We start from the raw sequence: 52,471 nt of genomic DNA, 5'->3' as shown, positions 1-52,471 counted from the left end.
CAAAAATAGTTTCCAATTCTCTACGCATGTATTTTACGAGTCCATCTCTGTGGGATCGATCCCTACTTCCCTGTGCTAGTTTAGTATCTGTGGTTGAGGGTTTTGAAGGTTTGCTTGCGTACCAACGACCAGACTTCCAGTCTTGTGAGTCTCTAGACCTTGTGATCTAGTTGATTTACTGGATCTAGGAAGTGTGTAATTAGAAATTGATAGGATACAGCAAGCAAGAAAATCAACTCTTCAAATGGCGCCGTTGCCGGGGATGGATGGCGTAGTTTGTTTATGTGTTTAGAGATTTGGTGTAAATAGTTTTAATCTTTTGAATTTCGCTTTTGGCAGTTTATGAGCAAGGGCTCAAGGTCAGGAATCTGGAGCAACCCATCTTGGTCAAGGAACGTGCAGTTGAAGTGGCAAGTTAAGGAATCAACATCCGCCATAACTACCAGATCGGGGTTGTCAACTGTAGATCCATTTCCGTTTGAATCAGGGAGTGAAGAAGAGTGGAATTCATCGGGGAAAGAGGATTCACGGTCGTCGTCAGAAACTGAGCATTCGGAAAGGGAGGAAGAGGAGTCTGTAATGGCAAACTTAGTGGACCTAGACCCAGAGATTGGTTCGCTAACTGCACATCTCGACGGAGAGCCAGCTCATGCCATAGTGTCAAATCAACGTCAGCGGTCTATTGAGATCAAGACGAATGTGCTGGGCGTTTTACCTACATTCTCTGGACGGAGGAATGAGTGTCCTTATGAGTTTTTGAACGAGTTTAGTAAGCTATGTAGCATCCAGAAAAGGCCTAACGAAACTACCGAGGAGGACTATCGCCTGCGAGCGATTCCATTTGCATTGAAAGGAGAGGCAAACACTTGGTTGCTGAGGCTTCCACCTGACTCGATCACCACATGGAGGGATTTCAAATTGGAGTTCCTGGACTATTTCTTTCCGTCCAATAAGACAAACGCTTTGAAAAAAGAAATTCAAGAGTGTAAGCAGGACTACGATGAATCTTTAAGCCAATATTGGTCTCGGTTTAAAGGCCTGCTTGACGCTTGCCCAAATCACAGGATGACGGAGGCTGAAACATTTTATCTATTCTACGAAGGGGCAAATCCTGAGTCCAAGGACTTAATGAATTCCTCGAGCGGGGGGAATTTCACCAAGAATAAGGCAAGCGAGGCACGCGAGATTCTGGGAAGATTAATCGACGCGAAGAAGGCGTATGACTGCCCGCGTGCTATCATGAGGAGAAGCTCCGCGAACACAGTTAAGGAACGAGAAGGAGAAGAGGTTAGAGACAGAATAGATCGACTGGAGAAGGCACTGCTAAATGCCATTGAAAAGAAAAATACCCCTGGGTCGACTGATAAGGAAAAAAACCCAGGTCAAGAGGAACATCAGCTTCAATTTTACAATAATCCCTCACTCGATGGAGATTTCCAAGCTCAAGTGAATGCAATGGGGAATTGGAATCAAAGTAATCAAAATACCAACTGGAACCAGTGGAAGATTAAGGAGGCACCATGGAGGGACAATCCTTGTTTCAGATGGGCTGAAGGGAACCAACAACCACAGTCACAACACCCAGGTCCAGCGGAGAACCAGCAGACATGGCCCAGCCGGAATCAGGAAGGACCACAGCATAATTCTAACTGGGCAGGGAAGCAGCAAGAGGGGTTGAACAACTGGAATTTCCGTAACCAAGGGGATCAGCATAACTGGAACAACAGGAACCAGAGCAACCAAGGGAATTCTTATGTGCCACCGCATCAGAGGAACAATTCAGGAAACAATCAAAATTTCCAACAGAGTCACCCAGGTCCAGCAACCCAGTACAACAATAATCAAGGAGGTCAGGGAAATTTTCGCCAGAACCAGGTGGTTGGAACCAATCAAAATCAAGGATTTAATCCCAGTTCAATTCAAGGTTTCCGACCACAGCGGAATCTTGATGACATGGTGCATGACCTGGTAAATTTCCAACAACACATGCAGAATAACATGCAGGCTAACAATGACGTGGTGCACAAAATTCAAGATGCCCAGCAGGAGCAGAAGTCTGCCATGGACATGTTGGCAAAGCAGATGTCCCAGTTGGCCACGTCGCTGAACGAAATGCGGGGAAATGAAGGGAAATTGCCTGCCACTGTCAAACCACCAGACCGAGCAAATATTAGTCAAATTACCTTGAGATCGGGGAAAGGCTATGAAGGACCGAAGCAAGTGATAAACGAGGAGACACCCTCACAGATGAACGGAGAAAAGGGGAATCAGAAGTCTCGAGGAGATGATCCTGGACTCAGAGAAATTCCTATACAGGATGACCTCCAGGAGGGAGATTTAAGGGGATCTATGCCTCGACTAAGTGACCCATTTTTCCTTGATCCAGAACCTGAGTTGGAACTTAAAGAGGGAAGCAGGGAGACAGGTGCAGCCCCAGCAGGGAGTTCCACGAATGCAGTAAAGCGACCCAAACCATTCCCATATCGAGGAGAAGCCAAGAAAAAGAAAGATGATACTGAGGACCTTGTGGAAATATTTAGTAAGCTGGAGATTAACCTACCCTTTTTGCAGGCTCTGAAAATACCCACCTTCAGCAAGTTCATCAAGGAATTCATAGCAGGAAAAACCAAACCTGATGGGAAGATTGTTATAGGAGAAAATGTATCCGCCGTGATACAAAAGAGGAGGATGCCGTCAAAGTGTACAGATCCAGGTATGTTCACTCTTCCTATTTCTATAGGTGATATTAAAATTGAGCATGCCATGTGTGATCTAGGTGCTTCGATAAATGTCCTACCGCTGTCAATATATAAAAAATTGGTGGGAGTCAGTTTGGTTGATACTAAAGTAGTGATTCAGTTGGCCGATAGAACATGCATCTCTCCTGAGGGAGTATTGGAAAATGTTATAGTTAGAGTGCATGATTTCCTATACCCAGCTGATTTTCATGTGATAAAAATGAGGGGAAATGAATCTACTGAGTCTAGTGGGGTGTTACTGGGGAGACCTTTCCTTCGCACCGCGAAGACTGTTATTGATGTGTTTGATGGAACCATATGCCTGGACTATCATGGGGAGAAATACACCTTCAACATTGAAGAAGCTATGAAAAAACCGCTTGATGTTGAAAACTTGCATGTTGTAGATGTAATTAACCCCCTAGTCCAAGAATATCTTGAGACTGAACTAATGCAGGAACAGTTTGACAATTCGGAGCTGAGCCAGACTGTAGAAAAGGAGGTGACAGGATGGTGTGAAACTTTTTTCACACAGGACTTGACAGATGATCAGATCAATGAAGCGATCATGGCATTCTGCCACCAGCCACTATCATTCCAATCAGCCAGATCTGTTCAGGAGAAGAGCCCAGACGAGGGAGCGAATCTAGAGGAAATGGCGCCAAGAAGTAAGGCGGAGAACCCTTTACCTCAGGAAGCCATCACACCGAAGAAGGAGTTGAAAACTTTGCCTGAAAATTTAAAGTATGCATACCTGGAGGAAGGAGAAACTTGTCCAGTGATAATTAACAGCCGCTTGACTGAAGACCAAGAGAGTGCGCTGCTGGAAGTAATAAGGAGGAACAAGAAGGCCATAGGGTGGACACTTTCTGACCTAGTTGGAATTAGCCCTGATCTTTGCATGCACCACATCAGACTAGAGGAAGGGGCAAAGGCTCGGCGTGATCCACAAAGGAAACTGAATCCAAACATGAGGGAGGAAGTGCTCAAGGAAGTTCTGAAACTACTGTCCCTTGGAATCATATACTCTATTCCAGATAGCGAGTGGGTCAGTCCGGTTCACATGGTACCGAAGAAATCTGGAATACAAGTGGTGAAGAATGACAAGAACGAGTTGGTGCCTACTCGACTGGTCACTGGATGGAGGATGTGCATCGACTATAGGAAACTAAATGAAGCCACCAAAAAGGATCATTTTCCTTTACCATTCATTGACCAGATGCTAGAGAGGCTGGCTGGCAAACAGTATTTCTGTTTCCTCGACGGATATAGCGGTTATTTCCAGATTTTCGTGAACCCAGAGGACCAGGAAAAGACCACATTTACATGCCCTTTTGGAACTTATGCCTACCGAAGGATGCCATTTGGTCTATGTAATGCACCAGGGACATTCCAACGTTGTATGATGAGTATTTTTTCGGATCTACTAGAGGTGTGCATCGAGATATTCATGGATGATTTCACTGTATATGGAGGCTCATTTGATACTTGTTTAGCCAGCCTTGACCTAGTGCTGCAAAGATGTCAAGAGAAACATCTAGTTCTGAATTTTGAAAAATGTCACTTCATGGTAACTGAGGGGATTGTTTTAGGTCATGTGGTCTCTGAAAGAGGAATACAAGTGGACAAGGCAAAGGTGGAAGTGATTGCAAAGCTACCTTACCCTACAAATCAAAAGGAAGTTAGAGGATTCCTCGGTCACGCAGGGTTTTATCGAAGGTTTATCAAGGACTTTGCAAAAATTGCGCAACCACTCACTCATTTGCTGCACAACGATGTGGAGTTCGAGTTTGATGAGGGATGCAAGAGGGCATTTCAATTGCTCAAGGAGAGACTAGTGTCCGCACCAATTATCAGGGCACCGGACTGGAATCACCCTTTTGAGATAATGTGCGACGCGAGCGATTTCGCTGTGGGAGCCGTCCTAGGGCAGAAGATAGATGGGAAAAACTACGTAATTTTCTATGCGTCCAAGACACTAAATCAAGCTCAGAAGAATTACGATACTACGGAGAAGGAAATGTTGGCTGTCGTCTACTCGTTCGAAAAATTCCGCCCTTATCTTCTTGGGTCAAAGGTTATTGTTTTCACTGATCATGCAGCAATAAAGTACTTGCTAGCTAAGAAAGAATCAAAGCCAAGGCTAATTCGATGGGTCCTACTTCTACAGGAGTTTGATTGGGAAGTAAGAGACAAAAGAGGAACAGAGAATCGAGTGGCTGACCACTTGAGTAGAATTCATCAAGGAGATACGGACGAGGCTATTCCCGATGTTTTTCCCGAAGAACATTTGTACTATATGGACGAACCACCTAGACCGATAAGCTGGGAATCTGTCTTAGTTTTAACAGGTCCAGGAGAATCTGATCGAGGAAAGCGCGTACGTAACGCAGAACCATGGTACGCAGACCTGGCAAATTACTTGGTCACGGGAGAGGTGCCAAGTTCAGGGGAAGCCTCCCGGGCCCAGAAGATGAAGCTTAAAAGCGAAGCCAAATATTACTTCTGGGATGATCCTTATCTTTGGAAGATGTGTGCAGATCAGATAATTCGACGTTGCATTCCTGAATGGGAACAAAGAGATGTACTCCATCATTGTCACTCCTTGGCGTGTGGAGGGCATTTCGGACCAAGGAGAACCGCAAGGAAAGTTCTAGACAGTGGATTCTACTGGCCTACATTGAACAAGGATGCCTTTGAATACTGTCAATGCTGCGAAAGGTGTCAACAGACAGGGGGAATCTCGAGACGAGATGAGATGCCCCAAGTGCCCATAGTGATCTGCGAAATTTTCGATGTTTGGGGGATGGATTTTATGGGCCCATTTCCGTCGTCGTACGGAAATGCTTACATATTGGTCGCTGTAGACTACGTTTCCAAATGGATAGAGGCGAAGGCTACGCCCACTTGTGAGTCTAAAGAGGTGGCCAAGTTTCTGAAGTCAAACATTTTCAGCAGATATGGAGTTCCTAGAGCGATTATCTCAGATCAAGGAACACACTTCTGCAACCGCACTATAGAAGCGCTCATGAGGAAATACGGCGTGCATCATAGATTGTCTACACCATATCACCCCCAATCGAATGGGCAAGCTGAAGTCTCTAATAGGGAGATAAAGAGTATTTTGGAAAAATCAGTTAACACCACAAGGAAGGATTGGAGTAAACGCCTTGACGATGCTTTGTGGGCGTATAGAACTGCTTACAAGACACCAATCGGGATGTCACCTTATAGGTTGGTGTTTGGGAAAATGTGTCACTTACCCGTGGAAGTGGAGCACAAGGCATACTGGGCCATTAAGGAAATGAATATGAAGTCTGTGGCATGTGAAGAAGAAAGGAAGCTGCAATTACAGGAGCTGGAGGAACTACGGCTAGAGGCATTCGATTCAGCAATGTGGTACAAGGAAAGAACGAAGCTCTGGCACGACAAGAACCTCCGGGTCAAGGAACTTCAGGTGGGGCAGAAAGTACTTCTATTTCAGTCCAGACTCAAGCTAATGCCAGGGAAGTTGAAGTCAAAGTGGGTAGGTCCATATACCATCGTTGGCCTCCGCGCACACGGAGCAGTGGAAATCCAGGGAAGTGCTCCTAACTCGGTCCCTTTTCTTGTTAATGGCCATAGATTGAAAGTCTATAGGGATAATTCTGAGCTATGCGTAGTGGAGGAAATACCACTACGTGCGCTCTCAGTTATCACTTAGCCAGACAAAGGAATATTCTCGATGAACTCCTGGGTCAAGGGAAATGTTATGTTTTTACACACTGATCCAGGGGATTCGAGAATATTCAAAGGTAATTGTACATAGTTTAATTGCTTTAGAAGACAAAGAAAATCCAAACAAAATAAAAATTCAAAAATTTCCAAAAATATTTTCGAAGACCCAAACTCAAAGGGGATTTATGTCTCGTACTTTAACCTTGACCCAGGAGTCTGGGGTCTTCATATTTTTTTTAGGTCACGGTCAAGGGAATCAATTAGAGGAAGAGTGCATGAAGGAGCAGTTGAGGAGGGAAGTTATAATTTGAAATTCAAAATGCCGACAATTATGGAGGAGTACGGTCGCTGATGTCATGCCTGCAACCGTCTCTCTCTTCTGTGTAAAAGATGCGAACCGACCTTCTCTCTCCACATAATAATTTCACAACTTGCTCCTCCCTCTCTCTACTGTCATTCTCTCTCTAAGCTTACAAACCCTAACCAAATCCACCGAGGACGAAAATGCTAATGAGGAAACCAGGACTCGATCAAGCTGCAGAAGGAAAGGAAGAGCTGGAGCAACCAGCGAAGAAGAAAGTGAAAACAAACCGCCCCAGTGTTCCACCACCGTCTGGCTCTCGCGGGAGCCAGCCCCAGAAATGAGCAATTTCCCCAGACCAAGTAAATTTTAGTTTTTGTGTTTCTTTTTCTGTGTTTTATTTCCATGCGTTGCTGTGTTTTATGCTATCTTCTCCCACTTAGCCCAATGCTTGGTCTAAGTGTGAGAAGTTCTATGTTTTCTGTTGGTTTATTCTTCTCCCACTTAGCCCGTTGCTCGGTCTAAGTGTGAGAAGTGAAATTGTTGTTTAATTCTGCATTGAATTCTCTGTTTTCCCCCCTTCACGACGATGGCTTGAGGACAAGCTTGAGTGAAGTGGGAGGGGGAGAGGAATCAATGCAGTGTTATTATGCTTTGAGGAGTCGTAGGTCTAGGGGTGTGTCGCATGAACTAGTGGATATAATACGGCAGATTCCCTTAGGGAGAGCAATTGAAAATAGGAGGTATTCCAACTTAGAAGCCTGATTCTTTAGTAAGCCGAACCAATCTGAATGAAGCAAGAACGATAGTAAATGCCTTTACTTGCCTAGTTGTGAAGCCCTACTCTAGAGGTGAGTTATAAGCCTGTGATAACACTTAGAGCTAACATATGTCAAAAGTCTGCCACTGAATGCTGAAGGAAAAGAGAAGAAAAAAAAAAAAAAATATAAATAAAAAAGGGGGAAAGGAGAAAATATATAATCATAAAATCTGGAGGTATAAGCTGGACGAAGTCCAGAGGAGGAAATAAAAAGAGAGAAAAAAATCAAGGAGGTATAAGCTGGACGAAGTCCAGGAAATCAAGGAGGTATAAGCTGGACGAAGTCCAGAAAGAAAGAAAAAAAAAAAAAAAAAAGAAAAAAAAGGGGGATAGTGACGGAGGATAGAAGGAGGAAATTCTCATAACCCGAGGCTTCAGTGGTTTGGCAATAACTTAAGAGAGAATCGGTCCTAACATCCCTGGTAAGGAATGAGCGATCGAGTGAATCTAACAATTGGGGAAGTAACAGGCTATCTTGACGAGCTGACAGGTTGGCTAGGTAGAGGGGAGAAAAAGGCCTATTTGGAGGAGTGCAGCCTGTTGGATTGATCTTAATCTTGTGGGGACGGTTGCCTAAAAGTTGAAACCAGTTCATGCATATGTGTTTATATGTTTTCATCCTATGTGATTATGTACTCTTTGTTTTAGTGTCTAGCTTTGCCTCAGTTGTGTCTAGGTGTAGGAGTTTTGTCTAGAGTCTGTAGAGTCGGTCAAGGGGATAACCATGCTTGAAATTCGCCTTATTCTTCTTTTCTTCTTGTCTTTATACTTGAGGACAAGTATGGTTTAAGTGTGAGCAGTTTGATAAGGCTAATTTCATGCATTGGTTATGTAGTGAAAAACATCACATTTCTGCTGGATCTAACAAGTTTTGTTAAGCCAGGTGTGTGTGTAGCGCTAGATCCAGGAGATGCTGGAGGAGGATATCTAGCGAGGAGCAGGAACGGAATCACGAGGAAAAGCTAGAGGAAGGAAGCCAAAAGCTGAGGGCAATCAAGTCAATCAATACCTCGCTGGGCCCCACCTCGAAGCTTATAAATAAAGGAGTGCGCAACAAGAATGGCAGATCGGTTACACTCCACACACAGTCACGCTCTTAGCACACACACTAGGGATATGGGAAATTTGGGGTGGTTTTCGTTTTCAGGAGTCTCGTATCAGTGCATCACCGTCCCTTGAGGGCGAAGAAACAATTGTTCTCTTAATTTCTGTTTACTACTCTGTTCCGTCTCGAACTTCACGTTTGGAAGTCGAGCTTGTTGTTTTGTTGCTGAATCAGTTTATCCGTTCTGTTTACGTTTGATTTGCCTTGATGAAGTTGGATTTCGTGTTGATTATTATGACGCTTGCTATTTTGGTTTGTTTATTTGAGATGTTCTCTTGAATTTGTTGCTGAATATTTTAGGAGATTCGAGAATCGTGGTATTGAAGTTGTGTTCGGTTGGATTTTTGTTCGGATGCTTGGATCCGGAGTGGATTTAGCATCCGAAGTGTGGATCTGAACAGGGGAGGTGAAATTTGTGCATGAGATTATGGGGATTTTGTTCTGCTTGGTTTGCTTCGTCTAGTAGTGTGATTTCCGTCGTTGTTTCGTTTACCGTTAAAATTATGTTTCCAATCTACATCTGAGTTTGTTTTTTCTCGATCTCTGCATTTATTTGTGTTCGTTGAAGAAGATGAAGTCATTTTCAGTTGATGCTTTAGTTAGTTAGGCTGCAGATTCGATTCTGTCCGTACTTACCTTTTTCAGAGTTTGGTCCCCACTTGTTTTAATCTCCTTGGTCTAGAGATGTTCGTAGAAGTCCCAGATCTAGTAGTTGATTTGATTTAGTTCTTATACATAATTCATTTTTTGCCTAGATCTAGCAGTTAGCATAGCATACTTTATTTCCAAATTCACTTAGTTAAATTCCTCAACCCAAAATATGCGTGGCAGCAGCCAACCCAAAAATAGTTTCCAATTCTCTACGCATGTATTTTACGAGTCCATCTCTGTGGGATCGATCCCTACTTCCCTGTGCTAGTTTAGTATCTGTGGTTGAGGGTTTTGAAGGTTTGCTTGCGTACCAACGACCAGACTTCCAGTCTTGTGAGTCTCTAGACCTTGTGATCTAGTTGATTTACTGGATCTAGGAAGTGTGTAATTAGAAATTGATAGGATACAGCAAGCAAGAAAATCAACTCTTCAAGTATTTCACCAACACACAACACACACACATATTCGACACACACACACATAACACACACGCATAACACACACACCACATGCATACATATTTTCTATGTCCCTTTTATCCCACTCTCGCTTAATTAATATGCATGAGGGTTCAAGAGTATCGATTAATCGGTTAGAAAGAAGATGAATCAAGTAGAAGAAGAAGATAATTATAAGAATACCTTTTTGAGAAAAACGATCGGTAGAAAGTAAGTAAAGACTTGGTTCTTCAAGAATTCTTGGATCAAACTTCAATTTCTTCTTAAGGGATGCAAGATTAATGGAGTAAAGTAGAAGAAAATTGAGAGAGTATGAAGAAGAAGAGAGGGGGACGAAAATATGAGGGGGGCGAAAATAATGAACTAGGGTTGGGGTCTTGGCTCTTATTTATAGAGTCCAATAAGATCTTTAGAATATTTGGTAAGATTCTATTCTCCACAATTAAATAAATAAATATTATGGAGTATGGAAGAAGAATTAACAAAAATAGAATAGGGCACAAAGCATGGGATTTTCGAAAATTATGGCTTCTAATTAGCCAAGATTTCGTTTGGTATTTTTCCGGAGTAGAATAAAATATCACGGAGCAAAATAAATAAAATAAAAGAATTCTCCCAAATCTTGGAATTAAAAGAGGCGTGTACTTTGCTTGATATATAAGGAATTGGATTTCTTTATTAACTAAAATAATATATGGCATAATCTTTTGAGCTATGGAAAGATTTGGTAGAATATTTAAATTCTAGGTATGGAAAGAAATCAAATAAGAAGTCAAATAAAATAACTCCTTTCCTTCTACCTGTGATTTTCGAAAATCACAAAATAATAGTGGCTAGTATTTTTGGAAATTTTCTCTAATATTCTCACTCACCCTTAATCAAATAATTCATCTCATAAATTAATTAATCACATATGCCACATCATAATAGTCAACAAATTTGACTTTTCAAACTTCTCAATCAAATAAACTCATGTAATAAATTCACTTATCAAATAATTCACCTCTTCCACGGCATCAAAAATAAATTCTAGGGCTCTAAAATTAGGGTTCGAAAATTCGGGGTGTTACATCCTACCACACTTAAAAGAAATTTCGTCCCGAAATTTGGTACCTTTACGGAAAGAGTTCCGGGTATAGTTCCATCATCTTATCCTCAAGCTCCCACGTGACTTCCTCGGGCCCGTGGTTTCTCCATTGTATTTTTACGAAGGCAGTGGTTTTATTTCTCGAGGTTTGGACCTTTCGATCTAAGATTATCCGGGGTTGCTCCTCGTAGCTCAGATCCGGGCTTACAGAAATATCCTCGTAACGAATCACATGCTTCAGATCAACACGTACTTCCGCAACTGCGACACATGGAAAACGTTGTGCATGCTCCCAAGGCTTGGGGTAGCGCCAATCGGTACGCAACGGGTCCTACTCTTTCTAAGATTTCGTAAGGTTCGATAAATCGTGGCTTCAACTTTCCCTTAACACCGAAACGTGTTATCCCTTTCGACGGGGATACCTTGAGAAAAACTTTATCATCGGTTTGAAATTGTAAGTCGGTCCGTCGGACGTCGGTGTATGACTTTTGTCTGTCCCTGGCTTCCTTCATTCTCGCGCGGATTTGTCGAACGATTTCGACTATTTCTTCGACTGCATCGAGTCCAAGCTCTTCGTTCGCCAACTTCATCCCAGTAGAGCGGAGATCTACACTTTCTCCCATAAAGTGCTTCGTATGGCGCCATGCCGATCGTTGCTTGAAAGTTGTTGTAGGCGAACTCGATCAAAGGGAGTGCGGTCTCCCAACTTCCGCCTCGGTCGAGCACCACGGCTCCTAACATATCCTCGAGAGTTAGTATCGTCCTCTCGGATTGTCCATCGGACTGTGGGTGAAAAGTGGTGCTAAAGTTTAAGCGTGTTCCAAGCTCGCGTTGTAGACTAACCCAAAATTTTGAGGTAAACTTTGGGTCACGATCAGACGTAATTGTCACTGGGACTCCATGTAATCGCACGATCTCGTGGATGTAGATCCGAGCTAACCTATCCGATCCATGGGTTACGGGGATTGGTATGAAATGCGCACTATTGGTAAGTCGATCGATGATCACCCAGATCGCGGTGTTCCCTTTAAGGGTCTTTGGTAATGCAGTCACGAAGTCCATAGCGATGTGCTCCCATTTCCACTCGGGTATCTCAAACGGTTGTAGTTTCCCGTACGGTCGTTGGTGTAAGGCTTTCACCTGTTGGCAAGCTAAGCAGCGCTCCACGAAAGTTGCGACATCTCTCTTCATGCCGTTCCACCAAAAGAACTTCTTCAGATCCTGGTACATCTTTGTGCTCCCGGGGTGAGCAGTGTATGGGGTTTCGTGGGTTTCGCTCATGATCTCGTTCCTAAGTTCCACGTCGTTGGGCACGCACAGTCTCCCTTCAAAGGTGAGAGCGTTGTCGGAAGCCTCGCTAAAACCTCCGGATTCACCGGTTCTTACTTCGACTCGAATCTCCTCCAATCTCACGTCGAGCCATTGTGCTGCAATGATCCTCGTCCTTAGATCAGGTTCTATTACTAACGCGGCGATTCGGCCTTCTACGGTTTCGGGTGTTCTAACTACTTCTATCCGCAACTTACTCAACTCTCGTACTAAGCCTTCCTCTTCGGTTAGAAAAACAGCGAGTTGCGAATGGTCTCTACGGCTTAAAGCATCTGCTACTACGTTTGTCTTGGCGGGGTGGTAGTCGATGCCACAATCATAGTCCTTCACTAGCTCGAGTCATCTCCGTTGTCGCATGTTCAGGTCCTTCTTCTCGGAAAAGTACTTCAAATTCTTATGGTCCGTAAAGATTTCACACCTAACTTCGTAGAGACGGTGCCTCCAAATCTTTAGGACATGCACTACCGTGGCTAACTCTAAATCGTGGATGGGGTAGTTCGACTCGTGCGGTTTTAATTATCGTGACATGTAGGTGGTCACCTTGTCGTCCTGCATCAATACGCATCCTAATCCGACCTTCGAGGCGTCGGTGTAAACTACGTAGTTCACTCCAAGCTTTGGTACAACTAACACTGGTGCGGTGGTCAGCTTTTTCTTCCTTAGCGTCTCCAGTGCGATTCGTAGGTGCTCCGCGTGCTCCTTCTCGTCCTTCGAGTAGACTAAGATGTCATCTATGAACAATAGGACGAACGTATCTAGGTACGGGTGGAAAAACTCGGTTCATCGGGTCCATAAATACGGCTGGGGCATTGGCTAGACCGAACGACATCACGACGAACTTGTAGTGACCATATCTCGTGCGAAAAACGGTCTTTGGTATATCCTCCTTGCGAACCTTCAGCTGGTGGTATCCGGATTTTAAGTCCGTCTTTGAAAACACGTCGACTCCTCGGAGTTGATCAACAGGTCGTCCTTCCTCGGCAGTGGGTACTTGTCCTTGAGGGTCAATTTGTTCAACTCTCTATAGTCGATACACATTCTCATTGACCCTTCTTTCTTCTTGACGAAGAGCACCGTTGCGCCCCATGGCAAAACACTGGGCCTAACGAAACCTAAATCCATGAGCTCTTGTAGTTGTATCTTTAGTTCCTCCAATTCCTTTGGCGTCATTCGGTATGGTGCCTTAGACACAGGTGCGGCTCCTGGTTCGGGATCGGTCGCGAACTCCAGTTGTCGATCTGGCGGCGGTCCTGGTAACGCTTCGGGGAAAATGTCGTGAAGAATCTCGTACGGCAGCGACGTCTTCGATCCTTCTTTCCTCCTTTTCCTTTCCGTTGAGCTAGACGAGGTAGGCGGGGCGTCCTTTCTTTATCATCACGGTGGCTTGTAGCGCAGAGATTATAGCGGTTCGTCGGTTCATCGAGATTCTGTGGTATACGATGGGTTCCTTATTCGGGGCGTGTAGGGATATTTGCCTCTCGTCACAGCGAATCTTCGCAAAGTTAGCGGTCAACCAGTCCATTCCTAAGATTACGTCGACATCTCTCATCGCCATAACTCGCAGATCGTAAGCGACTAACTTAACTTTTTCTTAGTACGATTTCTACGTTCGAACAAGTTCGGGAAATTCTATAACACGACGTTCGACTTCCTAGCAGCTCGATATAGCAGTTCGTAAAAGCGAAATATTTCTCGTCCTTCTATTGGTCATGTTTACACCTCTTGTTGGTGTATCGTTTCAGTGCGTGTTTGTCTGTAGAACTTATTTCCCACGTGTATCTTAAAAGATTTAAGCTTTCGCCTTCCCTTGCCGTGTCGCCTCAAAAACTCGGAGTATGTATTAAGAACTCAAATTTTAATCAAACAGTCTTAACTTGGATACGGGCCGATTTCAATTCGAAGAAGCACCACAAAATGTCTTTCATCGGAAAGGCTCCAAACTTTATCAAGGGAAACAAGAATAACATTTCTGGCTCGACATTTTCAAATCTCATCACTGACAATTGGTTTGAAACAAGGCAAGGACTAAGTTCCGTTAAACTTAACTCGTCCATTCTGAGAATTAAATGGTTTAGAGGTATCAAGAAAAACCCATAGAGCTTGAGAATCTAATTCTGATGAGAGCTCGAAAGAACATGGGATGGGTGATGAAAACAGGGTGAAACCCATTCTGATGTACTTGTAAAATTATGATTCTTCCTATAAATAGGGTTCAGGGAATGATCACACAGTAGCATTGAAAGGAGGCAGTTGCGCAAGAAAGGACATGGGATAGTTGCACAGCAAGATGAAAGGTTCTTGGAGAAAACAAAATAGGCAAGTACATTCACGAAATAAGATAGTAAAGAGTGGAAACCACTCATTGCAAGATAAGGTAGTAGAAAAGCGCGGATTTCAATTTCGCGCAACGAGGTAGAAAAGAGTAGAAACAACTCATTGCAAGATAAAATATTAAGAAGGTGCGAATTCCTCATAGAATCTCAAAATGTGCTCTCGAAGGGATCTCAGTACAACGAACGAAAAGGAGTAACGCAAATGCGAAAGTAAAATGGTAAGGTGAATAAAAGTTTTAGAAATCTTAAATCCCATACCAGACTGCCCGATAAAATTTGCAAAAAATTTCGGACAGCGGTTTTTTGATCGAAACATGTCAAGGCCTAAAACGATTAGTCGCGTCAAAATTTAGAAATATAGACAAATGTCATGAAGTAGCACCGATAATGGTTCAACGGTTTTGTTGAGGGCAACTCGAAGTGATTGGAACTTTTCAGAACCATTAAGGAATAAGAGAGCATGATAGCCTTAACTTGGTGCTGAAGAAAGAAAAGTCATTGAGTGTGAAACAGTATGTGTAGTGAAACCGAGCTAAAAGAATTTCACTTATACCAAAAAGAGCTTGCAACAAACATGGTTATAAGATAAAGGGGTGAACCAAAGTTCCGAGAAGAATATTCCATCCTTTGAAGAAAAACAGGTCTGGAGATTTGATCACACTGAAGGTCATAACTACAGACAACTTTAAGAATGAAGTTCAATGATAGAAGCTCATAAAACCAGATATCGTTCTTATGAATTTGAAGAATACTACTCAAACATGAGGTCCAAAGTTATAAGGGCAGACACAAATTTCACGCCAAGTGAGTCATGGCTCGATATAGGAAAAAAGAAATAATGGGTATCACTTGCAAATTGCGAGTCAAACGAGGTGTTTAAATAGATAAGGGTTCATGGTTATTCAAAACTTCCCGAAAAGAACTTAGGATCCAAGTAAGTACTGTTGATTTTAAAATCGGTCATTCTAACTACGATGGTCGCACTTCCTCGCACATTTCTCCCGAGCCTAATCATGGTAACGTCGTTCTATGAAACCGTGGATTCCAAGTCGAGATTCGTCGTATCGTCGAAAATAACTAAATTTGATGGTCGCATCTTCAAAGCCTTCTTCTTGCCGTGTCACATAGTCCTTTCGATTGCCATTCTACACGTGGTCTTAATGTATCGTAAACGTCGTATTTGTGTCGCGTCGCCACTTTGGCATGGTATGCAAGACTGCATAGTTTTATTAGGTCTTGGGTATGATCTCGCCATTATAAGGGTACACCAAGGCTCGAAGTATATTTATTTTCATTGGTTCTATCACCCAGGAAAGTGATACTGCAGTTGTCAACCTACAACTAAGTTCTAGCACGTTCAGTCTGGCCTACTTCCTAGGCACTCTATAATTTCAAGCATAGCTTGGAGTCTTATACTAGTCATTTCACGTTCCTATTGTTGATATAATGCTGTGATCGTATAACTAAGTCATGCTAGGTTCCAAGTAGTCCAGATCTAAGCATCGCGACATTTCAACATAAATCTCACGTAATCACATTCGCAAAAAGGTTCAAAAGTTCCCCATTACCACACAAACTTCATCCGTATATTGCACAATTAACAAGTTTATTCGAATAGCATATCAAGCATCGTATATTAATATATGTAAAGATTAGCACTTAGTCAATGCATCATCCACAAAATCGCAATTCCAACTTCATGCAGTTCATGTCCATCTATTTCACAATCACATAGTTGCAACTACACATGCGTCATACTTTGCCTTCACAATTTCAAAATCATATAATTTCAACCAAATATGCATTAAAATTTTCGTCTTCCAAGTAATCAACATGTACGTCCTTCAAGTTAAATTTGCAGTTTGAATATGTAATGACAAGTCTCAACACCAAGCAACACGTGTTCACAATCATACCTCAATATGTGATACATCATGCCTCATTATTAAACAAAAGCAATTATACATTTGCATAGTGTCTCCCGTTTCATAACCTCACCACATTTTCCAAAAGCCATAGTATTTACTTCATATTTCACATAGGAGTTGTTTCGTAGCAGATAAGTAATCACATTTCACATTTCACAATTTCACAAACTCGCATACAATACTTGACAGATCACCATTCGGGAAGCATCGCTTCACATTCATAATATTTCCACACTCTTAATAATCATCATTTAAGAAGCATCGCTTCACAAGCACAACAATATTCCCAACACTTAAGGCATGCTTCTCACAAAATAACATTTTCCACTGAAAATTTTCAAAAGCATAAAGTTTTTAATTCACAAGTCATAGTAATACATTGTACCTCTTTCTTCATGGTTGAACGGGACGAGGTGCGTTGTTGAGCCTCTCACATTTAGCTCATTTGTATAAGAGTACAAAGATAAACTTCTATATTTTGAACAAAGACTCTTGGGTCCAGAGCGGAAAGAAACTGAGGCTCTGATACCAACTGTAACATCCCGCTCTCCTAGGGTACAATAAATGCGGCAACTGCTACCAACCGGACTCGAAGAAATGAACAAGGCTAGGGTTTCATTTAAAGAATTTTGACCAAGAGATATAAAAGAACTATCAGAGTATTTAAAGCGACAACTTAGCCTAAAAGCTTGAATGAGAAAGAGAAAGGGGTATCATAAATAACGATCAAATTCTCAAGAGTATGACATAATGTTTAAGATAGAATCACAAGAAAAAGTCTAAGGCCTCAAATCGAAGGAAAGATGTAAATATCCAAAAACGACGAACTCTAAGGTGCATCAGAACTCAGCGGAAAACGACCAAGAGAAAGAATAGCCATGTATGAAGACACAACTACGCTTGAAGTTCATAACATCCATCTTAATTATTTATCATGCTCAACACCCGCCACCGCTCGTCGTCATTCAACCTGCACATAAGGAAAACACATGCAGGGCTGAGTATTTTGAAATACTCAGTGAGCTCGTTGCCAAAACATTTTATAAGTTATGCCACCCTTACCAAGTGAACTCGAGTTTTACAATTTATCAAAATAAAATATCATCGAGTGTCACAAAATATTTTCATAGATTGGCCAATCAAATATCTCCCATTTTCTCATCAAATTCCACAATCATATCCATGGTGCGACGAAAGTGTGGCCACACTTTTCGCCCACGAGACCGGCCGACTAGCAAGGGCGGCTCACGATCCCCTCGTGTACACAGCCTGGTAGGGTTTGCGGCCCGTACTCAGACCCGAATTCGTATAACATATCCAAAACCTTGGCCTAATGGAGCGAACTCACAAACTAGGCTTCAGGCACAATATCACAATAAAACAAATATAGGCATGGCATAACAGTTAAACCACCCTTATAACACCAATCAATATTTTGCAAGAAGTAAAAGAGTTTAAGAATAAAGCCCACCTCGACTGCTTAGATTTCAAGTAAGTTTCTCTTTTCCTTTATCTGACTTTGCAACCGGGGTTTCACCTTTTAAATCACATAGGTACATACAAATCAAATTCACAATTCAAAACCTAATTCATGCATGTCTCGACGTTTTTCCCTTTTCCCAACGACTTAACTTAATATGACCAAACATAAACATGTTCACTATATATAGTTTACTCGCATATTAAATCTAGATCTAGCATTTATATATATCGCGCATGAGTATTTCACCAACACACAACACACACACATATTCGACACACACACACATAACACACACGCATAACACACACACCACATGCATACATATTTTCTATGCCCCTTTTATCTCACTCTCGCTTAATTAATATGCATGAGGGTTCAAGAGTACCGATTAATCGGTTAGAAAGAAGATGAATCAAGTAGAAGAAGAAGATAATTATAAGAATACCTTTTTGAGAAAAACGATCTGTAGAAAGTAAGTAAAGACTTGGTTCTTCAAGAATTCTTGGATCAAACTTCAATTTCTTCTTAAGGGATGCAAGATTAATGGAGTAAAGTAGAAGAAAATTGAGAGAGTATGAAGAAGAAGAGAGGGGGACAAAAATATGAGGGGGGCGAAAATAATGAACTAGGGTTGGGGTCTTGGCTCTTATTTATAGAGTCCAATAAGATCTTTAGAATATTTGGTAAGATTATATTTTCCACAATTAAATAAATAAATATTATGGAGTAGGGAAGAAGAATTAACAAAAATAGAATAGGGCACAAAGCATGGGATTTTCGAAAATTATGGCTTCTAATTAGCCAAGATTTCGTTTGGTATTTTTCCGGAGTAGAATAAAATATCACGGAGCAAAATAAATAAAATAAAAGAATTCTCCCAAATCTTGGAATTAAAAGAGGCGTGTACTTTGCTTGATATATAAGGAATTGGATTTCTTTATTAACTAAAATAATATATGGCATAATCTTTTGAGCTATGGAAAGATTTGGTAGAATATTTAAATTCTAGGTATGGAAAGAAATCAAATAAGAAGTCAAATAAAATAACCCCTTTCCTTCTACATGTGATTTTCGAAAATCACAAAATAATAGTGGCTAGTATTTTTGGAAATTTTCCCTAATATTCTCACTCACCCTTAATCAAATAATTCATCTCATAAATTAATTAATCACATATGCCACATCATAATAGTCAACAATTTGACTTTTCAAACTTCTCAATCAAATAAACTCATGTAATAAATTCACTTATCAAATAATTCACCTCTTCCACGGCATCAAAAATAAATTCTAGGGCTCTAAAATTAGGGTTCGAAAATTCGGGGTGTTACAATTATCGTGCGAATTTCAAGTCATTCTGACATACTCTCTCCGTTCCATAGTAATAGATGTATTTCATTTTGCGCACTCGTTTTGAAAAAATAATTATAAATAGTTAAAGTGAAGAAAAAGTAAAGTAAGAGAGAAAATATTGTAGATAAGACTCTTCTCTACATTATTTTTTCTCTTACTTTACTTTTTCTCCACTCTAACTATTTATAATTATTTTTTCAATACGAGTGTGCAAAATGAAATGTCTCTATTACTATGGAACGGAGGGAGTAGTTAACATATTCGGCGCTGTGTGTTAGAATTGCATCAAAGTTCTTTTCGTTCAGACATTTCTAGTTTTTTCCTATGGCAATATTTGAGATTTTGTGATTGAAATTGTGGAGGCATTGAGTTTGAGGAGCACATGAAATTTTCGTAGTTTTCAATTTTCGCTGTTGCATAGAAAATAGTATGTGAATTATCTAAACTATTTTCGCTGACTGAATTTTTTCTAAAGTATAAAGTTTATGCATAATAAATAACATGTAAATTATCTATTCTTGAATTTATAAATTATTACGGTTCTTTTGGTATTGTTCTCGATTCTAACTGAAAACTGCATCCGCAGTGATTTGATAATCGGAACCATTCATATAACCGATTTTAATTGGTTCGGTTAAGCTTCATGGATGTGAAATAAATTTAGAGAAACATCATAATCAGTAATCTCCATTTCCATTTATTAGTATTAATTGCACAATTTTTGTAAATGCTCTTACAAATTCATCACAATATTTATTGTATGGTATTCAAATTATGCAACAACATAATTGCTCAAGTAAGCCTCATTGCTCTCCCTCTTTGAGGTCCGAACCGCCACGCTGAAGCACACAACTAGCAACGGGGGATGGCGGGATCTCGGCCTTGGAATTATGCGGAGGGCTGAAGCACCGGTTTACACAGTCGAAAGAGCAAATTGCAACATATCCACTGCATCCCTTCATACAATCGTCGTAACAATCTCCATGCACCGACACAAACACTATCATTAACAACAATGCAACCATTTTTACTCTCATATTTTCCATTTTCTTCCAAAAATTTTGTATATTTGGATGTGATTTTGTTATTGGATGTTTATGAAGAACATGTGTTTATATATATGAGAAGGATTTTGATTTTGGAGAGAGATAACCATGCTTTTAAAGATAAATACACTCTAGATGAAGACACTTTTAATAGGGATGATATTGCGGAATATGTATTTCATCTCATGTCATCTAAATTATATCCTCCCACCGTCCACAATTTAAAATCACGAACTTTAGCTTAATTGTGTTATTGGTATAAAATATCAAAAAATTTACATTTCGTGTCTTATTTTCCTACTCGGCCCAAATAGGTTATTTTAAGCGAAAACTTATTCTACGTAGGTAACCATGTAATGTTTATCAAAATTTAAACCACAAATTGTTAGTATTTTGACCTACTTTGCATAACCTTTTTATCCTACTTCGTCTTTTATACTAAAACCTAAGTTTGTGGCAAGTAGCTAGGATAAAAAGCCATGTTGATTTAGTTGTGTCAAATAGAATAAAAAGGCCGCGTACATTATGATAGAAATTCATGGGTTTCACCCTAAACCAATTGGTTATATGAGGAGGAGCCCATGAGACTTATATAGTGGATTGAGCTCTTTGTGTACACCGATGTGGGATATTGTTACATTCATTTTATGTTTCAATTGCCAACACCCTTCCTCAAACCCTTCAAGGTGAACCTTGGAGGGGTTGGACTTGTTTTTATAATCGGTTGGACAACTGGCCCAAATTTTTTTCGATCGGTTGGGACCACTGACCCAAATTTTAAGCCTAGATATACTGCTGGATCAGTCATTTTTCGGTTTCAGCCCAGATATAATGCTGGGTCAGTTAAATTTGACACACAATCGGCGACCCGCTCTGATACCATGATAGAAATCCATGGGCTCCATCCTAAAATCAATTGGTTATAGGAGGAGGGGCCCATGAGACTTATATACTGGATTAAGCTCTTTGTATACACCGATGTGGGATATTGTTATATTCATTTTATGTTTCAATTGCCAACACATTAGTCAAATTAGGTAATTGACCCGTCTTGAGAAATGGAGTAACAATATAGACCAGTTTTAAAATTCGTGAGTAATAATAAAATAATTATGCCTAAGTTTGTGATTTTAGAGTCCAATATCTATAAAATAAACTAATACTAATTAAGAATTGAATTTTCAAATAGACTATTGAATTTTAAAGTTTTATAGCATCACATTAAGATTATAATTCAGAAAAAAGTAAAATATGTATATAATTTTAATATAATCAATCCTATTTAAGCATGTAATTCACAAGAATTACTTAATATCATAATATATGTGGAGGAAGGCAACATATCAACACGTTAGAAAAAAATAGTTCATGCATGGCTGTGAGTCATGTGAAATAAATTTAGTGACAGAACCGATTAAAATACATCTGTAACACCCCGACTTTTTACCCTAAGGCTTAGAGAATCGATCTATATGTATATAGATATATAAGTTTCGCGTCTAAATTTTTCTTATTATCACTTCTTGTTATGATTAATCGTTGTGAAGTATATTTTGAGTAGTGAACAAAAATAGTAATATTTCGATATAAAGTTTTCTCTAATAAAAGTCCGTTTGTGAAGACCGAGTTTCAAATAAAAAGTCCGTACACGAGTTCAACGTTTAAGTAAAGATTTACTAAAAATAAAATACTCTCCATGCCCTTCGGATCTTGCTCAATAGTCACGCCTTGAATCCCGATACCTATACGAATGGATAAGAAGCGTGTTAAATCAAGACGAGACGATCGACAAAATCAAATCACATCAAACACGCAAATCAAACGGCGGCTCACGTTTTCCAAACGACGGCTCGCGTCTTTTTAAGCGACGAGACATAATATTCTTTCCTTTTTAGGTAAAAGGAATGGTTGATTAGCCAACTTGCCTCTTATGGCAAAAAGTCCATAACCTTTGGACATTTCACCTCCACTTATGAATCAAGTTTTAACCATATAAACTCATGCACCTTTCTTCCTTATAAATACCACACCATATCATCCTCTACCTTTTGGCTCCTTCACAAAATTTCTCTAAGCAAAATTCTATCAAAATGAGAATGTATATAAGTGTTTGAAGAAGAGGAGTCCAATTCCCTACTCACTATCATTCTTCTCTTCCTTTTCTCAAGGTAATTCTACTAATAACTATTTTCACTACATAGCCATTTTCATATCATCCAAAGCATGAACATTTGGATTTTTTTTTTCCCATGACAAACACCATATTATTATTATGCCTCTCCCCTAATGGTTTTCATACCAATTATGCATATGACTTCCTAGAATAGAATTTGCCTTAACTATAGAAAAACTTAGACAATGAAAACAATTAAGCAATGCCTAAACTCTTAGAGAACTTCATCACACAATAATAACGATCTTGGAAAGTTACCTCGTGAGCGAAGAAGCTGCCGGACCCCGGGGATACTGCCCGGCAGTGGCCCACCGGCGGCGGCGGCAATCCGGCGACCGGCGGTAGTCCGGCAACATTTCGGCGGTTGTCCGACTTTTCACAACGAAATTAATCCCTTTTTCACGATCTATCCAAATCTTCACATTTCAAGACTTAATTGTTAGTCCTAAGCCTTCAATTTAAGAAAATAAAGAAGAAGAGAAAGAAGGGGAAATGGGGGAATTCCTACCTCTCTCGGTCAATGGCGATGAGACCGCCGTGTACCCGGCGGCGACGGCGGCAGCGGCCCACCAGCGACGGCAGCAGCGGCCCGGCGGCGACGGCGGAGGTGGCGGTTCGTGGCGGCAAAGAAAGAGAGGCCGAGAGAGAGAGACCGAGATAGAGAAAGAGGGGAGAGGGGAGACGTGACCGGCGGCCGGCGTCGCTCGCCGGCGACGCCAAAACCGCCGGCAGAGAGTGGCGAGAGAGTGAGATGTTGGAGAAGGGGAGAAATGTTTTTTTTTTGAAATAGAAGAAAGAAGGGAGGCTAATTTCTTTTAGTGCATTTAGGGCAACACACTTTTGGGCCTCCCCTTTGGGCCGAATAATTTTAGTGAAGTATGGTCTTTTAAACTTACTAAGTGTGGGCCGTTTTTTTTAGAAGAAAGGTGGAAGTTGGGCTTTTAAGTCTAAGTGATGAAATGAATCCTTATCTCTTAATTTTGGTTTAATAGTTCTTAAATTGTTTGAAGCTTTTAAATAATTAATCTTATGATAAATTAATGTATTGCCCTCCTTAATTAATTAATTAAATTTCTTGAAGATAAGAATGTATGGATTTACAAATAATTATTTAATTACTTTAAGGTTTCTTATAAAATAGAGATCCACTTTTCTTAAGTGGAATGAAGTGATCTTGATCGCACCACGAACATAGGACGCATACTCCATGTAGGATCATTTCATGTCATGCACCTTATGTATGTTCATAAAACTAATTTAAATCATTATACTCTTTCAAGAAGGGCGTGTTCGCGGCGTTTGATTACCTAAGGTCGAGCTTTTGTAAAAGTTTTACTTGGAAGCTTTGAGGTGGGCTTTATATCCAACACATTAAGTGTGGATAAAATTATCAAATATATGAAATGATTTTTTTTGTTTGATAAAATCGCACTTACTTTTTTTAAAATGTTATCATGCCATAAATTATTTGTTTTATGATGCCTATCTGTTTGGCGATGCCAAAGGAATGAATGAATCGAATTCGGCTCCAATAGGACCAAGATCCTATTCGAGTTAGTGTACACAAAAGAATGGACCGTGAGTCATCGTAAGGGTTGGCCGGTCAATGTGATCCTGGAAGGTGGCCACCTTCCCGACACACAATGAACCATCAGATATGGCGGATTGATGGAATGAACTTAGATCAAGCGAACTTTATGAAAATGAACTTAGTAAGCTCGGGCCTTTAAGAAAAACCCCTGTGTGTTACTGTGATGGCATGATAATAACTTTTTCTTATATGTGTATCTTTCGGCAATGTGTTCACTGAGTACCCCGTACTCAGCCCTGCATGTATTTCTAAATGTGCAGGTTGAGCAAGTGATGAAATGGTGGCTGAGTGGAGTTGGAGGTCGTCTCATCTCTTTTGTAGGATTTTCGTGGCATGTGTCTTCATACACATGACCATGTGGTTACAACTCCTTCCGTTGTGCTTTTGTCGTAGTATTTTGTAGTAGATGGGTCATAGGAAAAACGATCAGTAACGAGTGATCTGTGATAAACACTCTTTCAAATTCTCATGATCTTTGTTGTCTCGTGAACATCTCTCATCTTATGAAGAAATAATTGTGTCTTATCATTAATTCTTTCATCCCCTTTCTATCTCCTCTTCTTAATTCCCTCCCCTGGTCATGATTAACTGAGCAATGCTATCCTTAGCAAGACGCGGTCGTGACAACATCATAATCAGTAATCTCCATTTCCATTTATTAGTATTAATTGCACAATTTTTGAAAATGCTCTTACAAATTCATCACAATATCATTGTATGCTATTCAAATTATGCGACAACACAAGTGCTCAAGTAATTTATAAGCCTCGTTGCTCTCCCTCTTTGAGGTCCGGACCGCCACGTTGAAACGCATGACTAGCAGGAGCAGTGGCCTTGATCTTACGCGGAGGGTGCACGGGGTAGCACTTGTCTGTACATGAGGGGGAGCAAGTTTCAAAAAAACCAACGCAACTCCTCATACAATCGTCGTAACAATCCCCATGCGCCGACACGAACACCATCATTAACAACATCGCAACCATTTTGGCTCTCATATTTTCCATTTTCTTTGAAAATATTTGTATTGTTGGATGTGATTTTTTGATAGGATATACTATGTCTATGAAGAACATAGGTTTATATATATGAGAGGGATCTTGATTTTGGAGAATGATATTTATGAAAAATAGCCATTAGTGTATAATGGAAACTAGAATTAAGGAAAAGCATTCTAGATGAAGACACTTTTAACGAAAAATACATTCTAGATGAAGACACTTTCGAATGAAAAGACACTTTTAAAGGAAAAAACACTATGGATGAAGACTTTTAATGGAAAATACACTACGGATGAATACACTTTAATGGGACTAGATATATTTGAAGGGGAAAAATCAACTATTACAAAAAAAAAGTGCAATTACTCCCTCTGTCTCGCTGCAAGGGAGGCGTTCTAAATCGGACGTTGTTTTGCAAAAATGATAATAAATAGTTAGAGTAGGGGTAAAGTAAGTAAGATAATAATGTATATACGACTCTCTTCAGTATTATTCTCTCTCTTACTTTACTTTCTTTCCACCTTAACTTTTTATTATCATCTTCACAAAACAACGGCCAAAATGAAACACTTCATTTGTAATGGAACAGGGGGAGTAGTAATTTATGGGTCCATCAAATAGTAGACGGCGATTGAAGTGTTCGAAAAAAATATTTCAATTTTAAGCAAAAAATGGAATACTCACGAATACGAACAAAAACTGTCTAAATTGGCTCTTGGATATGAGTAAAAATCATTTAAATTGTCTGCTCGGCAGTTTATAATAATAACTATAACAATACTATCTCGATGTAAAAAGAGAACTAAAACTAATATATAAGTGTAATGGGTTACTCATTCTATCATCAACTGGTTTTAGGATGAAACTCTATGATTTCTATCATGATTCCTATCATGATATCAGAGCGGGATGATTCCGAATGTGGGTCAATTTTAACTGGCCGAGCAGTATATTTGTGTCACGACCGCATTTTGCTAAGGATAGCGAAAACGGGTAAACCGCGACTAATAAGAGGGATTAAAGAAGCGGGGAAAGAAAAGGGCTAGAACTTGAGAATTTCACAAGACCAAGTCAATTGATATCATAGAAGCCAAGTATTTCATTACATGGTCTTGAAAACAGAATAGACATCTCCTCAATTAAATCAGAGTTGATGGTGAGGTTCTATAATTCTAAAAGCACGAAAGCACAAAAGCACAGCGGAATAAGTCCTTGCTAAACGACTTCGTGTATGAAGACACGAATCGTTGGGAGATCAACTTGATAACATCGACTCCGATCATCACTCCATCCTCTTGACGTTCAACCTGCACATTTATAAATACATGCAGGGCTGAGTACAATAGTACTCAGTGGACACGTGCCGAAAACAAAACATACATTATATAGTTGTCAAGCCATCACAGTAACACATGGGGGTTTTCTTAAAAGGCCCGAGCTTACTAAGTTCTTTTGTGAGCTAAAAGTTCGACTACGGACTAGGTTCTTTCATCATTCATCATTCATTCATAAATCCATTCCATTTGTGAATCCATTCCATCTATAAATCCATTCCATTCGTGAATCCATTCCATTCGTGAATCCATTTCCGTTCGTGAATCCATTCCATCTATAAATCCATTCCATTCGTGAATCCATTCCATTCGCGAATCCATTTCCGTTCGTGAATCCATTCCATCTATAAATCCATTCCATTCGTGAATCCATTTCCGTTCGTGAATCCATTCCATCTACAAATCCATTCCATTCGTGAATCCATTCCATTCGTGAATCCATTTCCGTTCGTAAATCCATTCCATTCGTGAATCCATTCCGTTCATAAATCCATTCCATTCCATGACATTCAATTCCATGACATTCAATCTCATTTATCAAAAAACATTTATGGCATGACAATAATTTTGAAAAGAAACATAGCTCCATTTTGAGAAAAGATGATTTTTCATAACTTCAAATGTATTTGCTTTATATCCACACTAGTGTGCTGGATATTAAAAGAAAGCCCACCTGATATGCTTATTCTTCAATTCAATTATTCGCTTTGACCTCACTTGCCCTTTGAGCATTTTATCCTCACTCGGTGAATCCTCTCGGTTCGTGGCTGTTTTCCCCCGCTTCGCCGCTGCCTCTCCTCGCCTTCTTGCTCTTCTCGTTTCCTTGCTGCACTCCTTCATTTTGAGTGAATTTGTGGTGTCTAAAGGAGAGGGGAGGGGAATGGGGATGGGGCCGCTTATATAGGCCTCTTGTGTTGGAAACTTGGGGACAAAGACTCCCATATTTGGCTGCCAGCTCCATCTCTTTCTTGGCATCATGTTTCTTTACCTAATTGAGCAAGTCTTGGGGGCAAAGGCTCCTATTTTTGGGGATGCCATCTCATCTCTCCCTTGTGCTTATCCAATTGTATGCCATTTTGGTGTAAGTTGGGTCACACTTGCTATTTTGGAGAAGTCTCCAACCTTGAGTCTTTGTGAAGCCTATTTCTAATAATCCTTTTGGTGTTAAATTCTTGCAGGATCCCTGGTGTTATTGGTTGTCAAATTTGGAGTCTAATGGATGCCAAATTCGAGAAGGATGGGGAAGATAAGAGAGTAGAGTAGAAGATCTTGTACTGTAGAAATGTAGCTTTGAAAGGAATCTCACTTGTAGCTCCATGTATCCACTTTGTATAGCATGTGTTGTACCTTGTACTAATTTATTCTCTTTTCCTTCTTCCAATAATTGTAGTTTACAAACTTGAATTTCCTTGCATTTTAATTCCAATCGTCTTTTCGTCCAAATTTTTTTTATACTCTAAAACTAGCGCACGAAAACTCGGGGTGTTACAATTTGAACTGAAACTAAAAAGTAACTGACTCAGCTTTATATCTAGGCTTTAAATTGGGTCAGTTTGGTTGGTCCAACCCAATCTAGAAAAAAGTCTAACACCTCTGAATTATATATTGTTGAATTTATAAATTAATTATTACGGTTCTTTTGGTGAAACCACATTGTTCTCGATTCTAATTGAGAATCGTATCCGCAGTGATTTGATAATCGGAACCATTCATATTAATAGAAATTCATAGGTTTCATCCTAAAACCAATTGATAAAAGGAGGAAGGGCTCGTGAGACTTATATAGAAATTTCAGTTGCCTTTGTACACCAATTGCCAACACATATAACCGGTCTTAATTGGTTAGGTTATCGGAACCGATTAAGTAGTAAGCTTTTCTTGTGCATGTCCGTTAAGTCATGTGAAATAAAATTAGTGACAAAACAGATTAAAATACATCATAATCAGTAATCTCCATTTCCATTTAACTTGAACTGCATAATTTTTGAAATGCTCTCACAAATTCATCACAATATTTATTCTATGGTATTCAAATTATGCAACAACATAAGTGCTAAAGTAAGCCTCATTGCTCTCCCTCTTTGAGGTCCGCACCGCCACGTTGAAGCACGTGACGGTATGGCGGGATCGCGGCCTTGGAATTATGCGGAGGGCTGTAGCACCGGTTTACACAGTCGAAAGAGCAAACCGCAACATATCCACTACATCCCTGCATACAATCGTTGTAACAATCCCCATGCGCGGACACAAACACCATCATTAACAACAACGAAACCATTTTTACTCTCATATTTTCCATTTTGATCTTCCAAAATTTTGTATAGTTGGATGTGATTTTGTTATAGGATGTATATGAAGATCATATGTTTATATATATATATATATATGAAGGATTTTGATTTTGGAGAAAGATAACCACTTTTAAAGGAAAAAGCATTCTAGTTGAAGACACTTTTCATAGGGACGATATTGCGGATTATGTATTTCATCTAAATTATATCCTCCCACCGTCCACAATTTAAAATCACCAACTTTAGCTTAATTGTGGTATAAAATATTACAAATTTTACATTTCGTGTCTTATTTTCTAACTTGGCCCAAATAGGTTACTTTCAGTGAAAACTTGTTCTACGTGGATGACCGTGTAATGTTTATGAAAATTTAAACCATTTTTAAAATGTTATTTAGAACTACTTGAACAACCTTTTTTATCCTACTTGACACTTTATCCTAAATCCTAAGTTTGTGGCTAATAGGATAAAAAAGTCATGTTGATTTAGTTGTGTCAAATAGAATAAAAAGGCCGCATAAATTAGTCAAATGAGGTGATTGACCCGCCCTAAGAAATAACAATATAGACCAGTTTTAAAATTCGTGAGTAATACCATAATTAAGCCTAAGTTTGTGATTTTAGACACCAATATCTATAAAATAAATTAATAATCAAGAGTTGAATTTTCAAATAGACTATTGAATATTAAAGTTTTATAGCATCACATTAAGATAATAGTAATTCAGAAAAAAGTAAAATATTTATATAACTTTAATATAATCAATTCTATTTAAGCATGTAATTCGCAAGAATTACTTCATATCATAATATTTCAAAATATCCTATATATATGTGGAGGAAGGCAACACATCAACACGTTAGAGAAAATTACTTTTAATCTGGATGATATTAGGTCTATGAGAATTGAAGTGTTTAAAAAAATATATTATCAATTTTAAGCACTGTAATTTTGAATTGATTTTTTTCGTGAACTTTAAATGTTACATGAAAGTCATGAACTTTATTAGACTGTGTAAATTTTCCATCTGATCCAATCCGATAGATTTTCGACACAATTACTTATCCTACGACCTACGTAGCATGCCAGAAACGTGGCACATAGAGTCCAAAATTGGTCTTTTAAATTTTTCAAAACAAAAATTCTCCTACATATGCCCCCTCCATTGACGATGCTATATATGCATGCACATTATATCAGATGTAATGATAACCCTAAATAATGGTTTATTCATAATTAATTCATATTTTAATCATGGAATTCACAAGAAAAAATATTCTAATCTAGACATGATATCAAGTTGGCAATAAGAGTTAGGTTATTAATAAACACATTTATGCATATAAAAATTGTTTTTTTTTTTTTTATATATAAAATGTCTGTGATTAATATTCCAGAGACATTTAACATGATACGGAACTTGAAGTTCGATTTTGCACATTTGAGTTTTGAGGAGCATAGTGAAATGTTTTGGCTATAAATTAATTCTTAATTAATAAATACCATGAATTATCTATTCTTAAACTTACAAATTATATCGGGTCTTTTGGTTAAACCGAATCATTCTCGATTCTAACCAATTGCGTCTGTAGTCTATTAATCGATAACCAACTTTAATCGGTTCGGTTATCAGAGCTGACAAAGACATCTTTTCTTGAGCATGGCTTTGTGTCATGTGACATAAAATTAGCGATAGATAAAAATATGAGAACGTGGCATGTGTATGAGATTAAAATGCATCATAATCAACATAATCTCAAATTCAATTTATCTAATAATTTTTGTATATTAATTGCAAAATTTAAAAATGCTACTATTACAAATTCAAAAGAGGCAAAGCCTCAATGCTTTCCAACTATGTGATCATCCGAACCGCCACGGTGAGGCACGGGACTAGCAGCGGAGGATGGTAGCACCACGGTGTCTTCACCATTAGCTTGGGCGGGGTTGCAGTTGCCTATACACTGGGCGGAGCAACCTACAAAACTTCCATGGCATCCCTTCATACAATCGATGAAACAATTCCCCTACGCAGACACAAACACCATCATTAACACCAATGCAACCATTTTGGCTCTCATGTTTTTCATTTTCTTTGAAACTATTTGTATGGTTGGATCACTTGGATGTGAATTTTTGATGGGATATATCATATCTCCCTATGTCTCATTAGAAATGAAACGTTTTCCTTTTTAGTTTGTTCCATTAAAAATGAAACGTTTCTAAAAATGGAAACGATACTCTCTCTATTTTTTCTTCTCTCTTACTTTTTCATTAACTCACAAAACAACACTACATAAAATCCCGTGTCGAAAAACAAATGTTGCATATTTAATGCGACGGAGGGATTAACATAGGCATATATAGATGTGAGGGATTATGATTTTGGAGAGGGATATTTATGGAAAATAGCCATTAGTGGAAATAAAGGATATAACCACTTTTAAATAAAAAAGCATTCTAGATGAAGACATTTTTAATAGGGATGATATTTTGCGGATTATGTTTTTCATCTCATGTTATCTAAATTATATCCTCCCACCGTCCATGATTTAAAATCACATAACTCTGACCTAATTATGATACTGATTTAAAATATCAAAAAACTTTACATTTCGTGTCTTAGTTTCCAACTTTTCAGCGAAATTCTACATAATGTTTATGAAAATAAGTGTTATTTCTCGCAACGGGTCAATCACCTTATTCGATTAACATACGCAACCTTTTATCATAATGGGCCTTTTTATCTTGAACCCTAAGTTCGAGCCAAATAGGATGAAAAGATCGCGTACGTTAGTCGAATAAGGTGATTGACCCGTCGTGAGAAAATAACACTATAGACCAGTTTTAAATTTCGTGAGGAATACCATAATTAAGCCAAAGTTCGTGATTTTATAGACCAATATCCTCAAAATAAATTAATAGTATTCACTTCGTCCCATATTACTCGCGCTTTTCTGATTCGGCTCATCCCAAACTACTTACATTATTTTTATTTTAAGTACGAATTATGATATTTAATTAATAAGTATATTATAGTCAATTAAGTGTTCCTGTATTAAGTAATCTCTCGTTACATTTAAAATACGAATTTAATTACACTAAAAATCAATCTCATTATTGTCTGTGTTATTTGACTAACGGGTAAAATGTTAATGACTGAGGTCTTTGGTTCAAGTTCACCTTAACGTGGTATTTAAATTTATATTCATTTGCACGTTAAAAAAATCTGCCTGATCATACATTTTACCCGAATTAAAAGGGCATCCCTATGCATTATACATGCACAATATATGTATTTTATACGATTTTGACATAATTGATTCTATTTATGCATGGAATTAAGAAGAACTAGTTATGTATTTGCTGTGTTGTTTTTGTTAAGACTTTGGGTTAATTGTGCAGTTGAAGCTCTAATGATTTTCCCATTTGGAAAGATTTGGGATTCTCCAAGAGGAAGAATCGTGATTTGTGAAGCGAACGAAGAATGAGAATAATTGTATTATAGTATTTCTCGATGATTTATCATCTAAATATCTCATTAATTTAATTAAAAAAATCTAAAACTTAGATGAAACTAGTGAAATATTGTTGTGGTCGCGGTGTAAAGAAATATTGATGGATAGAGACTATCAGGTTAGATATATTTAGATTAATTATTTAACAATTTATTTTGCAAAAAAATATTGCAAACATGCCACAAAATGACTGAACTAAAGAGAAATACTAGAAACTCTAATTTCTTGAAATCAAAATTTATTCATAATAATAAAACTTACTGCAAAATAATAAAACCTGGTTGATATCCTACTCAAAAGAATTAATCAAAATACCATCATAATATAATCTCTAATTAATTCAATTTATCTTATTTTTAATAATTTCATTTTTTTTTTTAAATGTTTTTTACAAATTCAAAGAGGCAATCAAAGAGTTCATCACAATATTTATTGTAGTATTCAAATTGTGGGACAATGAATATAAGTGCTCAAGCAACCCTCACTGCTCTCCCTCTTCGAGATCCGAACCACCACGTTGAAGCACATAACTAGCAGCGGAGGATGGCGGCTCTGCTGGCGGCGATGCAACATCGGAAACACTTGATTTTTTGTGGGCGCAGTCGCGTATACACGTTGCGAGGCACCCTATAATGCTGCCACTGCATCTCTTCATACAAGTGTTGAAACAACTCTTCCCTTGTGCCGATACAAACACCATCATTAACAACAATGCAACCATTTTTACTCTCATATTTTCCATTTTCTAAAAACAATTGTATTGTTGGATGTGATTTTTTATAGGATACATATGAACATGTGTTTATATATGTGTGAGGGATGATTATTTTGGAGAGAGATAGTTATGAAAATAGCCATTTATCCATAATGGAAACAGAGAATTCTTCATACAATTCAAGTATTATTTCCATTATACACATCCTCTCGTCTGTTTATTTTACTAACAGTTAATAATATTCACATTTTATTATACTCAAAATTTATGTTCACGTTATATTTTGGTTTTGTGGAGTATATTACAATTAAATTTATATGTCATTAATCAACTAAAAATTGCTCAATTATAAAAGCTACGTTATCCAGATTAAAAAGAAGATAATTAAAAAATTAAGATGAAAATTACATAATTTAAATATGCACCATTTCGATGTCCCGTCAACTATCAATACCTAAATTTCCACGGTTCAATAAAATCAGTTCATTTGCTACCATAATTTAAATCGATTATATCATATTATAACATGTTGCATTTCTTATTTTTGACAACTTCATTAGTTACATAAATTAAAATTAATAAAGAGGAGTATTTGTTACTTCAATTTGTATTTTTTTTCAGTCGCTCGCTTGTGACCAAAATAATGCAGGAATAATTTATAAAAGCGTCACATTTTTTCGTTTCAACTTTTGCTTTTTGTCTTGAGACCAAATGATCAGTGTACGTACAAAGTCTTGATATTGGAAGTAAACATTCCACCTTACCTCAACTCTATTATTGATCGTCACTTTAAAAATTCTACAATTTCCCATGCAGAAAAGGGAAATATGCCCATAATTCGTCTGATATCTGATTTTTCGTCTGATATCTGATTTTTATAGTGGTAAGTGTAATCATATCCTAGATTTTGGAACATTTTTATCACACATATGGCAATATTTAGACAATATAAGACAATTATTTACAAAGTTAAAAAACTAGATAACGGATTCTTAGAGCATTCGCAATGCAGCTGCCTGAAGTTTTATAACATGGTCGGCCACCTTTAACCCCCTCCTCGACTTAGAGCTTAGCGAACGACATGGCTACATTGAAGCGGCCAAGACATCCACAACAATTTATTCCTTTTATTTATTTATTTTAATATTTTAAAATTATTTTATTACTCTAAATTCATCGATAATACCGTCTTTTTCTCTCCTTTTTTTTGTTAGATTTCGTACCAATGTAGCCTCTATCACTTAAAATGAATATAATAAAAATCTATTTTCGTTTCATCTTTATAGGAATTAGGAAATACTCCTACTACTATTATTATTATAACAAGGAATCCACCAATCTTAAACAATTACCTGAAAAAAGCAAACAAAAGCAGCTGTCGTCGTTTTCCTTGCACATTCCATTAGTCACTAAATTACAATTAATTAAATATGTTTGACTGCTAAGTCTTGTACCAAAAGAAGAGAAAGTGGTACCTTTCATGTCAGAAATCGAGGGACGAAGACAAAGACGACTTTAGCCAAACCCGGATTACTGCAACGGTTCTCCCCTAATTAAATCACATTTTAATTAGCGTTTAATTGTATAATTAATGTTTACTTGAGTGAACGACCCAAAAACACCAGCCGAAAGAACACCCTTTGATAAAGAGAAATTTAATAAAAAAATCATTAGTTAGATTGGATAAAAAAAAAGGGCTACCCATATTATATTATTTTATTTTTATAGTATGAGTGGTAATTCTTGTCACTAATATAAAAGTCTTACATAGGTTTGGGTCATATTATTAAGTTCGTATTCTTATTGGATAAACTTATTTGAAAAATAATGCCTTTTTCTTTCTATAATTAAAATTATTTCTTTTTTTCAATGTGATTAGAACTAAATCCAAATAATTGTACGACTTTTGCAGTGTTTTTCCAAACTCATCAATTTGAAAGTCGAATTTTCTATACCAATTGTTTATTTGTAATGCAAAAAATACTCTCAGCCATTATATGACAATTTACACAAAAAGCCAAACCAATAATACAAATATCTATTAACAACCAATTAGAACAACAAACAACAACATACACAAAATCGCAAATCATCTAATCAAGCAAATAAACCAACATCCAATACGCTCAAATTAAGTACTATATATAACAACATGGACGAGAGCTCACAATTAAAAAAATCACCAGAAAAACCTCGTCGAACATCTGATCGATCCATCCCCAAGCATTCGATAAATCTTTTCGGTCATTAGTCTCATTGAAGAGGCAAAATCCATAAAGCACATTTTAATCCACCAGGCAAGTATGCAAATAATGTTTTTGTTAATAAAATTAGAAAAAGGTATTTGCCCGTTAATTATCCTTGCTTATTTATAAACATTACTAATTGGATAAACAAAAACTAATAGATAAACCTTATTTTTTCAAAGAAAAGAAGAATAAAAAAATCAAATCTAAATAACCATCTTCAGATTCCATAACCATTTCCATTCTTCCATTATCACTCATTTCAAGCTCTCTCTCCCTCCAACAATGGCGGCAAAACTAAAACCAAACCCTACAGCTTCCTTCTTCTTCTTCTTCTTCAACCTCCTCCTCCACCACTGCGCCGCCCACCCCGACGCCACCCCTCTCCTCACCTTCAAATCCACCGCCGACCCCTCCAACTCCCTCCTCACCTCCTGGAACTCCTCCTCCGACCCATGCACCTCCTGGCTCGGCGTCTCCTGCCTCCACAACCGCGTCGCCCACTTAATCCTCGAAAACTCCACCCTCCAAAACCCCCTCCCCCCCTCCCTCGCCTCCCTCATCCACCTCCGCGTCCTCAGCCTCAAGCAAAACCGCTTCACCGCTCCAATTCCCGACCTCTCCAACCTCACCTCCTTAAATCTCCTCTTCCTCTCCGAAAACCGCTTCTCCGGCGAGTTTCCGCCCTCGCTAATTTCACTCTCCAACCTCTACCGCCTCGATCTCTCCCGCAACCGCTTCTCCGGCGAAATCCCCCTCTCCGCCAACCGCCTCGCGCATTTGCTTACCCTCCGCCTCGAGGAGAACTCCTTCTCCGGCGCAATTCCCGATTTACACTTGCCGAATTTGCAGGAATTCAATGTTTCGGGGAATAATCTCACCGGAGCTATACCTAGCTCGTTTTCTAAATTTCCTGCGTCGTCGTTTTGGGGGAATCCGGCATTGTGCGGGCCGCCGCTGGAGAAATGTGGTGCAATTGCGTCGCCGGTGAGCCCTAAAACGACGGTCTCCTCCTCTCCGACTGCAATTCCGGTGGAGACTAACCCTAATTCACCAGCGAAAGCGAAGCACAAGGGTAAATTTAGCAACATTGCTATAATTGGTATTATAATTGGGGATTTATTTGTTCTAGGGTTAGTTTCTCTGCTTTTATATTGCTATTTCTGGAGGAACTATTCGAGTATGCTGAATTCGGAGAAGAGCAGTGTGCAAGCGGAGAAAATCGTGTATTCGTCGAGCCCGTACCCGAACCCGGCCCAGTCGGAGAGGGGGAAGATGGTGTTCTTCGACGGGGAGAGGAGGTTCGAGCTCGAGGACTTGCTGAGGGCGTCGGCCGAGATGCTGGGGAAGGGCGGGTTTGGGACGGCCTACAAGGCGATTTTGGACGACGGGAATGTGGTGGCGGTGAAGAGGTTGAAGGATTTGAATGTGGCCGGGAAGCGGGAATTTGAGCAGCAGATGGAGGTGTTGGGGCGGCTCCGCCACCCGAATTTGATCGGGTTGAAGGCGTACTACTTCGCTCGGGATGAGAAGCTGTTGGTTCATGAGTTCATGCCTAATGGGAACTTGTTTTGGCTACTTCATGGTGAGAACTGTGTTCAGTGCTCTGTTCTACTCTGTTTTGTTGTTGTTGTTTATCATTATGTGCTTAAAGATTTTGTTTCTTGTTTTCGATTCTTGATGTGGAGCTAATTTAGTAGCTGAATTTGAAGAGATAGGGCCCATGTGTTTAATAGAATGTGATGATATATTGATATGTCATTGTTTAGTTTGCAGGTGGTATTGAAATGCTTTTTTGACTGGTAATGATTTGTTTCTTAGCTAGTTATGCTCTGTTCTTGTTTCTTGAGGCTCATCTTTGTCTGTTTGTTGTTAGCTCAAACCAACCGTGGCTTGGATAGCTAGCAAAAGGGTTCCTTGATGTCGATGGCTCATTGAACTTGGTCGTATTTTGGTTTGAGATGATTAGTTTTTCGTGTCTTCGGTTAGGGTTCTCGAAAGTGAGAGGTTTCAAAATTTGGGATTAAATCATTAAATTGGAAGGCTTTTCAGATTTTGGGATTAAATTCGCACATCTTTCAGAATATGGGATTGGGGGTGCGAACTTTTCATTTTAGGAGATTTTTGCCTTTTTCTCCTATTTTTTATTATTTTCTTGTTCTTTTCACTCGCAAAATACAAGGATTGACCAAATTATCCAACAACAAATTTCATGTATGGATAAAAATTGAAATCTCTTGTTGGGTAGTTTGGTCATTTTAGATATTTTGTGAGTGAAAAGGATGAGAAAAAGGAGAAAAAAGCAAAAATCTCCTAAAATGAAAAGTTTGCGTGCCCCGATCCCATATTCTGAAAGAGCTGCAAATTCAATCCCAAAAGCTGAAAGGTCGTCTAATTTAATCTCAAATTTTGAAATCTCTCCTTGAAAGTGATGGTGAAGCATGGACATTTAAGATTTAGTGGATTGAATGTAATAACATAGATCTTGTGTAGGGAATTCTGTTGATAAGAACATGGTTAGTTTTAAGAGTTTGGGACCACTTTATATAATGGAGCCAAAAATACAAAATCCATGATGCATTGATTTTGTATATATATGTATGGACTCTTGGCTTTACTATAATGTACTGCTTTATCTCAGGTAACCGAGGCCCGGGTAGGACTCCGTTGGACTGGACCACGAGGTTAAAGATCGCAGCAGGAGTAGCACGGGGTCTAGCCTTCATCCACAGCTCGGGGGCCCTCCTTAAGCTCGTGCACGGCAACATCAAGTCCACGAACGTCCTCATCGACAAGCTAGGCAACGCCAAGCTATCCGACTACGGCCTCTCGGTCTTCGCATCGCCCTCGTCCGCCCCTAAATCCAGCGGCTACCGCGCCCCGGAGGCAGCTCTGGACGGCCGGAAGCTGACCTCGAAATCCGATGTCTACTCGTTCGGGGTCCTACTGCTGGAGCTCCTGACCGGGAAATGCCCCTCGGTGGTCGACAGCGGCGGGCCGGGGATCGGGTACAGTGGGGTCGTCGATCTGCCGAGGTGGGTGCAGTCTGTGGTGAGGGAGGAGTGGACGGCCGAGGTGTTCGACCTGGAGCTCATGCGGTACAGGGATATCGAGGAGGAGATGGTGGGGCTGCTGCAGATCGCGATGGCGTGCACGCAGGCGGCGCCGGAACAGAGGCCGAAGATGAGCTATGTGGTGAAGATGATAGAGGAGTTGAGAGGGGTGGAGGTGTCGGCATCGGACGACGCGCTTGAGTCGGTGTCGGAGTCGCCGTCGGCGTCGGAGGATATCTGCAGAGCTAGTGAATGATGGGTGGTTGTGGTGGCCGATGTTAGATTGAATTCGGATTTAGATTTGTTGGTTTCTTTAGATTAAGTTTTGTAGGAGTATATCAGAGTACTTGTTTTGAGTAGGATGAGTAGCTTAAATTCGGTTAGTGTAATATGCCTTGCAATCCAAATTTATTTCGCACTACGGTCTAGTATAATCGAATTGCAAATTTATTTCGTACTAGTATAATCGATCATCTTAAACTACTATAGTACTTACTCAATTTGTGAATAGGAGTTCCGATTCATTTTTACCATAAATGATACTCCCTCCGTTCCGCTTTAGCAGTCCCATTGACTTTTCTGCCATATTTTTGTAAAAATGATAAAAAATAGTTAAAGAGGAGAAATGGTAAATTAAGAGAGAGAATAATATAGAAAAGAGTCTTATCTACATTATTGTCTCTCTTACTTTACCATTTCTCCACTTTAACTATTTTTTATCATTTTTACAAAAAGAGAGCAGAAAAGTCAATGGGACTGCTAAAGCGGGACGGAGGGAGTAATAGTCTCACCTTCCACTAACTTATTCCATTTACATTTTATTTAAAATTAATATATGCAAGTGAGACTCTTATTCCACTAATTTTTTTTCATTCACTTTTCTTAATACTTCTTAAAATATGTGTCGTCCATAAATGAGACTTCTAATAGCGAAAGGAAGGAGTAATTTTTTGTCCAAGTTTGTCAAATATTTTTTAAAATTGGAATTTAAGAAAGTAGTGTTTACTGAATTAGTGAACGAAGATTAAATAAAAGAGTGAAAATAAAATAAATAAGTCAATCTAGAATAAAAACATAGTAATATGTTTACGAAAAATAGTGATAAGCTTTTTGGACAACTTCCATACATGGGCTTATTTAAAATATAGTGATAAGCTTTTTGGGCTTATTTTTAGTACTTGTTCCTTTGCATATATGGACTTAGAAGACTCTGATTAAGCAGATCATAGACTAACTAGCCAATTTATTCTTAAATCTTATTGTAAATAGTACTCCATATGTAACATGTAAAAATTGTAATATTGCTAATAAAATATTAGTACAAATGGAGGACAACAATCCATGATGCATTCTGATATGTTTGAAAAATAATAGTAAAATCAATCACATAAATTCCCACTAAAGAATTACAAAAATTTGATGACAATCAATATAGATATTTACATATTTAATTTTGGTGCGCTAAACCAGACCTCATTTCGAACAGAAATAAAAGAGAAAAAATAATAAATATGGAAATTCTGATTCATAGACTATATCACATGTCACATGGTATATTGACCAGCAAATTAGATTATAAAGTGGTGCATGGCTCCATTTAGATGGAATATATATATGATCTCCTAGTGGATTTCCACATAAGTCTTTTCATCTCATCTTTGGTAAAAAGTTGACATAATTTTGGGGTACTATTTACAAATTATAGGATTTCCACATAAGTCTTTTCATCTCATCTTTGGTAAAATGTTGACATAATTTTGGGGTACCATTTACATGTGTCTTTTTTATCTCATCTTTGGCAAAATGTTGACATAATTTTGGGGTACCATTTACAAATGAAAGGATTTCCACATAAGTCTTTTCATCTCATCTTTGGTAAAATGTTGACATAATTTTGGTGTACCATTTACAAATGATCATTTGTTTTTTGTCTGAAAACATGAAATGATGTTAAAGTTGATGCAATTATGTCCACCATTTCTTCTATCAACATAATTTGACCTCTCACCCTACACAATAGCTGCTGCCAATTTGTGTATGTTATTGACTCATAAGAAGTAGAAATAATGTTCTAACACAATGAGAACAATATATCCATATATTTATGATGACGAAGCACGATTTAGTTAATAAGATGCTTTTAAGGGTTCGAACATAGCTAATAAAAACATCTTCATATCTTTAATATTGAAAATTCCATGTGTGGTTGGTGGGTCAATTTCGGAGGCACTATTGCTTAAAATTACTCATCATGTAATAACCTAACTCACTTATTTGATAAGAACTAAAAGTCTAAACTACCTTTTAATGCTTTATGTTTAAAATTGAGAAATGGTGCTAATTTTCAATTTTGAGCACTAAAAAAGTGATGAAAATGGTAAAACGGCATGAAAATAGCTGATTAAAATGGTGGAAAATAACATTTTAAATTGAAGAATATGGGCCATTAAACCATAAGCATAACACATGCTCAGTTATATAATACTTGGACAGTGGAATTCAGACTTGGGCCACTCACAAAAATCATTATATTGTTTTTGTCTCTTGCACTTGCATATAAGTGGAGTGTTCCTAAATTATAAACATAATCTGAGAGAGTCTCGTACGAGACAGTCTAGCGTGTTAAAATTTATTAAAAAGTTCAGATTTGAGAATAGAATGCAAATGCTAACAAAATTTAGTAATTACAAATGAATCGTTGAAATATGACGTCCTTGCTAAAGCTGAATACTCGAATTTAGTATATCGTAGTTAGTGATTATTTTTAACGATAATCATAACGGGGTACATTAGCTATGTTATGTAAAGCTATACGTAATATTTATCTTGATTTTGTTTTAATGAAGATGGACATGTTTTGATGTACTTAAATTACTCCAAGACTCCCAATTTTGGTGAATAATGAATAATTAATGAGAATAATTTTGTCCAATTATAATTTAAATCTAAACACAAACCGATGCTAGATAAAAAAAAAACAATGTGTACTAAATTAAAAAGAAGAGTAAATTAATACTAATATGGAGTACATCCACTTTTTATTATTTTATTTTAAAGTCGATTATAATGGTTGTAACTTGTAACAAACATGGATGTTAAAATAGTTGAAAGTGTTTTCAACTCATGCATGGGTCGCACCAGATTGTTCACTCACATACTTTAAAATATTTTTATTTTAATCAAATATTTATAATTTCCAACATACACATCAAATGCAAAACTAGCAAGGCACACATGTTTTGTATTAGCATATGTTTAAAATGGTTATATCAGAGAGACATATAACAATTTTATTTGATATAGATATACAAGAAATACTGAAAATCAATTTGTTGGCCTTATAAATATTAATGATTAGTATTATGTCATCTTTGTCATTAAACCTCTAAAATCCTAAACCTAATCTCCAAATAAATACACTTAATTAAACAATGCAAGAACCTTTTACTTTTTACTTAGGCTAAAATAATTTAAAATAGGGTGAATTGTAGGCTTAGAGTCTAGAAGACTAAAACTGATTCAATGCTTCATACGTGAACCTAAAGTCCAATAAATTATTGTGCGATGCATAATTCTTCAATCAATAATTTTTATAATAGATTTGCTGGATTCCTTTCGGTAATTTAAACACTAGAGACGTGGATCATACTAGATTTTAGCGTGGTAAATACTTTGTACTTGCCCAAATTTAGGTAAGAATTAGGACTTTTTTGGTGGAGAACTTATCCAAATTAATTTAAGGGTATTTTATATGAACAATTGAGGTTTACAACGAAAATTAAAAAAAATATTAATGTGTAGTCCATGGCCGAATTCTGAAAAATTGAGGATTTGTAGATAAACGCGTTTTATAAGATTTAATGGAGAAATCCTCAAACACTTTGTCATAAACTAGTGATACACATCATTACAACTTAGACAACTGGTTCTGTTACAATTAATTTTGAGTACCCTTTTTTGTCTTATAGCAATATCTAAGAAAATTAATGTCGGTAAATGATATTCTCAATAGATTAATTCTCAATAGAAAATTAATTATGTGTAAAATCATGAAGTTTTGTCAATTTTTAATTTATCTTGAATCTTTTCAAATTTAAATAATAAATCACAAAGTTTTGAAACTTTCTAATTTGTCATTTAAATAGATCAATTGATGCACATTTTGAAACTTTCTAATTTGTCATTCAAATTTTGAAAGATGTGGAATAAACTAGAAATATCCATTCTCCCCTTTACTTTTCCTATAATTTTGAGTGTATGCATATTTATTTTTCTTATTTTGATGATTAGAGCTTTGAGTATATTTAAAAATTAAGGGCTATTTAATTTTTTTTAATCCCCAAACATGTGTTTTTTCGTTTTTTTATAGGAGTAGTTGACAAAGAGATATCTACTGTTAATAAGTCACATAATTTTGCAACAAGCGATAAAACTAATCAAACACAAGTCTTACTAATTCAATCAATTAGGTTATCTAAAGACTTCAAAAATGATTTTTTGTCACTACCTTTTCTATCAAAGTTTCCAATGTCAGTTATGTTAAAATATACAGATAAATATCCGAATCATATATAACCTCAAGCATCTTAGACTTAATTAGGTAACAATTTTAAAGTATATAGTACATTATTAAATCAAAAGTTGCACCACGTCTAATGGGACAAGGATAATTTTTATATTACACTATTCCAATGTATTCAAAGGAATATCACAAAACAAGATCAGAGATTTCATACTAGCAGACATCAAGTTCTGTTTTGCTTACTCCCTTTTTGCTTTTATTATAAATAAACACAATCCTGTGTTGTTAGATTATGCTGATTTTCAACACATTTAATTATAATTCACACGTCACTTTACAAGTCCAAATGCATGACATATGCGTAAAATATAATTAATAATTCCACAAATTAAGGAGACGAATCATCCAAAATAATGTATATTCGAATGTGACCGGTCTAAATAAATCATAGTAATCTTTCCTACAGAATTAAATATGAAATAATTCATTTTTGCTGTAGAAATTATTTGACTAGATGAGTTGTGAATATTCTTTGTCTAAGTGGAAATAAATTAGTGCTTAATTTTAGAAATTAGAATAATATCATTTTATTAGTATTGATCTGATGATTTGATCCGTAAAATGTTGGGATTATATTTAGATTTAGCTATTTTGAATTTTTGAATATTGGGTATCCCGATCGAGTATCGAGTGTATCCGAATGCCGGCATAATACACAAACAATTGTTATTGCCAAAGTTAATGCATTTAAGCAAATAATGTTGCCGTGTACATATATACAGTGTTTGGGTTCCTAGATAAAATAATATTAAGATACAATCTAGAATTGAGTTGTGAGATTATTTTAGTCATAGGAGGTAAGCTATGACTAATTATCTCATGATTGTTCATCTAATATTGAATTATGAGATTAAATCTCATGAACCAAACACACTACAAATTTAATCCGAGATACAATCTTGCAAACCGATAATTAAAGTTAATGACCATTTAGCTAAGAGTGAAAGAAGAGCAAAATGTAAAATAATGCAAAAGTCATTTTCAGTTTTACGACCAACACACCTCCCGCCAACAAAGAATGCAACAAAGAGGCAAAAGCAACATCACCCCAAAAGCCAATAACTATCCCAACCGTAAGCAAAAGAGGGCAAAAGAGACGAGATGAAGTTCACCTTTGTAACATTTGGCAAGAGGTATTGATTCTTCGATAACTTCCAGACCATCTTCTAGCTTTGACCAGCTTCATCACACATTTTCCTGGTATGAAAGGAAAGTTCGGACACCACCCTTTAATACATTAGCCCAGTCTCCACAAAATATATCTTCTTTCAATATCCTAATTTGATTCAAAATTTTGAAAAATCATCTTATTTTCTAATTCACTATATGAACCACGAAATCACATAAAAGAAAAAGATATTTTTGTTATTAAACATGTCGAAAGAAGATTGCATCCTGAGAAAGCACGGGATCGCAACTTTCAAGAATTCATTAAAATCGCAACTTTCATAATGAAAAAGAGAGAATCGCAACTCACTCGTCGCACACAATCAGCCATTGCCCCTCACGTGCCATGCATCACCGCGGCTCACATCACTTCCGCTGACGTGTCCCACTACCGCCACGTCACCATCCCTTGAATATCCATCGCCACGTGTCCAACCACTGATTGCCTCCCCCTCTATCCATTTAAATTGATCCCACGCTTCTCTAATTTTATGTTCAGGTAAAATAAGAAAATATAGAAGAATTATTAAAAACAGAATTTCTATAGAGAGAGAAAAAACTTAACGAAGCTGTGAGAAAATTTCTAAATAAAAGGGACCTCTTTTGTTTTTTTTCTGAACAGATGGCGACGCCGGAGATACAGAACGGCGGCGTTTCGGTGATGGCGGCCGCGCCGGTGGATCAGACCGGCCGGACGGCGGCCACGCTGCGGCTGTCGTCTCCGATCAGGATCTTCCTCTTCTTCCACAAGGCTATTCGAGCAGAGCTAGACGGCCTTCACCGGACTGCCCTGGCTTTGGCGACTAACGGAAGCGGCGGAGACATCAAGCAATTGATGAAGAAGTGTCATTTTTTAAGGTCGATTTACAAGCACCATTGCAATGCCGAGGACGAGGTATGCGCTGAATTTATTTTTTCTGCGTTGATGTTTACTGCGTCTCCGAATTGGATGATTATTATGTTGATTTTAGTTGATCGTGTTGTGCATTTGGTTGGTATGAGTATAACTCAGCTGTATAAAGCGTTTCGGATGAAAATATCTGGAATTTAGGCACCTGCCTATTTTTTTGTTTAATTAATTAATTTTATTCTTATTGGAGAGTGTATTTTGATTTAGTGTTACTTTTTTCCGTTTTAGTGGAGTAATTAATAGGTCTAGTTTCTGGAATTTTGAATCATGGGTATCTGCTCTTCCTCACCTAGCTTTTTAATTGTGATTGCTGATTTCTATTTTAAGAAATTTTGTTGTTTAAATGCAAGGTGGAAAAGTATCTGCTAGCACAAAATTGTGAACATGCCTCTTTAGAGTGGTGCAATATGCTTGTTGAAGTTTCACATACTTTCATTATGTGCCACAATATCTCATGGCTCAGGAAAATAAGTTGATTAACTACGTTTCTTCAGGAAACTGTGGTATCGGACATATTCAGTGAATCAATGTTTAGTTTCTGTTTGGTTTCGTCAACAGTAGTTGCAATGATCAAAGTTTGGTTACTGATATTATCCTTGATTGCTCATACAACTGTTTGGAGTATGCAACCTAACGACTAAAAAGTCTTTCATATATTAATGACAGGTTATATTTCCCGCCCTTGACATCCGTGTGAAGAATGTGGCACGGACTTATTCTCTCGAACATGAGGGTGAAAGTGTGCTTTTTGATCAGTTGTTTACATTGTTAGGGAATGATATGGAGAATGAGGAAAGCTACAAAAGAGAGTTGGCATCTTGTACAGGAGCACTTCAAACATCAATTAGTCAGCACATGTCTAAGGAAGAGGAGCAGGTTCAGTTTTGGTCATCCTTTTTTTTCTTTTTTCCGCACCCCCTTTTCCTTGTCTGACGACGACAGAAAATCATGCTTATCACAAAGAAATATACAGATAATATTAGATAGTAAAAAATATATCCATATGACTGCACATTGTTGCTTTGGTGCTTTGCTGGATCAGAAATAGCTCATTTGCATTACTGCTGCATGTCAGGTGTAAGTTGTCCATTCCATTTGTTGAATATTATGGAGCTAGATCTCCAGTTATCATTTTATACTTAAAGATAGGCTACGCTTCTTCACAGAATCTGCTTATCCTAAGCTATTTTTCTGCGTGCAATAAAAATGAGAAATTGAATTCAGCTAGGTTGTTACTGCCATATCATATACACCAGTCCAATACCAAGATATTTATACTTGGCCAGAACCATTTCATCCTGGGCTACAAATGATATACTGTACTTAAGAGTAGAAAAAGATGCATGTGTACTTCTGATATGCCTGGGATTAAAATTCAGGCAATGTTTTCATCATCTTAACCTGATGCATTACAGAGTTGTTTTCCATTTGGCAGGTATTCCCCTTACTTAGAGAAAAGTTCTCATTTGAGGAGCAGGCATCATTAGTTTGGCAGTTCTTGTGTAGCATTCCTGTAAATATGATGGCAGAATTCCTGCCATGGCTTTCGTCATCAATTTCACCAGATGAAAGGCTGGATATGCGAAAATGCTTGCACAGAATCATTCCAGATGAAAGACTGCTTCAACAGGTTAGATAGTTTGGTTAGAAACACAAAGCGAAATGACTTTCTAGTCTTCGTTTCCTAACTTCTCTTTATGCCATTCAAGATTATTTTTAATTGGATGGATGGGGTAAGTGTTTGCAACAAGCGTAAACGTTCTGAGGATGATCCCAGGCTCTCCAGTAGCTCTCATGCATCCCCTTCGACTGAAAATAGAGATCCTCTGCCATCTGACTGTAGTGTTATCAGGTCTTCGCAATACCATCCAGTGGATGATATATTGCATTGGCATAAAGCTATCCAGAAGGAATTAATTGATATCGCTGAAGCAGCTCGAAGTATAAAGTTCACTGGAGATTTTTCTGATCTATCTGCCTTCAACAGAAGGCTTCAATTTATAGCTGAAGTCTGTATTTTCCACAGGTACTAAATTCCCTCTCATTTAGACTAGATTTATGCAGTCCTAATGATTTTTTGGGTACTTCCCTGGACATTGTTCCTTTATTGAATGGCGAGTTAAATTTATTTGCATTTGCTGCAGCATTGCTGAGGACAAAGTTATATTCCCTGCTGTAGAATTGTCATTTGTCGAGGAGCATGCAGCAGAAGAAAGTGAATTTGAAAAATTTCGATGCTTAATAGAAAGTATTGAAAGTGCTGGAGCTAACTCATGTGTTGAATTTTATTCTGAACTATGCTCACAGGCTGATCACATAATGGAGATGATAAAGAAGCATTTTCTGAATGAGGAAAAACTGGTATGTGATTTATGCTCGGTTGTTTCTGTTTTATATTTCATCATGTACTTGTATACATTTGCATAAAGGTCATTTATCTTATCAAGAAAGAGTGCTAATCATTAATTCTATAAAAAAGTGTGCATAAAATGCATTGATGAAGAGGCTGGCTATCATTCATAAAAGACTGGTTTCATACATTCAAATGTTAATGATACTACATTTCAGTGCTTTTAGATGTCTCAATGAGTTACATTGCAGGTACTTCCACTTGCAAGGAAGAATTTCAGCCGTGAGCGACAGCGCAAACTTCTTTACCAGAGCTTATGTGTGATGCCGCTCAGGTTGATTGAGTCTGTTTTACCATGGTTGGTTGGTTCATTGAGTGAAGAGGAAGCTCGATGCTTTCTTTGTAACATGCACATGGCAGGTACACCTTGAAGTTCCTCTTCTAAACACTTTGAACTTTTCATCAGTTTATTTCATTTTCCAACACTTGATGCTTTTTATTTCTTCTAAGCAAATGATGTTATTGTGCAGCTCCAGCATCTGACACTGCTTTAGTTACATTGTTTACTGGCTGGGCATGCAAGGGTTATCCTAGGGAAATCTGTTTGTCTTCTAGTGCAATTGGTTGTTGTCTTGCCAAGGAGACTGGAGAAACACAAGAGCATTCTGGCAGATCTTGTCGTAACTGTGCCTGTGCAAGTTCTTCCACTACAACTTGTGGCCAAACATGTGAGAAGTCAATTGATCAGGCAAACTTTGTTTGTTCAGTTGAAAATAATATTTGCACTGTTTCAAAGACAGAATCTCCTAAAGCTTCTAATCAGTCTTGTTGTGTTCCTGGCCTAGGAGTGAATAGCAATAGTCTAGGAATGAGTTCTCTAGCCACTGTGAAATCTCTGCGCTCATTATCTTTTGGGCCAAGTGCTCCTTCTCTCAACTCTAGTCTTTTTAACTGGGAAACGGATAATAGTTCCAGTATAAGAGGCCATTCAAGGCCAATTGATAATATTTTTAAATTTCACAAAGCAATCCGGAAAGATTTGGAATTTCTAGATATTGAATCTGGAAAACTAGGTGATTGTGATGAAACTTTCCTGAGACAGTTTACCGGTAGATTTCGTCTTCTATGGGGTTTGTATAGAGCGCATAGTAATGCAGAGGATGAGATTGTCTTTCCTGCCTTGGAATCAAAGGAAACTCTTCACAATGTTAGTCACTCTTACACGTTGGACCACAAACAGGAAGAAGAATTGTTTGAGGATATCTCATCTGCACTGGCAGAGCTCTCCCAACTTCATGGGAATTTGAGTGCAAAAACTGCTAGTGGCAGTTTGGGTGAAAATTTATTGGGTTCTTTGAGTAGTATTGATCATTTAAAAAAGTACAATGAGCTGGCTACAAAGATTCAGGGCATGTGCAAATCCATTAAAGTAACATTAGATCATCATGTCCTGCGTGAAGAGGTTGAACTTTGGCCATTGTTTGACCGGCATTTTTCTGTTGAGGAACAAGATAAGCTTGTTGGTCGCATTATTGGAACAACGGGAGCTGAGGTGCTTCAATCAATGCTGCCTTGGGTAACATCTGCTCTTACACAGGAAGAGCAAAACAAAATGGTGAACACATGGAAGAATGCAACTAAGAACACTATGTTCAGTGAATGGCTTGATGAATGGTGGGGAGGGACCCTTGCAGCATCATCAGCACAGGCATCCACATCAGAAAATAACATCTCCCAAGGTACTTCTGGAAATTACTCAGTAACTGTTTTAATTTTATGTGCTAAGTTAATGATTGTATTTGTTTGCTTCATCTTCTTTTTGTCTTTTAGTTGGGGGGTGGGAGGATTGGGATCTTCTCTCTGGTCCTTTCATCCTTACCAAAAGGAGGAATACTATTAAGCAACAATGCTTGTGGTTTATGATTGTGTTTGCTACTAGGAGTATGTCACCAATTTCCTAGGTTGACACTTTATTAAAGTATTGGGTGTACTTGTTTTTCAGAAATTGATACCCATGAGTCTGTGGACCAAAGTGATCATGCATTTAAGCCTGGGTGGAATGATATTTTCCGGATGAACCAAAATGAGATTGAATCAGAGATGCATAAAGTCTCCCATGATCCAACCCTGGATCCAAGAAGAAAAGCGTATCTCCTTCAACACCTTATGACCAGGTGCTGCAATCTTACTAGTATCTGATGTTTTGGTTTTTTGTTGGAAATTTTGTCATTTTGGTTGGTTTAACTTAGGCCATTAACTTACTTAGATCACTGTAACTTTTCATTTAGTAAATGGATAGCTTATCAGCAGAAGTCCTCGCAATCAACAACTAGTGAAGTTGGTGATGATAAAGATTTACTTGGAAGAACCCCATCATATCGTGATCCTGAGAAACAAATCTTCGGATGTGAGCATTACAAAAGAAACTGTAAGCTGCGTGCTGCTTGTTGCGGAAAGCTGGTTGCATGCAGGTTCTGCCATGATGAAGTCAGCGACCATTCAATGGATAGGTAACTCCTAAAAAACAGACTAGATTGCTTATACATTGTGTTTCAACTCTTAAGGTAAATTCTTAGCATTTAATATATCTGCAGGAAGGCAACATCAGAGATGTTGTGTATGAATTGCTTGCAAATTCAGCCAGTTGGACCAGTTTGCATGACACCTTCTTGTAACGGGCTTTCAATGGCAAAGTACTATTGCAGCAGCTGCAAGTTCTTCGATGATGAACGGTGAGCTTTGATTAGTTTTAGTTTCCCTCTTGTAGTCTGTTATATTATATAGTAGTTCTAGTTTCTACATGCTAGTTGGAATTCAAAGGATCATATCAGTCCATCAAATGTGGATAGGGTTTGCTTACAATTGTCTCCACTTCTCCAGTTGGATGATAAATGAAAAATCTAACTTTGTAATGATATAACAACTTGCTTCGGTGAGTTAACGAGTTTTGCTGGTTTTTGCTTTTCAGGGATGTCTATCATTGTCCATCCTGCAATTTGTGCCGTGTTGGAAAAGGTCTTGGTATAGATTTTTTTCATTGCATGACATGCAATTGTTGCCTTGGGATGCAAGTAAAGGACCACAAATGCAGAGAGAAGGGTCTTGAAAGCAACTGCCCGATATGCTGCGACTTTTTGTTCACATCAAGTACGGCTGTCAGGGCTCTTCCGTGTGGTCATTACATACATTCTGCTTGCTTCCAGGTCTGTTCCTTGATATAGTTTCCTGGTTTCGATTTCTCTCTTCGACAAACAACTGAAATTAGAGCCTCTACTCATCATCACTATCTCTCATTCACACCAGGCATATGCTTGTACACACTACAGCTGTCCTATCTGCAGCAAGTCGATGGGAGACATGTCGGTGAGGACAAACTTTTCATATTTAAAGCAATTATTTCCTTTTGCTATTCTTGAAAATTCAGTTTAGAACTGATTATATATTGTATGTAATGACCAATCACCCACGAAATGCACCCAACTTTTCTATGTGCTCATCATGAGACTTCGAGGCTGATGGCCATGACTATATAGTGTGCCGTTTTAATACTGCCACTTTGTCCTCGTACTTTCACTAGTCGTTCTTTTTAAGACAGTCGCATAGACGTGCAGTAATAACTCCAAAACACACCACCATGTATTTGCTCCGGGTCAATGTATCAAGTTATGTTAGACCACTCACCTGACATCGAAGTAGAACTGTATGCGTGTCCGTGCCACGTGTTTTCTTTTATTTATATAGAATGCAGACATTGGTGTAGTATGCAGTTTGTATGAACTATATATATATGTATGATGTATGCTTGGTTTCCTATTTACTGATAAGCCTCTTCCATCAGGTTTACTTTGGAATGCTCGATGCTCTAATGGCATCGGAGGTGCTCCCCGAAGAATATAGAGATGGGTGTCATGTGAGTCTCTCTCTCTCTCTCTCTCCATGATCTTTTGCACGATGTATCCGAGACACGAGTGTTTGATCTGCAGGACATCTTGTGCAATGACTGCGATAGGAAAGGAACGGCACCGTTTCATTGGCTGTATCACAAGTGTGGTTTTTGTGGTTCGTATAATACAAGAGTAATCAAGGTTGATAGGGATAATTGTTCTACTTAACTAGAGAAGGAATTTTCTATTCTTCCCAGAATTCATTTTCTGTATATTAATGGTTGGTTGTACCACGTCGGCTATACACATCATGTAAATGGACTCCAATGATTTTCAACAAAATTTTGTTTTTTTTTCATTTTTTTTTTCTGTATCTCTTCTTTCCCATATGTACGTGTAATAGATAAAATCTTACTTCCTTTTGTCAACAGCACTTTGCTTGGTTGATGTGAACATGATTGGAATAATAAAATGGATAAAAGATCCACTTCAATTTCCTACTGAAAGACATGAACTATTCTATTAACATTATACTTATAGTGAGTATATTTGTGTGTGTGTATTTACAGTGCAATGTCAAAATTGGAACTTTTCAAATTTAGTCTGTCAATTTGAAATTGAAACACACTCAATTTTTTGAATTGATACCCTTTCTCTTTCGCACTCGTTTTGAAAAAATAATATAAAATAGTTAAAGTGGAGAGAGTGTAAAGTAAGAGAGAGAATTACGTAGAGGATTTGCACTCGTTTTGAAAAAATAATATAAAATAATTGAAGTGGAGAAAAAGTAAAATAAGAAAAAGAATTATGGAGAGAAGACTCTCCTCTACATAATTGACTATCTTATTTTACTCTCTCTTCACTCTAATTATTTTATAATATTTTTTTAAAACGAGAGCAGAAAAGAAAATTGTCTAATATCTTGGGACGAAGGGAGTACAATTTAAAGTGGTTTGATGAACTTATCAATGCATGGCAGTAAAATACACGTTGTAGGGCTGAATATTGCCAGAGATGAGAGAAGTGAACTGAGAGATAGATTCTGTGTGCAATTAAAAAATTCATCTCGTCCATGTTTAAATGTTCCACTTTGACTGGATACAGACTTAAAGAATAAAACGAGACATTTAATGACGCATGAAATACACAACACAACAAAATAGACAAAATGTGAGGCGTATAAAACGCAGCAATAGACAAATGAACGCATGACTTAAAATGTAAGGGATTTTAATTCTTTTTCTTCTCACTACTTTATTGATTATACTATATACTCCTTCTGTCCTATAATAGATGGATGGCACACTTGG

At 37.9% G+C, this 52,471-nt stretch overlaps 2 protein-coding genes and 2 long non-coding RNA genes across 4 annotated transcripts; 2 read left to right on the top strand and 2 right to left on the bottom strand.

Annotated features, from left to right (window-relative positions):
• Nucleotides 1–21,941: 21,941 nt before the first annotated feature.
• Nucleotides 21,942–23,296, bottom strand: LOC125209422 (uncharacterized). Its single transcript, XR_016136279.1, has 3 exons — nt 23,031–23,296; nt 22,781–22,938; nt 21,942–22,091 (listed from the first exon to the last, which is right to left on the bottom strand). It is a non-coding gene; the product is annotated as an uncharacterized LOC125209422 (long non-coding RNA).
• Nucleotides 23,297–26,173: 2,877 nt separating this feature from the next.
• LOC125209418 (uncharacterized) lies at nt 26,174–27,658 on the bottom strand. Its single transcript, XR_016137193.1, has 2 exons — nt 27,119–27,658; nt 26,174–26,418 (listed from the first exon to the last, which is right to left on the bottom strand). It is a non-coding gene; the product is annotated as an uncharacterized LOC125209418 (long non-coding RNA).
• A 7,774-nt stretch (nt 27,659–35,432) lies between these two features.
• On the top strand, nt 35,433–38,689 carry LOC125186481 (putative leucine-rich repeat receptor-like protein kinase At1g68400). Its single transcript, XM_048082851.2, has 2 exons — nt 35,433–36,800; nt 37,857–38,689. The coding sequence occupies exons 1-2, from the start codon at nt 35,501–35,503 to the stop codon at nt 38,522–38,524; spliced, it is 1,968 nt and encodes a 655-aa protein (XP_047938808.2). The 5' UTR covers nt 35,433–35,500; the 3' UTR covers nt 38,525–38,689.
• A 5,832-nt stretch (nt 38,690–44,521) lies between these two features.
• On the top strand, nt 44,522–51,519 carry LOC125188928 (zinc finger protein BRUTUS-like). Its single transcript, XM_089068363.1, has 14 exons — nt 44,522–44,912; nt 45,594–45,803; nt 46,363–46,557; nt 46,637–46,953; nt 47,072–47,288; nt 47,529–47,697; nt 47,808–49,016; nt 49,280–49,451; nt 49,566–49,787; nt 49,872–50,009; nt 50,246–50,480; nt 50,581–50,640; nt 51,116–51,187; nt 51,261–51,519. The coding sequence occupies exons 1-14, from the start codon at nt 44,640–44,642 to the stop codon at nt 51,387–51,389; spliced, it is 3,618 nt and encodes a 1,205-aa protein (XP_088924489.1). The 5' UTR covers nt 44,522–44,639; the 3' UTR covers nt 51,390–51,519.
• Nucleotides 51,520–52,471: the final 952 nt, after the last annotated feature.

Source organism: Salvia hispanica, chromosome 3, assembly GCF_029641045.1.
Source record: "Salvia hispanica isolate PSC_SH4W2 chromosome 3, Shi_PSC_v1, whole genome shotgun sequence".
Lineage (NCBI taxonomy): Eukaryota > Viridiplantae > Streptophyta > Magnoliopsida > Lamiales > Lamiaceae > Salvia > Salvia hispanica.
The sequence above is the reverse complement of the archived record's forward strand: the minus strand, read 5'-3'. Positions and strand labels throughout refer to the sequence as shown.

Excerpts from the sequence above, each read along its gene's own strand:
- LOC125188928 (XM_089068363.1), top strand. The coding sequence starts at position 44,640 with ATGGCGACGCCGGAGATACAGAACGGCGGCGTTTCGGTGATGGCGGCC. Across the intron at positions 46,558-46,636 it reads ATGAAAGACTGCTTCAACAG|ATTATTTTTAATTGGATGGA; the intron begins GTTAGATAGTTT and ends ATGCCATTCAAG. Across the intron at positions 50,010-50,245 it reads AAGTTCTTCGATGATGAACG|GGATGTCTATCATTGTCCAT; the intron begins GTGAGCTTTGAT and ends TTTGCTTTTCAG.
- LOC125186481 (XM_048082851.2), top strand. The coding sequence starts at position 35,501 with ATGGCGGCAAAACTAAAACCAAACCCTACAGCTTCCTTCTTCTTCTTC. Across the intron at positions 36,801-37,856 it reads CTTGTTTTGGCTACTTCATG|GTAACCGAGGCCCGGGTAGG; the intron begins GTGAGAACTGTG and ends GCTTTATCTCAG.